Raw genomic sequence first — 72,089 nt, 5'->3', positions numbered from 1 at the left:
ATCATGAGTAAAATAACTAAAATAAAACCTAAACTATTGTAATCCATTCTCTTCTTTTACATTTTTTCTTGGTGCAGCAAACAACAACAAACAAGCCCACCCATATCATCAACTCAAGCCCTCCTAGCCCCTCTTTCATCAACTCGTGCACCTCCTGTACCTGTAATTTATTTCTCCTCGACCATAAGTCTCTGAGGAAAGAGATGAACTGGCTTGAATCTTTATGTCACTTCCTCCATGGTAAATAAATTACCCCTGCCTTGTTATTTTTTTTCTTTACTTTTTTGCAGAAGGCAGAGGAATGTTTTATAAAGCAGGGCACTTAATAACAGGAAAAAAAAGTATTGAAGCATGGTGCAGCAGTTTCTGCCTCTATCACAGAGTGCAGTGTCCTTGAACCTCAAAAGAGAAGACGAGACAGAGAGAGGCATAAACAACGAGATGCTTTTGATGGCCTTAAAATGCCTCTGGTTTACAGCTCTTTTTTTTTAAATAAACAAATACACACTTATAATTTACTAAATTATTCTGTGCAGAGAGCCGGCTTGAGGATGTGGAAGGATTGTGTAAGCTGTTGTTGCTGGTGTTTTGTGTATGAGCAGAATGCTAAACACTTCCTGGGTCATTGGGGGGTGGGTGGTGGTGGGGGGCACTGGCGAAAGCATGTTGAATTTTAATAGTGCCCTCTGACTTGGCTTCAGGTAATGCTGCAGGGGGGGCAGCATCCTATCTGTAATACTGAGAGGGAACAAGGGAGAGAGTGCGTGTGTGTGTGTGCATGTGTCTGTCAGGAGTGTGTTTGTATGTTTTCAACTCAAGCTTGAGCCTGAGTTTGCTCGGTTGTGTCTCTGGGTGAGTTGCATGCACTCAGGTTCCAGCACCTTCAGTAATGAGACTTCTGCAGCCCTTAAGAATAAACTACACAATGCACAAATGCACACAAACGTACACTCTCTCGACTTGTTTTGGTGCATGAGGAGCATAAACAAGACTGCAGACTGACATCTCCAAGAAAACAAACTTACTCAACTGCACTACAACATAGTCTACCAAAAATATTTCCCAAATACCTCCTCCAAGATGTTATAATAGACCGTTGTACTATTTATTAATCCGTGCTGTATATTCGTATAGAAAACAACATAAGATTTAATTATTGTTTATTAGAACTTTAAATAGTGCTAAATCACTAGTACTCACTCCAAATGAAATTTGCCTACATAATTTGGTAAATCACACTGAAATACAGCCTTGACATTGCTAATTCTTTTTATTACCCCCCCCAAGAAATGATGCTCTTTAATAGTAACTCAGTGCACCTCCATGTTCAGAAGATGTGTTGCTCATGTGCAATGGGTTCAACATTTCCTTCAGAGACTGACAGTAGAAGGAAAAAACCTGAATTTATTTTCATGTCTCCCGTTGTGATTAATAGACCCAGGACTTGCTGCTACTGTCTTAAAGGGGAAGTAAATCAGGGAAAACCAAGTGATACAGATACAGGAAGCAACACTTCAGTGGCATGTCACGTTTCTCAACAGCATCTGGCCAGAAAAATAGCTTGGAGCCTCACAAGAAAGATTCTCTGGTGATTGTGATCTTTCTCATTCTCACAAGAACCCAGCTACTGCACACGTTAAGTGTTGTAGAAGCAAAGGAAAAAATACTTATTTATTTTCAGCTTTTGTTGCCATTATGGTCAATACTGGTCCATAGCTGGAGGTGAAAACACCCTATCATATTGGTCAAACTGGATTTTGTAAATAATATAAATTTGACTTTGACAAAGATTTTACTATCTTTAAAATGGGCACAACATTAAATCAGAGCAAGACTTATAGAAGTTATCAGATGGATATCTTTTTTTGCTTTTCTGAAACAATGACCAGCTTCAGCCAATCAGAACTGGAGGTGAATATGGCAAACAGGAAGTGAGGTCATATGACAGCAACACTTTAATCTATTGATGTCAAACTTGGGAAGTAGACATGGGCCCCTCAGGGGAGTACAGACACTTTTCAAAATCCATTTGACCCAATACTGGTGTGTTTAAAAACATTTTAGGACGAGGCCAAACTAGGTTTATCATGTCAATCCAACCAGTGCAACCAGCGTTTTGGATCTTTACTAAAAGTTTTAAAGTTTCTTAACACGTCAGATATTCTTTCCCATCTTCAACCAAGTTGGTCTTCACAAGTCTCACAAAAGGTATCAGACGGATTGTTGATTTTGTGCACTGAATACAAATGAAATCAGCAACAAAACTATCAAACAGGAACTGAGATCAAGTGTTTTCTTGGCTCGATGGGGGGTCTGTGTATAATTTAGATTAACAGAACTTGCATCATAAAACTCCTGACTTGCAGTGAAGCATATCTATTAAAGGTCTCAATCTCATATCATGTAATGGCCTCATTAACAGTAATTACACTTTTTAAAACTTAATGATTCATTTGAGGTGAATAAAGAAACAATTGAGAACCCCTCTAGTCACAGGGGGAAAAAAAAACAAAAGACAAAAAAAGACTTGAATTACTGGTTTTAATGGTACGTTTTAATACTGGGATCCATGTGTCATAGCTGAGGTTTATTTTCTGCATTCCTCTGGATCTAACTTAGTTTTCTTTTAGTCTAAATAACACCTACTGTTGCCTTACTTCCCAATGTCCCTGCTGGGTTAAAGCACAGCAAACAATCACTAACTCTGAGACAGTTTTCATCAATTCCACAGTTTTGAATACCACCCTTGGCTGCAATTGTACAAAGAATTCGAAGAACAGTCTTGAAATTTTATTGCCTGCATTCCCACATGACAATAATCTGAGGCAAGAATTTCTTTTTGCTGAAGTATGTTGTTAAAAATGAAAGCAGAAAAAGCAGCAATGACTCTCAGAAAAGAAGAATTCCAACCCAAACAGGGACTACTTTAATGGTTATCTATGTATTGATGCAATGCTGTCAGTATTTCACAAGACAAATTGCTCTCATTAGTCTTGGCTATATATTAGATTTTACTATTGCAAGTCTCCAAATGTTGGAATAGAGAATATAAGCATTGGGATTTGATAAAGTCCTATCACAATGTTTAGGATGTATTCTGGTTTAAATGACATTTACTGCAGTAACTCAGCAAGAAAATCTTCAGTAAGATAATGAAAAGTTTTCCTCCTCTGAGGAGATGTGTTCAGTCTATGAGCTACCAAACTTTTCAAACTGTATTTCTAACTCCCCCCTCCCTCATTCCTCCCTAAAGACAGAATCTCACTTGACTCTCTGGCTTTCAATCCACACTTTACCTGCCTCCCTGCACACAAACCTGAATTCATCTCTAAAGTCCTCTCCTCATCCTCTTCTCTTTGTGTGTGTGTGTGTACTTTAACGTTTGTTCATGTTGTGATGTTCATGAGGGTGTGTGTAAGTGGGCACATCTCCTCCTCCATGCATTAGGAATTCACAGGCTTGACATGATATTGTTCCCCTGCCTGGAGCTCCGGGGCTCTGGGAGAAGGGGGTGGGGTGTGTGTGGGGGGGTATGTTGTGTTTGCATAGCGGAGGCTGTACTCTCACTCATGTAGGCCCCACGGGGATTTTCTTTGACACTGTCAGCCCTTTGAACTCACTGTGACATCAAGCATCAGGTCACTTGTGTACAACCTCCACACAAAGAGAAGTCATACTAATTGGCCCATGTGCACCTGAGAGACAGTTGGGACATCAAAGTGCTTCACAGCCCAGTTGATAGCAGCTTTGATGGGGTGACTTTGAGACTGTAGATTTGTGGTTTCTACGCTACAAAACTGCTTCACATTAGCTGTTGGCTGTATCTGGCTGTTTGTGTGATCTTGGGAAGGAAGTAGTTACGTATGCTGCAGAGAGACTTAAATCTGCCTCACTAAAGGCAAAGAGAGATGGCACTCTAACATGAAGTTATTGTTCAGTGTCCTCTCTGTCATCTTGTATCTGTACTGAATGACTTGTGGATTGTAAAAACATAACACAAAAACACTTTGCAGACCAAAATCAGTAAAACTGATCCACAGCTTTGGGGGAAAAAGTGTGAAAAATCAATTGAGATCAGCACTCAAAGCAGACTCTCAGGGTTTTATTTTCTCTTCCAGACTTATGGATGTCCGCTGTGTCTTTGTCTGACCCCTTGTATTCTGGAAAGTGGACAGGTGGTGACTTCTGGTGGGCCTGGAGGGTGCTGTCAACCCCATACAGTCCAGCAGCTGACCAGACAGAAAGAGAGAGGAGGTGGGGTGGAGGGGAGACAAAAGCGATTAGAAAAACACTAAAAGAAAAATGGATGTGAGGCAATAGATGTAAGCAAGAACCAGACTAGAGTTCTGTGTCCAAGCCTGAGCACTGGGCTGTAACCGCTGTCATAGTTTCAACAGGAGGCTTCGTCCCCTCTTGACTCCAACAGGCGTGGCAAAGCGATTGGTTGCGCTACCAGTATAATGGCCAGCCATGAATGCTGAGTGCGACTGTGGGGGACCATTAGGGCAACAATGGTCGACAAGACACTAAGCACTCCCCAGAGGTCTGAGGGGCCCTTTCATGCCTGTCCTGGGGCTGCGATGGGATACTGGGAGCTGGTGGCCAGCTGGGTCTTTGGCCCCAGTACAGCCTACTGCCATCAGCGCTTTCTGGTGCTTTTGAGCTGCTGGACGTATGGAGAGACAGAAGGGTGCAAAGTCTATGTGACACATACGATCATACAATCAAACATATACATATGTGGCAGCACCTGTTTTCAGTTTTAAACAGAGGAAATCTACAATGTTGATGGTCCTGATTCTGCAGAAGCTTGAAATGTTTTTTTTTTTTTTTTTTTTTTTTTTTACCAAATCCCAGCTCATTTCTAATCTGGGTGAACATATGTTTTCATGTTTATATTTCTGATTTACCTGACCTAGTAAACTGGTTTCATCTAAACCATTGCAGTCAAAGCTCAATTTTAATAATTAATTTTAGAAATGTATCTTACGCAAATTAAACAACTGATCTATATGAAAAGTAGATTAGTTATAGGGTACCCTATGGGTACCACTTAAGGGAAGAAAAGACAGCTTGATTCAAATGCTGGCACACTAAATTCAAGCCCTTTCACAAAGATGCTGTGACTTCTGTGTCTTCTTCTGTCTCAAGTCCTAAATAGCTCACTACTGCTGGCAGAAAACTTGTTTTGTTAACAGCCTGTGTGAAAGGCAAGTGTAATAAAAGGCTTTTCTCTGTGCCAGGCTGTGGCAATTTCAGTGAGCCTTTTTAGAGCTGCAAAAGGAAGAAAAGTTTTGCTAATTGACATAGTAGTAGAAATTTAGCAGCCATTTCAGACAGTGACGATGAAAAGCCTATTAGGAAATGCTTCGACAATTACTTGCGGTCACTTCTATACACATGGCTCTTTTGAGAAGAACAAATTTGTGTCTTAGTTATTTCCTGGAATGTTCTGCTGGCACTGCACACAATGACGAATTAAAGCTTTAGTTATATGGCAATGACATGGAAGGTCTCAAGCTCTTTTTGCAGGCTTTGAAAGAAGTGGAGGAAAGCCAGGAAGTGCTTCACTGACTGCTTGATTTTGTTTCAAATCACTGAAACAGTTCTGGAGAGCTAAGTCTTATTAAGGTTTATAGCTTGCACCTACAATGAATATTTAATGAACTAAAAGTTAACTAATGCACGTCAAGGTGATAGCCAGTGCGATGAATCTTATTTACGATCACATCCAAAACACCTCTAATCTATTAAACCGTATATGTATATTTGAGGCAAAGAAAGGCACAAAGAATAAAAATTGCACAAGCGTGCAGCAAGACTATAAGTGGCATAAAATGTTTTACACAATGGTGCGAGGTATAGGCTAAAACTTGACTATGTATTACCGTCAGTTGTGGAAATACTCTTGCAAATCCAGTCTAAAGCAGAGTAATTTTGTTATAGCTGTCAAAAAGCACCATCTCTTTCTGAGGAACTTGGAGATCCATCTGGTTCAAAGTTAATTATATATGTTCCATTTTCCTGTGCAGTACTGACAAGTATTATTTAACCTAACCAAGATACTTTTCAGAGCTTTGAAACTTGAGTTTCTTTAGTTCTTTGCCATTGAGTGGATTTTCAAACCCATCCATTTTGGAAACACTCCCATATTAATGTCCCTTACTTGTTCCCATATAACATCACTTACCCCTGAAAAATCCACACGTCTTTAATCCACAAACTGGCTTCTCAGTGCAACACATTTTTCACTGGAGCTTAAATTGAATGCATTAGCAATGGCATTTGATAAAAGAGTAATGCTTAAGATCAGCTGGAGCAGGAAGCTTGCCAAGTGTATCAGAGAAAGCATCTGCAGACAGAACTATCTGACAGAGGTCAGTTGATGTCAAGGTACATCAATTTTATGAACCCTCGCCCCACTCGCGAGGTCGCTGCCACTCATGTGTTAAATGGGTCTTGTAGACAGAAGAAAATGCTTTTGTGCTGAAATAAATGGTGGAGAGAGAATGGGGTTAAGATGAGTCCTTTGAGGTGCATCAAGCTACATCTGTTCACCCTCACTTCACTCTATCTCCTCTTAGAAAACATGTGCTGCATGTGACAATAGTGTTTTGAGGATATAAAACAGCCAACTCTCAAGACGCTATGTAAATTGATTTATTTATAGTTGCCTTTAAAAGGCGCAGTAGCCATGTCCCTCTTCTGTCTTTCAAAGTTAAATCCCTGTGATGCTAATTTTCATTTGATCAGAAAAATGACATCGAAAACATCTTCCAAATTAAACATTTACTCCAGTTAAACATCACTTTTGAATTTCCGTCCATGCATACTGCAGGAGTAAAACATCTTTCTTCTGCTATAAAGCTGTGGAAAAAAGATTGTTTTTCATTTCTTTCCAGTATAGCTGGATCGACCTGAGAGCAGGCTGTTGTGACAGATGTTCAGCTCAGTTAAGCAGGGGCTATCATAACACACAAAGACACACATACAATCTGAAGTCATATGTATTTCAAAACATGCTTTTGTGCACATAGATACTACGGAAAAAGAACACAAAAACCCCCACACAGCTGTCAGAACAAACCCCCTAATTTACTCTTTCCCAACCTCACACATACAGACACACATACACATACTGGGAAGAAATTACTTTGAACTTGGTGTCAGGCGGCGTGAATGCAGCTGGGAGCAACAGGGTCACAAAGCTCTTAGAGAGGTGAGATGAGGTCCAGCGTTTCCACTGTCCACTGTCTGTCTGGGCTGTGATGTGCCGGTGGCCAGCAGGGGAAGGGTGGGCTGTGTGTGTGTTTGTGTGTATGTGTGTGGTGGATAGTGGTGGTAGATGTTAGATCAGGACTAGCTATAAGGCTTTCTTTGTTCTGGATAGTACCCTGCCACTGCAAAAAGCTTTGATTCAATCTAAAGTTACTACACTGATGAGCACCAGTGGATTTTTTTTTTATAATGTCACACCTAAAAATAGGAAAATTTATAACTTTTTAGATTTAAAATGAAAAGACCTAATTTGACTGCATTGTGTTTATATTTGAAATGTGTTTATATATCATGGATTTGCTTTATTAATATCAAATCAGGTTCACTAAATGACATTATTTAATGGTGAAATATCCTGCTGCCTCACATTACGTGCAATGCCAACAGTAATGTGAGACTTTACCTGTTCAGGGACTTAATATAAATTAACAAAGACTTTCAATCATAGAACTATAATAAACAAAAACATAATCAAACTAGTGGCTTAATTGATTCTAACTGTGATAAGTTGGTGTTTTGTTCCATGGTTGGTTAGCAGAGCAGAAACTGCTGCCAAGATGTGTAATCATGTTTAATAAATTGCAGCAGACAAGACTGTATCTAATCTATTAATAGGCCCTCATCATTACATTATGATTTGCATCTGGAAAGGGTCCAACCATGGACACACTGCTGCTGAACTGAGCTGAAACTTTATCTCTTACACAGTAATGGTATGTTACCTACCAGGGGATAGGAATGAGATTAAATGCAGGCTTTCCCTAATGCATTATCTATTGTAAGAAAAGCATTTAGAATAAGCCCATATTTCCTCCATATTCCTTCAAAACTATTAGCATGCAAATGAATGATTTTAAAGAACAATGTTGTCGAATAAAACACAAGGCGGAAGATTAGGAGGGCCAAGCCGAAGGGAGTGTCAATAAAGAGCGAGTATGTGTTTTCATCTGAACCACCCTAAACACACAAATCCCCACAGATACACACACACACACACACACACACTGATTAATTTTAAACTTCATTCATTGTGAGGCAGCCTGCTGCTAATTAGCTTAGGCATGGTATTGCATATTGTATTTATTTAATTTCTTCATGAGCTCCAATAAAGGAAGGTGTAATTTAGGATGAGAAAGAGGCCATTTTTGTCAGAGTTTAGACACATAAAGGGCTGGAAGTGTTGGCACTGTTTGCATTTACTTTGAGGACTCTTTCTTTTGGTGCCAAATGTAAAACAAGACCTAACAACATCCCACTGGTGTTCCACTCTTGGCTTAAAAACAATGCTACAAATCTAATAACAAGATTATGTTCACAGTTCCTCTCCCAGTGCATTTTAAATGGGTTTTAACAGCAGTGCAGCTTTTTAAAGTTTTATCTTTGTCATATTTCAGAGAACTGATAACACAGGAACCTTTGGGAGTGCATAAATTCTAACTAGCAGGCTGCAGAGCATCAGAGGACGGAACATTTTTTCTGTAGTTGTGGAAAATTTGTCCTTAAAAGTTATTTCTCTGGCTGAAGTTGAGAGTTTGGCAGAAGCAGAAGACACTTTCAGGTGATTGGGTACCCAGCTGAGTTTGGGTGAAAACACATTCCATATGTATTGAGACTTATCACTGAGCCCAGCTCGAAGCTACTCCAGATTGCACACTTTAGACATCAGACACTGAATCCCATTGAAGCTCTGCTTTGCATCTCTGTGTATGTGCGCTTGCATGTTCATATTTCTTTGTTTATGCATATGCTTTGCAAGCATGTTTCTCAGCACCTCATAGGTGTTTGCTAACACATAAATGAACATTGATACATACATCAGTTGAGGGCTACTATGTGGAACATTTAATTGGAAGCCATTTTCCAGTCATGCTCACATCCTGCTGCAAGCAAGCAACAGATGGCAAGACTGGCCGCTGTGGCCCATTTAGTCCAGTCGTGTTTGCTAGGAAGTAATTGTGTTTTAACCTGGAGAGAAACTGAATATTACAGTCATGCAGGCAAACAAATTATAGTCACCTCACTGGCCGGCAGATGACTCTATTTGTCTCATGTCCAGATGGAGTTTGAAGAAAATAAATTGGCCCATGATGGTGAATGGACTGGATGGACTTGTGTGTATGTGAGCATCTCACTGTTTGCCTGGCTGTCTTTCTACCTGTTTATCTCCTCAACAGCTGCCTGTCTATTTCCTCATATATCAGCCTGTCCCTTCTAGAGATGTGACAGATGTTTCAGCGCTGCAAGTCTGAAGAAGCAAAAAGAAAGAAAGAAAAAAAAACAAAACATGTTCAAGTAGATTAAAGTGTCCATCCGTTCTCTCAGCATTGTGCTACAAACTGTATTCTGATGCCAAACGCTGCCCCGCAGGGACATAAATACTTACTAGAGATTGGTATGGTCTCAGTGTAAGCATTCATTAGCACAGGCATTAACAAAAGATGTGCCATGCTGATCTCTCTCCAAATTAAGTCACTTTGTTTCACATCTCCCCGATTTTCAACACTTGCTGTTTGTATAAAACATTCTTGAATGAAGTGTTCATTCACTGTCAGTTCCTGCTCCATGTGCCAACTGTGTGCATCAGTAAATCCCCTGCAATCTTTGTTTTGGCTAGTGTGAGGCAGAACATGATTACCCAGAGTGCTTTGGGAAGTTAATGTTCATGGTCTGCACAGCGGGATTCGAGGAGTGATGACAGAGGAAGTGCCCCAGGGTAAACGTCTCTTCTCTGCCATCTCACTTTCACCATTTCTGACAACACGTTTACCCCAACAGATGGCTCCAACACTCACACACACTGCACTGTTGGTTACGAAGAACTGCGTGGGTTGGTATGACACAAAAATTGTGATAAACCAACCAGCATGCATGTAAAACTGACTAAGAGAATTGCCAGAATCACCAGTTTATTTGATTTAGAACATTATGCCATATAGATTTTTAAAAAAAGAAAATTCAACTTTTCAGAAGATATCAGAAATATATGAGAATAAAATCTGCATGAAAAAATAAAAAAAGAGATAAGTGAATAAAGCAGCAAGTATAGTGAGGGTAAAAGTATACAGTAGACCTTAAGGTCTAAGAGAAATATGTCTATGCAGGAAATATGACGACAACAACTTGAAGCCACTCTTCAAGGTAGCTGATGATATCTGAGTCTGTCTAGATTACCGAATTACCTGAAATAAACCCCTTCAACCAGAAGAGAGCTAAACATGCTAATGAAAAGAAGAAACATTAAAGCGGAGATGTTCACAAGTGCTTTTTTACAAGTCCAAGTCAAGTGGCAAGTCTTTGCGTGGCAAGTCCAAGTCAAGTCGTAAGTCACTTTGTTGTAATGGGTCATCCATGCCATGTGACGCCTGCTGTCTGGTCTGCTTAGAAGACTGTATTATAACATCCAAGGGATTTAAAATCTGTACTCACCCTTTATCTACCAGCATTTATTAACATGTTAATTAATGATTAATTTGAGCTCATAATTAAATGGTTACTGTGTTACACCTGATTTCATTGATCAAAATAGACCCCATGACAGCTGGGGAGGGGCTACAGTCCTGATGTATATGTGTAATTATGTAAATAAGAGATTAATAAAACTTAATTCTCAGCCACATCACAATTTCAGCATCAATTCAATGTATAGCATCAGCTCACAACAAAGTTACTCAAGCCACTTTTACAGAAGAGTTTAAATAAAATTTATTGTAGTCTGTTTATAATTTAATTACAAATGCACCAATTCAGTTATTCATTATCTGTACCGCTTAGTCCAGGGGTGGCCAACGTCGGTCCTCAAGAGCCACACTCCTGCAGGTTTTCCGTGCATCCCTGCACCAACACACCTGACTCAAATTAAATGGATCCAACAGCCTATAAGGATTTGCACAATGACTCATTAGTTTGAGTCCGGTGTGTCGGTGCAGGGATACATGGAAAACCTGCAGGATTATGGTTCTTGAGGACCGACGTTGGCCAACCCTGGCTTAGTCCATTACAGGTCACGGGTAAGCTGGAGCCTATCCCAGCATTTTAAAGGGCGAGAGGCAGGGTGCACCCAGGACAGGTCACCAGTTCATCACAAATAGAGACAAACAACCATTCACACACACTCACAGGGAGAATTTAGAGTGACCAATTAACCTAACATGCATGTCTTTAGACAATGGGAGGAAGCCGGAGAACCCACGCATACACGGGGACAACGTCCAAACTCCACACAGATAAGCCACTGCCCAGGTTCGAACCTCCCCCCAGCCGAGGCTCGAACCAGCAACCTTCTTGCTGTGGGGCTGTGGTGCTAACCGCTGCACCACCATGCAGCCCCTTTCTACCCCAGTTCAATTATATGGTCTACATTAGTCCAATTCACAATAACTTTCAAAAAGAGTAAAGAGAGAGAGAGAACAGTGCTTAGTGCATCATTGCATGTCCCAAACCAATTTTAGGGGAGCATAGTGTTTTGGCTTTCGGAAATTTAGTCTCTTGCATAGACTAGAGCATACATGAACAGACTTAAATATGGCAACAAAATAATTAAACCATGTAAAGTGACTGGATCTTGTGTGTACACATTAGCTTTCTTTTGCACTCAGTTAACCATAGCTTTAACATTTTTTTTTTCTGTATATTACTGTTCTGTCTGCTGCTGCTTAAATCAGTCCTTATATTCACAAACTCAAACAAGAGTAAAAAACAAAAAATTCTGTGTGTGTTTTGTGGCTTTCTGTGAGAGCATTCAAGCTTTTGTGAAGAAAAAAAAAAAAAAAGGTGACAGTTTTCTCCTGCATGGTTGATTGAACATTACACTGTGGATGTGTGTGTGTGAATGACTGGGTGACCACAGTGGTGTATGAGGTGAATGTCACACCCATCAAAGTGCACAGGTAATGATGCACTGTAGCTGGCTGTGCTACAAGCCAATAACCTGGATGTCCACTTACCTGCACACAGTGTGTCCCTCAGGCTGCCTTTCACACTAGCATGGCATCCTTTCACAGGGCCCAGTCGAGCGTGCTGGTGTGACTCGACTATTCAGCTTCACTGATGGAGGAAAGTGCTGCAGCGAGAGAGATGGTGGGTGGTGTTAAAGGTTAAGGGTTGTGCATGCAGAGGCACTGGCAGGATAATAATTGCCCACTGACATTTGCATTTAGTTTGACATACTTTCATTGTGTAGTTTTTCAGCCTGCATATTTTATGCACTAAAGAATATGCAGTTAAAATAGTAAACTGAAAACTTGGACTACATCCCACATCAGTGTATTATTTTTCTCTGGGGCAAAATATGAACACAATCATTTGTAAGTAATTCTTTCACATGTTTTCCTTTTATTGCAAAAAACATTCCAAAAATGTTATTTTAAAAAGATTTGGCACTTTAAAATGTTTGTCTGATCTCAGGATACTGATATGTCAAGAAATAATGTTATGTTATTATAACAATCATATTGCATCAGGATAAGAAATGAAAAAAATATGAAAAAATAAACTTTAGATTAAATTCGTCTGTAATCATTGCCCTAATTGGTTTGATACAATAAAAGTCTAAATACCAGTGTTAATGGAATAAATGCATTCATGCATTGCACTGGATAACACAGCAGGGATTCTTTCCAGATAAGAATGTGGACGACAGTCCATATATATTAATATGCAGTATATTTATGTGCACATTTCACGACTTAAAAATCTAAATTGACTAAAAACTGACCTAGAGAGGAGGTGTCAGAGTCAAAGAGAAAAGAACAATTAATCTTGTATTTTTGACAAAAGCTCACAGTGGTAAGAACAAATGGGAAAGGAGACGCACGTACCACAGCGAGTGGACATTCACTGCCAAATGCTTTGGGTTCAGCTGGCAACAATTATTCTCCTGTGCTCTCTCAGTGTGCAAGATATCACAGAGGGGTCAGTGGCAGCTGTAATTATTATACCTCAGCTCTTTGTTCTCACCGCCATTTTAGATCATTATTGTTGCTTTCTGTGGAGGAATTGTTCACATCTCAATGGTTATCTGCACTATGGGGTTACATTACACATTATTTTGCATGAAATCTGTGGCATTTATAGATAAAAAAAAAGAACCTGAAGATTTAATAAGTTGCAGACAGTGGCTTTATGGGCTGTTTAATGCACTGAGTTACTGTTTTGAATGTTTTATCTTATATGCATAGGCTTGAAAATACATTAAAATAAAATAATAAATAAAAATAAAAGATAAAGTATTTTGGCCTTATTAGCAGGCACCAGTTGCTTGTTCTTCAAGCATAAGATATTTTCTTATACTGTGGTCAAATTCCTGTTCTAATACTCTCTTCAATCCGGCTTGTAGCATGACTAAATGAGCCTCTGAATTGGTTAACCGGGCTGAAAACATTGCCCATTAAGATAAACAAGATTGTACTTTCTCCTATCTCCCACATGACTCTGCCCCTAACCAAATTAAGACAGTCATTTGCATAAGCGAGATGGATGAGATAGGAGGAAAATACTTTCACTCAGGAAAATAAGTGCACTGTTGGAGTAGGATTCTCAGATGAGACGTCGCAGCCCATTAGACTCGCTATGCTTCACCTTTTTTTTTATACAATGGAATCCTGTGATAACTTTTAAGTGTTCATAGCGTCAGATAAAATGCTCAGACTCTTATAAAAAAGGCAGGATGTGATTGTAAAATTAAAGTCTATAACAGAGGGAATTTTGTGTCATAAGAAATCATTCGTGATGAGACCAGAAACATGTAGTTCTTTTGTTCTTTGCAAAAGTATGGTGTTAGGAAAAGACCTCTATTCTTAGTTTAGTTTACATACATTAATGACCTTTTGTGAATTAAAAGAAAAATAATATAAAGATTTTTGGAAATACTGTATATAGATTTATTAGCCACCAGGCTAAATAAAGTATAAAAGGGCTATCCGACTTATCATCACCCTACAGTTCAAAATCCAGGATCTGTGATGCTGTGATTGGGCATTACTGCACATCTGCACACTTTTGAGGACACCGTTGATGCTGAACTATGAAAACAGGTATAGGTGGAACAACGCCCATCAAATGACATATGTTTTCAATGAAGCTTTGCTAATTTCAGCAAGACAATGCCAGATGACAACTTGAGGGGCTGTACCAGCTGACACCTCTGCCTCTCCGTTATCATCAACTAGCCCTTTTGGTGAACGTGGCCTCCAGACAAATGGTAAGGTGTTTTTGTGTACTAAAAACAGCACCACAATTTACTGCAATCAGACACTGTGTATAGGCCAGGGTACTTGGGGGGCTCTGTGTGTGCTTCTACCCTGTGGGGAAATTGCTGTCAACACTTTGCCCAGCCTTTCACCGGTGGTACACTCAAGTATGCAGCATTGCTCTGTCCACTATACACCAGCCCCCTGCAGAGAGGTACTCCATGTTACATTCACAACTCCACATTTTACAACCTTTGAATTTCCACTGCAAAAATGTTGTGATTTTTTTTCTCTCCATATTGTGTCAGTTATTTTCTAACATTTCTGTGTTTGTTGGACTTGGCAGCATAAAGCCAGGAGTCTGAATGGAAATTGGTTATGTGGTAAAGTTTAGTTTGCAGATAAACTTAGATGTGTCCAGTGAAATTAAATTTTCTTTTGCTGCAGAATGTGTTTCTGCTACTTCTCCTAGAGAGATGAAAAACAATATTTATATCCTAAATAGAAGCAAATGTTGAAAAATTTAAAGCTTTTAAATACAATGTGAACCACATAAAAAAAAAAAAAAACACGTAAAGAGAGCGTCACTGCAACTTGCAGCTAAGTTTGTCTCAATAAACTGTACGATTCTGTGGCTTTGAAAAGCTAGAGTGTAAAAAGGCAACATTGATTCATACATTAGTAAGATAATGTGGACAGCTGCCAAGCAGACAAGGTTGGATAAATAAAGAAGAAGAGAGGAAGAGAGAGATCTCCGCTTTGCATAACACCCCAGCCCCCTGCCTCTGGAGAGAGTGGAAGTGGTGTCATGAATAATGCATTACTGCTTAATTTATGGCCAAACTTTAAATAGCGCTGAAACACAGGAGGCACTACTATACAAAAATCCATCTTGTTATATTATATGCTTAGGTGGTAAGCTTTAAAACCCATCTACAGCAGTGTAATTAAACAATATACTCTCATTTATAAACAAAATGATCTCACATGTTGTGTGTGTCTTGTTTGAGAAATCACAATTGAGACATGGATGTTTATTTAAGTCCTTATTTTCTTTTATATGCAACCCTTTGCTCATTACATATGGCCTCCCTGCTTGATACTGTAACAATATGGTTTGTAAGAGCGTTTTATGTAGTCTGTTAATAATCTCAAAGACTCAAAATGTGATGGTTAATGGCAATGACCACGTGCACATGACAAGACCCTACATTTCACACATGGGATAATAGCAGCACTGAGAGTATCAAGACATCAATGTAAAGTCAGTAATATGTTCCCCCTACCTTTGGGTTCAAGTTCAGGATTCACATCACCTTCGTCAAACAGTTTTTTTTTATTTTACTAGTCAGCTTATGATAACTTTTATTACTGTGGGCTGTGGAGCATGCAGAAACTAAAATGTGATATACCGTGCGTGAAAAACAGCAACAGGGAGCTGATTGCAGTCTGTGCAGCCTACCTTCACCCATCTTCTGCTCCTCTCCTCTCTTCCATGGTAATGAGGCGATGAATGGCAGCATGTCTACAGGCAGAGGAAGCAGACGTGGCGTGCAGCTGTGGACTCCTACGCATACGACACAGAAACACGCTTCTGTCTCTCCCTCAGGCTCCCACCTGAGGGCCTGGTTCTTAAATGGCAGAAGGGAGGCAGTAGTTACGTTGGATTAGTAAAAGCTCTTATTTCCTTAGGTGGCAGCAGGAGGAAAGACGAAAGGGGGAGGAGATGTGACCTGTGCTACAGAGATTTTGCATTATTACTTTGGGTTCTTTTGTCCTTGTAGAATAATGTAACAGAGTAACTTCTGTGTTCTTTCGTCATTACACCCACTACACCCGCTTTATATTATTAAACAGCATTATCTCAGTTACCTTAAATTAAATCTATTCAAACTGAATAATGCTGTCAGATCGTTAATTAGATTTAAAGCCAAGAAGACCTGCATCGAAGAAGTTGGTTTCTTTTCTCACTGTCATTTGCTATCGCATCAGTCTTTCAGTGCAATCATTTGCTTTGGTGACAGAGTTCTTTGTGCTCCCTCTTCATACTGTGAAGATCATCATAGGTTGTCTTGATATGCTGGATCCTCTACTTCCAACAATGAGTATCCACTTATCCACCACTTCTTACAACCTGCACCCTAGAATGCAATATGATGATACTTTGTGCTTTGAGGCTGCTCCTCCACTCAGTAGGAACCCAGCTGAGTAAGTGGGTGGTACAGGGATCAGTGGGTAGCCAACAGACAATACCTGCAAGTTCTTAACTTGCAGCAAACATAAGGAGAATAGCATCAATTGAAAGGTGGTTATGATAACACAAAGAGCAGAGGAAAGACTGTTTGAATGCCGTTTTTTGTAGTGATGATTGTAGTGGTGTGTTTGTCCAACATATTTTAACTCATTTTTTTAAAGCCTTGACACCATATTCTGAGTGTCGGACACCCATTTAGCATAATTTCTCAGCCTCGAGAATAGTTGCCTTGCTGGGTGAGATAAAAACCAAACCCAGAAATCAGGAAAAAAACTTGGCAAGAAAACTGTATTTAATAGGTGCAATGAATGAATAATAGAAGTACAAGACATGGTCAGTTCTCACCCATCTGTATATTTTCACTTCATTTCTCACCATCTAAAATTCTCTTCATATACTTTTCAACTTACAGCTAGAGAGATTGTAAAGCTACTTGTTTCAAATCTCAGTCGCAATTATTTTTCTGCAGTTTGATTGGTTAAACAACACCCCGTTGACACAGCCTTTTTGAGGGACAAAAATGGTTAAGTTTTATTTAACTTGCGATGTCAAGTAAAACATGACCTTTAAAAGAATATGTCTGATTTTTTCCCACAAGCAACACAAACCTGTTATAGGGCGGATGTATTGCATATTAAAGCATTTCTTATTTATAGGTAGAGTGGAGCACCTTAAGACAAGCACTACATTTTCACTTTATAAGCAAACTAAAGGATGACAAGAAAATCAAAGAAACAGATGGAAACTTTAGCACACCAACAAATACATTGATAAAAGTACTGCATGACAAACCTGTCCAACAGGGAAAAAAAATCCTCCATTCTTACAAGCGCTCTTTTATGTGAGTATTGTATCAAAAGATACACCCACCATAAATCAAGCATCTCAAGAGTAAACATATTTTATACAAAGCTGTTTTCCCCGTCTCACAGAGATGCATTAAAAACAGAAAAATCCTTTGCAGGGACAAATAAACTCAAAGAAATATTTATCTTTTTTAGGCTGCAAAGCAGTTCATCATAAATGCTTCAGAAAATTTCTTCTATACCTGCTTAGTGATAATAGCTGTAAGACTGCAGCTTGCTGCATTTTAAAGTCTGTCCCCCGTGGGCTTTTTGGCCACTCCTAAATCCCTCAGTTACTTTCATTGTTTGTGTTGGTGTTAATATTTCATAAAGATGTTTCAATATTTATTCATCTTTGCTCTCTCCACATAGGTAACCATCCCACTAGCTCCCTTGTATCATACATTTTAATGCACTGAGTGATCGCATCCCCCATGTGGTGTGTGCAAGTTTTCCTACACCCCCCCTGCACTACAAGCATCTTCATTAATAAAACATGATCGATGCCTCTGCTATGAATCACCCTATCTCAACAGATATAGTGCACAATAAGCTGGCATAACTGTTCTTATCTTTGAAAATGAAATGACAAATATCCTCTTTTACTGTGATCAAGCCATGAAAGTCATTAAAATTTCATAACATAATATTGAAAATGGCATGTTATTTAGGAAATCACAACCACCGCTACAACAACCAAAAGTAAATATAGAGGATGAAAAAACTGCATTCATCCACTGTATAAAAAACCATTTGAAATGTTCAAAAGTTGTACAACCCTAATGGTAAAAATTGTGTAAAATAAATAAATAAATAAAGCAATGCTTTGCAATCTTGCACCAAATTAATCATAATCACAGCATATCTAAAGGTAAACTTATTACAGCCTTCTGAAGGCAAAGTTTCCAGTCATCCAGTGTTGATGTTGGTTTATTGACAGGAAGACACAGACTGCGTTGGGCCGCAACAACACCAAAAACAAACAAACAAAAAAGCTACGCCATTAGCTGCTAACAGCTGTAACATCAGCCGTTAGCTGCTAACAGCTGTAACATCAGCCTGTACCAACTCACTCTCCTCTTTCCACACACAAGGTAAACATAAAGTGAACCTTCCCCGTAACTTCCAGCCAATCAGAGGCTTTAAGTGAGATGCTTCATCGCACTGCACTCTATGTCACTACTACAGTAACAGAATATTTCTATCCTAGCTTAACTGATTTTGTGAGCACACAATCTTAACATGAGTTACATGCAATGTTAGTTTGTCAATATGACCCAAATAAACAATACAGAACCAATATCTTGATTGTTATTGATTATGAACAACATAGACAAATAGAGCCTGTTTGGAGGCAGAAGCAGGAAAATTTAACAGGTGTTTCTGTCAGAGTTTTAACCTATAGTGGAGGCAACAGACCAGGGGTCTCATTTATAACCGTTGGGTAAACACAAAATGAGGCTTAAAAACTTAAAACAAACATGACAGAAAAATGTGCACTCCTGTACATAAACTCTGACCTGGGCAGGTGGTGAGGTGGTGAATTGCAGCCAGACAGCATCATACTCTTCTCACACATTTAATTTTACTTCACACCAAACATCATGTTATCATAAACAATAAAAACAGCAATGTTATCTTTACTGTGGCTTGTAGTGTCCCATAACTTAGGCCTTTTTCTCTGCTCCATGGTTTGAGATTTCAGTTTTATATATTTTCATATTGAATGATGTTTATGGAATGTATTTGTGGTTACTAACAGTTGAAATTATTATCATAGTTGTGGCTTATACCACTGATTGACACCATCATTTTGTCAAAGTAGGAAGCAAACAGTCTCCCTTGTGGCCTTTTCCAGCCCAGTATGAGGACCGTGATCCACCACCCCCGTCCCGACAAGAAGGCTTCACACGTGAGCAAGGATCTGTGAGGATGTAATGCAGCATTTGAGATGACCACAAGGCAAAGGTTCATTTTTAAATATCTTTAAATGTATTTGATATGTGACACATAACTGTCACTGTGTTTCACCTCACACCCCTACTTTGTTTAAACTCATCAGCTATGACATTAATGGTGCGGATGATGTCCTTTTGTGTTTGGAGTCAAGCTTCAGTCAGAATGTGACCACTTCCAGATTAATTTATAAGCGGGGTATGAAGCTGATTCAGGTGCACACATTTCCAAGTATTCTGTGATCTAAAAGGGAAATTTGCCTGCAGAGATATTTTAGATATATAAAAATCTGAATATTAGGTTAAAGGTAATTTACTGTATTACTAAAAAGCTTTTGTTGGGGGTTTAAATCACTAAATGTAGAAATAGCCACTGAATATTTATTTAGCGTATCAACGAGTGTGAAATAGACGTAATAAAACAGAATAGAATAAAAAACATCCAATCATGGTCTAGTACAATACAAGGTAAGTATCTTTGTATAACAATACAATTCAAAGTGCTTTACATAAAACGTTAAAAGCATTATAGCAGGGTGCAGCCATTAAAACAAAATCTAAAAATAAATGAAGAAATCTTAAATAATGACAAAAAGCTAAATAAAAATAAAATAAAATTCAAGAAATAAAACTTTTAGTGTGAGGAAATTACAGTTGCTTCAATAAAAGGCGGCACATTGGTGTAAAACTGTTGAGAGTTTCAGCAGACCTGCAGTTTTGTTTCACATGTGAGGAACATAAAAGCTGAACGCTGCCTCTCCATGTTTAGTTCTGACTCTGGGAACATGAAGTAGACTTGAATATCTGATGATCTGAAGGATCTGGTTGGTTCATAACGAACCAGAAGATCCTGAATGTATTTTAGTCCTAAACCATTAAGTGCTTTGCAAACTAACAGCAGGGTTTTGAAGTTAAGAAGGCAGTGTGTCCTCAGTGAAGACTCGAGCAGCAGCGTTCTGCAGCTGTCTGACGGACTTTTTAGGGAGACCTGCGAGGACAGCAATACAGTAGTCTAGTCCAGGTGTTCCCAACCTTTTTAGGCCAAGGCCCCCCAAACAACATTAGCTTCTAACCAGGGACCCCCAAACCCACAGACAATGCTACAAAATATGTAAAGAAACACCAACTTTTAGAATGTATTGTCTTATTTTTATCAAATATACAATAAATGTGGCCATTATCTTTGAGTTAGAAGCTGTAGTGGCAAAATGATTCCTACCTCCTCATTGTAAAGATTCCTTTAAAAAATTCCTGGATCCAGGCGGGGAACTGGGTCATGCCCAAAATCTAATCACTTGTTTTTAAAAATTCCATCCAAATGCTTACAGACAGACAAACCAGCGCTGCTGAATACATGACCTCCGCCTTGGTGGAGGTAATCATTATAAGTTGGTTGCTTCACTTTGGAGAGTTGAGAATGTAACTTTTGCCCAATTTATTGCATGTCTTATGTCATGATTGATTGTGGCTGCAACTCTGTAGTGTCTGCACACCACTGAATGTTATTGGATAACAAGAAAATCCTGCTTTAGTACCTGTGGCTGGACTAAACATCAGCTGTGTGATGTAACTCCTGGTGGCTGAGCAACTAATCCAATAACAGCTAGAGATGTCAAACATGACCAACATTTATTTGCATAGTCCCTTTCTTTCCCTCTTCCTGATAATTTCTATTCTCCTCTGTGCCTTGTTGCCAATCCCGCTATCAAAGCAATCCCTCCTCATTGAACACACCTGGATGCTGGTTGTTAAAGCTGAACATAACCCAACACACCAGCAGCACATGTTACAATAAAGCTTTTCTATCTCTTTAATTTTTAACTTTTTGCCTTCATTCAAGGCTCACTGGAGCTAAATCTTTCATACATGCTCAAAAGCTCACAACACAATGTCTTACTCAGGTTTACACTCAAATATAACATAACAGCAAGTTATATGATAAATAATTAAGCTGTTAATTCTGTAAAAGTGAAGACACACGTGTGCTGTGGAGGGCCTCAAAAGGAACAGGCTCAAAAATATTATGCTCTAACAGACTAAACTGAACAGTGAAGTTTAAATAATGGAAATCGTACAAATTTTAAATTAGGACTTAATAAGTATGGAGAAAAACCTACACTTTCTAAATGAATGGTTGTCAAGTTCACACAAGAACCCCTTTGATCACCACACTTATTAAATCTTTTTTAAAAAATCAAGATCCTAATGACAGGCTTATTGTTAAGAATTAATCCTTTTAATGCCTAAGCACTAATCATGCAGGAAACTTTTGACACAAATGGTCATTCTCTTGGCACAGTGGTTACTAAAGAACTGAAAGGGAGCTAATAGTAAATTGTCTAAGCGAGAGGAGTTTAAATGAAAAGGAGGTCATTCACCATGTCTATTTTTACAGCATGCATCTGCTCCTATTTCCATGGCAATTAGCCCCCAAAAATGACCTCCTTCACTTTGTGAAAACTTCACGAAACTTAAGCATGAACCTTAAAAAAAAAAAAAAAAAAAGCTTTCTAAAACATCCCAGTTAGACAATCTCAGGGAGGAACAGGCCCTCAGGTTCTTCAGGTAACGCTGGTACCCTGCTGTTTCCTTCTATAATGGGATGGAGAGAGATTTTTTTTTTCTACACCATGGGCTGTTGAACAGATTACTGTATTGTATATTTTTCTTAGCTAAAGGAACTTCATTATTTATTAATCCATCTTCATTTTAATTAGACCTTTGTTAAGTTATAGCAGATTATGATGAAAAATATCTAAATGAGAAAAATGTAGGACTTGGAGATTTTATTTTACTAAATAAATATGTTTCATTAACCAATATAAGCTTATTCAGAGAAAAAGAAGCAACAAAATAAATAAAAAAAAACACTTTAGTGGAGGCGATAATAACTGTATCCATTAAAAACCAAACAATATGGGAATTATATATATATATGAAACCATTGAAACAGATTTTATTCATCTGTATGTAGATTAACTCAATCAAAAATGCAGGGTTTTAACAAAAGCAAACGCTGTCAACAGTTTTGCTGTTGTTGAGTAATTGTTGGAAATGGCTATGAATCACTTTTAAATTGCTTCGTGAAGAAAAAAGAGAAAAATTGAAATAAAGTATAATCATTATCGGTTTTGTTTGTTCATAAAAATATGATTAGTATATTAATCTGTTTTAATGAATTCAGGGGGGATGTTGATTTGGACAAAGCCTAGTGCAACACACAATGAAACAAACTTAATAAAAATAGTCAGCAGTCATTCACTCTATGTGAGTCCATAATTAACCAAAGTTCAAACCAATCAAACAGAAACCCAGTGGAAAAAAAGGGACATTAATATTTCAATTTTTCTCTTATTAATTTAATCACATTTCATATGCTGATTTGAATTGGCCACGCTCCACCACTCAGAGTTGACTCTAATCCCAATCTAATTACTAATTATACGGTTGGAGGTTGATTGGACCAATCCTCCCAGCCAAGGCCAATTTGACTCCCTCTGAAGTCGAGCACCTTTCATGTGCAATGTCTCTCAGGTTTTGAGGACACAGTGTGTGCGTATATGTATATGTGTGCATTCTTGTGTGCACTTGAATGTGTGTGTGTGTTAATGTCTGTAAATCAAACCATTATTCAGCACCAACAGTCAATAAAAATGTTTCCCAACTGCTTGTGGACGAGTAAAAATTTCATTTTCCCAAAGAGAAGATCTGGTGCTTCACATGATCTTAGAATTTAGTTGTACTGAGGTTAATATAATATGTAAATACCTTATAAAACAGATGCAAGAACAAAGGAAATTATTTCCAACATCTTTGCCAACTTTATTATATATAGAAAATATGAATTATTTTGATGCCACTTAAAACAGCTGTGAGAAATGAATGTTTGTGTTACATCAAGGTTCCTATTAATGAGACTTTTTAATCCCTCGGGAACTGAGGATACTGATTGTTGTAGGGTATACAAGATTTCAGCTGTTCACAGCCTGTGGTCATCTTTCTTCTCTTAATGATGCACTAACATTTTCATAAGGAGACAGATGTGTTCTGCAGGCGGGTCAGTCAAGCACACACACTCTGTGTCTATGGCGCTAACAACATTCCTTTGGGAATAAGATGCTACCTTGATGGTAGCATATGTCTCTCTTGTGTGCATCAGTGGCACCTTCACATGCTAGTCACCAGCGCCAGTGGCATTGATGGAACCTCATACCGCCAGAGGCAGTGTCCTAATATAAGTCTGGATGGTCTTTCGTTTTTTTAGCAGGAAGAAACTTTCCATTTTAACCAGAGGTTATCTGAAATGTGTACTTATCTGACCACCGTGTCCAGTGTTTTTCTTTCCATCTGAGGCAAGCTTGTGTCCTGAGAATCCTGTAACGTTTCAGTGCAGAGTTGTAAGACTCTGAATAATACAGTTTCAGACTACATTTTCAGATGCAGTAGCAGACTTTGCTGTGAGTAGCAATGTTTTCACTCCAGAGCCCACGAGGTTGTATTGATCATAGTGGCATGACAGTTTCTCACTTAGTGCTGCATGAGGATTCAAAGGTTATGCAAGTCCATTGGTGTTTGTTCCCATCTCTTTGTACCTGTCTTTTCACAATTATATGTACAGTGGATGATGAAAACCCCAAATTCTTTCCAAAAGACTGGCCTTTTGATAGATGCAACTTTTATACCCAATCCTGACACTACCTCTCACTAATCAATAAGCTTACTAAAGTTGTTGTGTTTCCATATAAACTATTCTGCCTTTCTTTCCTCTCTATTGTATCTGTAATTTTTAGATACTATAAACCATCTATTTTTCATATCACTGATGGGAAACAAGTTATATTTCAGCATGTTGTACATTTGTATGTCTTGTTTGTATAAGCTGTTCTCTTCTGGTAAAGAACACATCCCTAAAAAGGAAGATCAGCCTGTTTTAACTCACTACGAATTAGATCTACTCTGGCTTGGACCAGCTGGTTATCACTGGCATGCCTGCTTAATGGAAACAGGAAAACGCCGGTCCCTTCAAAGGCTTTAACACATAGAGAGCGTTTAATAAAAGGGTAAGGGCGAAATGATTAGGTATAATAGAAAAAAGACTAAACTATATATGTAAACCTATATAATAAGACAGGGATTTTTTTTATGACATGGCAAAACGTTTCGACTTAAGTTGCAGTTTAATGGCTTAGCAGGTGTGGCCTCACAGCTGTATGCAGTGAGGAGGATAGCTCTAACATGAACTTCTCAGGACAACAAATGTATGTGTATCTAGGTCCATTTTTTAAGGGGGACATACATTGATCTTTTGTCTATGTTTCTAGTTCCCAAATTTCAGTCAAAACAGCTCATAGATGTCTCAGTACTGGATCAAATCAAAAATCTAAAATTCAGACAACCTAAAAGCTCCAAACTTAAGGACAGGAAAAATGTAGCTGCACCAGGAGTCAACTTTGTTGACAAAACTTCCAATAAAAGCTTGATATCACTGTTAAGAGTATACAGCACTCTGCATATTTGTGTGTGTGGCTGTAACTGCTTGTGGCTCATAGCAGTGTGTGTATCTGAAAATGTCACCTCAATTAGTCGTAGAGCCTCGAGTCGTGAGAGTTCTGACAGGGCATTAATGAATGGCATCACACTGGGACTAAAAGACACCCTAGTAACTGAGGAATGACCGGAATATTTTATTTTCCCTTAACAACTTCTTACTAAAAAGGACTGTATGCAGGACAGAATGACTAACTGTGTGGGCAGCTGCTCTGTATGTGTCACCAGGAAATAGAAAGGAGAGCAGCTGTAGTTGTTTTAAAACATATATCATGTCTTCATAATTTTTTCTCTTTGTTTTGAGGTGCAGAGACTGAACAGGACAATCTCTTTGTCTTTACAATTGTCAGCACTGGCGTGTGCACTATTTTGAATTTCCTTCCTACAAATCCTGTCCGTTTTTAGGAACCTTTAATATCTGTAATCAGACAAAGACTTCAAATTATACACATTCGCTCTCCATGATAATACAGACTCAAGGCAGCTGTAATGTAAGCTTTACATAAAGACAATTAGGATCTAGTATAATTAACAGTCTTACTATGACAGTCATTACATAGACCACATCTGAAGACAGAATGTGGACATTAGGCAAGTCGCATTAAAATGTAATTGACTGGTAAACATGGTAAACAAATAAATTATCTTCACAGCTGTGCAGCTGTTGTCAAAGAACAAGCAAGAAAAAGACTGTTGCCATGGCCTTGACTGCAGACGCAGCAGCTCTTGGTTTTAAGCTTGTTGTGGAATCAGGAGTATACCTCTGAAGGTTGTCTCCTGAGCTTTAATTTCTTGATATTGCAAAGACTGCAGCCTCTTCTGACCATTTTTCTTCCAGCGGGGTGAATGCTTGCAAGTGTTGGTTAATAAAAGCTGTGCATGAATTTCTCTTTACTCCTTTCCCTGCCGCTCTAGCCATGATGTCAGTGTGTGAAGCAATAAGGTTGCTAAAGGAAACTGTCAGTAGTGACTTTTGACAGTGTGTGATGGAGGCTTCCAACAGAGTCATGGTCTTGTTAATGACTCCGCCACAAAATGGGCCTGATTTAAGTGCATCAATCAATCCTTAAATACCTGATTATTAAACAGCTCTATGTCAGTATCACTGATTGAAGACATTTCATCATTAATCATTCAACAAGCTCAGAGGGACAATTTTCTAAAAATTGCTCTTGATATTCACATTAAAACTTTTCATTCATTGTACTATTAAAATAAAGAAACATAATTATGTGTCACATTTTCATAAAAAAAAAAATTCATATGTTTTATTTTATAGAATTATAGCCTATTGATTTGCTAGTAAACTGCTGTTGAATGGGTAATAACCCCACTCTTTTGACCTGATTAAAATATTATGAGTGATTTCCAATATGCAAGAAGAAAATCTACAATATTGTGGCAGACTTTAGAAACCACCATCGCTAATATTACCCATTCCTCCCGTGGTTTGTGCTTTGCTCCTTCATACAACACTGGCTGGAGCAAAACTAATCTGATATCTCTAAATTGCATGGCGATGAAACCATATCAGATTTCAATCCTACTCCATGGGGAAATATTGTTTCAAGCCATTACTCTTCATCAAGGGGACGTCATAACCACTCTACAGAGCTATTGTCCTCCGTAGCCCATGTTTTCAGCTCTGCCCATGAGACAACAGCACATGTGACACAAGCAAGCTGCTGAACTCCTGTCATATTGCTGCAAAGGACCACATTGCAATGATCAAAGTTTTTACTGGTGCTTGCAGAGAAATTTCATCATTATTTTGCAAGTGAGGTGAATCAAACAGAATTGCCTTGATGAGATGATCATGCACTGACATGGTGTAGTTTACAAAGTCTCTATTAAAAAGCAGAGTGTCATGAATCACTTGAATACTGTGATCTGTCCCACTGTCTCTGTTAAATATACTCAGTTGCAGGGAGACTGGCACAGCACCAATGATCCATAACCGTTTCTCATTCATCTTGGCTGCTCACTCTGTGTACAGAATGCCAAAAATTGCAGCGCTGGTGGATTCACGCTGCTCTAATCCTCAGCGAAACTGTGAGGGGTTATGTGAGGAACCCTGCCAGTTACCTTGGGGGGCGAATGATCTCTCCGACCCACCCCTACAATACCCAGTGGTCATACCACAAAGGGAAAAGATCTATCTCTGCTTATTATTACTTGCACCTCCCACCAGTGGCACAAAAGATGAATCATACCTGTCAATCCTTATCCCAAGTGCAGGGAGGCCACGTTTGTTTATATTGATCAGCAGCATATGTGGCACAGCTGTTGCTGGAGGAGGCTGATGCTGGCAGAGGTTTGTTCACACTTTCCCTTGGCAACAGTACAGTTGGCAGGCAAGACGTCAAACAGTGCGCACTTGACTAATCAATACAAACAATGAAACAGCAAATAACAATCATTGTGGAGCAGACAAATGATGAGAAAATAAAGCTTTTGAATATTTGGTACACAGAAATGAATGTGTTGGGATCTGTTTTAATACGTTTTTAATATACTTAGTGATTTTTTTCTTTTTTCATGTATAATGTGAATATGAACAATGCAGGCTGTGATGACAATAATGATGCATTTTATCTATAAAGATCTTTATATTTGCAAAACAAATCTCAAAGTGCTACACAGTAACAGCAATAAAAACACGCATAGCGCTAAATAATAAGAACAAATAAGAACACTGGGAAAAGATCATGATAAGAACACATTGAAATACAAACATATTTAACTATTGATAGGCTTTTGAAAATTAAAAGGTCTTTAATTTTAAAAGAGTGAGATGGTAAGATGGTAGGTGGCTGTGGAGCGGAAGTTCCATGAGCTCTTTGGGGATCAGAGGAGTTCCTTTAAGTATTCCGGTGTAGATTCCGGGGCATTGCCTTATACATTTGTAAAGACACAGATTTTACATTCAAACCTCACTTTTACTAAGAGCCAGTGGAGGGAGTGGAGGGCTGGTGTGATGTGGTCAAACTTGTGTCTTCTTACCAGGATCCTGGCAGTGCTGGTCTGAATGTACTGAAGTCTCTAAAGACTCCTGCCAGGAATCATGACAAGTGGTCCAGCCTGGAGGGGAGAACGGAGGGGGATGATCTGCCGGTGACAGAGGAGGATTGGAGTTGATGTCGAGTGCCAGTGAGTGAGGCCTCAGTTCTCCACCTCTCCTTGAGTGGAGTTAGAGAACTCAGAATCTGATGTCTGGCTTGGCAGTTGTGTGGTCTGACCACACAAAGTGGGATTGGGTAAGAGCTATATATCACTAAATATAGAGTTGTAATATTTTGAACCTGCGCTCACATGTCTCATCTCTACATTGTAAATCTGATTTCAGTGATTGCTTGTTAGTTGATTAAAAACTAGACAGAGACTAGAATGCTGTCCAACTTACACTACTGTCAAGTTGCAGGTGTCCTTCATGTTTTATAAATAATTAAAACAAAAATGTGAATATTAAGCTCCTGACTCTATGGTTTTTATACAAAATAGTGTGTGGGTGAGTGTGTGTGCAGGAACTAAGCAGTCCACTTGCCATCTTTGTTAATCGTCTATGCGAAGGTTCAACAAACCACAGAAATCAAGAATCACATGAATGTGTGAAATTATAAGTGGAAGTGTAGGAAAATTGCTCAAGGAGCAGCATCTGGCAATGATTAGTGGCCATTAATTGGTGTTAACTGGTGCTACTAGTGTTTACAGAGTTGAAGGATAATTAGTTTGGGGTCAGCTCAGGGCTGAAATTAAGATGTCAGAACTCTGCAGCTGTCTTGTGACAACGAGGAGAGGTAGTGGTAGGGTGTAACAAATTTTGTTGGCAGGGTGGCGTAGGATTAGGAGAACAATTATGTATGTGTGAATGTAAGAAGTGAATCCTTTATGGTGTGTTTGTTGCTTTATGAGTTTGTTTTTTGGGGGGGGTTTAACAGAATTTCAAAAAATGTTTGTGTCTCTGCTGGTGTGGATCACTGCAGAGTCAAAGTGACAAAAATTAAACGCCTCAAAAATAGTTCTCAGCAGTAACGAGACTTAATTTTCCAAAGTAAACAGTGAAAAGGACTCTGGCCTTGTCACTCTGTCCGCTGTAAGGCAATTGGGGGACCTACCGTAGAGCCAGCAGCACCTGTACAAACACTTGGACTAAAACTCAGTGTGGGCAGCTACCACACACAGCTGGGGACTGGAGCAATTACTGTGCAGGAGAGAATGAGGCTTTTACCGTTGTCCAGTTGGAATCTGATTTCATGGTAAAAAAATAAAACAAAACTGATGCATTATTGAAAGGGCAGGCATTGTTATTTAACTAAGATGGAAGAGAAGGACTCGAATAGTGAGTGAGTTGCATTCCTTATGAAATAGCATTCATCGCAGCAGATGTGGAGCCTTGAAGGACCCCTTTGTGGAATCCATTGGGGGTCAAAATAAAGTGTTAAAGAATAAAACAGAATGTTAAAGCTGATGTCAAAGTGAGACAGGATGTAGTTCCTTCATGGATCCTACATGCTAGGTTAAAAAAATGACTGAATAAACAGAAGTCAGTGTAAGAATGAACTTCTTTTAACTGTAGAATGCACAGGGTCACTTTTTAAAAACACCTTAAATAGGTCATTTTTGTTGCTTTAAAACATGACCTTGAATGACCAGAATGACTGTACTGAACATACCTTTCTAGACTCAAGAAAAAAGAAAACAAGGAAGAGCCTCAAACTTCATTTTATCTAAAAGAAAACAGAGGGCAGCTGCTTTAGCTACCAAAAAATGTCAGATTTACGTTTATGGGAAAATGTTTGATTTGTTCCTCTCCAATTAGTTTATGGTCTCAAAATCAATAGTTTCAAGACATTTTTAAATTTTTGGGGTCTTTGGGGAAGTTTTAGAATGACTCTCCACTTTTGGAAGACTGTTGCAGAAACGTTGGTGGTTTTCTTAGCATCATCTTTAAATTTTCCACTGGGCATTTTTTTTCTTTCTGTGAAAACATTGATATTTAAACCATTATTCCATGCTGGTTGATGCTGTGCTATGGGGTTTACTGGTATTTCTTGCATAGTTTTGGTCATCTGTTATGATTAGTAACCATGCCAAACAGGAAAGTTACTTACATGTGGGATCAGTTAACTGAGATTTTTCAAGTTGATAAGTTCCGGGGGAAACATCTACAATGTACAGCACGAGCAATTCAGAGAGCAAGTAGAAGAAAATCTAACCATTTACTGTATATCCTCAGTCTTCATGAGGAATGTGAGATCACAGGTAAAGGAATTTCAGGAATGCAGCATGGGTCTCACTGAGACATGGCCGCTCATAACATATAATATATTCTGGACTCCAACGCCTCTCTTCTTGATTTCAGAAAAAGAAGGAGGGATAAAGGTTATTGTTAAAAACAGATGATGCATTCCTGAACATCCTACTATGACTGAACATGTCTGTTTTAAAGCTGTTTTCTCTGAGTTTCCACCTATACTGCCTACTATGAGAATTCATTTGAAGGATTCAATCACATTTTACTATCAATGCAGCAAAAACATGATTAATAAAGATTTTTTTTTTATCTCATTTTATGTTTACAAGACACATGAAAGTTGATATGCTGTGGTAAGTCACATTTATTGTTAGTTACTGGTGCAGAAACAAAATCAGCTACTTTATTCGAAGTGATAAAGTAGCAGCTTATTACTTTAACTCTAATCACAAACACGGTAAAAAAGATAAGAATTCAAGACATGCATTTTTTACAATTAACATTATTCCTTTTTATTTATTTGTATACTGTCTTTTAAATTAAATATATTTCTACAGTTCTATGCTAGCCTGCTTTATTTGACCCGTTCATTTGATCTTACATTCAAGGAATTTTGGAAACATGAATTTGATTTTCATAATCCAAGTCCTGCCCCTGGCTCTCATGAAAAGCAAACAGGTCAAAGGCTTTGTTAAAAAGAGAGGATGTAGAAATCTTGACAATCTTTTTTTTTTTCTTTTATCATGCATAAGTTTAAGCTAGTGCATATCTCATCCAAATAAATATGAGTGCATATATTTATTAATAAAAAAAAAAGAAGCAGAAAAAATTCTGTCCACAAACGTTCACCGTTTTTCCAGGAACAAGAGTTTGCTTACTGATAAGGTGTAATTAATATTTGATTATTTGCTTAAGTTAATAATGAATATTTCAAAACTTGTATGAATAAATTCACTGATGCACTTGCCAAGTGTTTCTGACAAGGAACATTAAAATGTTTCTGAAGTATAATACTTTGCATTTTAGGAAAAATAAAAAGAATATTCCATTATGTTTGTGTTGAAATGGATGATGGTTAGCATGGAATTGTAGATAAAGGGTAACGCCACAATCTGTAAAGCAGTTCTAGGCATAATAGCAAAACAGATGCATACAAGCTGGTTGAATTTAATTTATTGATTTATGGTCACTTCTGTTTTCTACCTGGAATTTAACTGCTCACCTGTCTGCTCAAGTCTTCCCAAAGTGCAGCAAATCACAAAGGGATGACTGCTGTAATATCAACCAAGCCCTCCCCACACTAGAGGATAACTTCCAGCCATCAGAGTTGCTCAGCTTCGATACAGGATAATGACTGGAGCGAATCCATTGTGTGATAACTTATCTCTCTAGGTCTGTGGGACTTTTTTTTTTCTTATATGGGGCTTTGCGTTTCATAAACCCCAAATTCATTTCACTCTGTATCTGTGCTGATACAGTTTCTCCGTCAATGAGAGGGAACTCTGTGGCTGGGAGATAGGGAGGAGAGAGAATTCACAGCACACTGCAGACATTGCGGGAAAACTGAGATAAGAATATTAAACAGGAGAAAGAATTGTGTCTTCTCCTCCAAACCAATAACATGACTGAGGATGGAAATGCAAAGGGAGCAGTCAACTCCAAGACAAAATTTAGAGGGCACAATATGTTTCTCAATTTTTCCAAACTGAATTGTAAAATATGGTTTTATGAAATGCTTTTTCAAAAGCTACATTGATAGCACCAGTGATCTACAAAAAGTATGACTTGGATATCCGAGTTGCAACACGTTTAAGTAAAAGTTAAAAATGTGTTAAATTTATCTGCTAACAGAATATATGACCAGGTTTAATATGACCGCCGCAACAACTCATATATGCAGACCAATCAAGCTTAATACAGCATGAAATGTAGTGGAATACAGTGAACACATTTTCAAAACATAAGATCAATGCAAGCTGCAGGAGAGGAAATGTTGATGTGTGTGGAAATCCCCACTGATACTGTACAGTCCGACAGAGATTGTGGCTTAAATTTTATCTCACACAGCATGACAAGCAATAAATCTATAATTTCTCTACAATCCATTTGGGGGTTTTAGCTTCCAAACAACTGTGTCTTAAGCAGGTGAAGTATTGTCCATGTCTGATAAATGCTGGCTGATTGTTAATCACTAACTTAGTTCTGAAACATGAAAATGTATAAGACAATTCGGCTGTTTACAGCTGACACTCAGATAATTAATCAGTCCCCCTGATGATGAGTGCAAATTGCCCAAGATTATGTTGACACATCTTCATTGCTGTATGTAGGAGGAGGCGATGGCAGCAGCGCTGCCATTTAGCCTGCCGGTTGCCCCGGGGGATTCTTCTGCTCCAGCTTTCTTTTTAATGTCTGGCAATTAAAAAGGGCCGTCGAACTGCTGGAGAGGAGAGCTAGGGAAACAGAGGAATAGAGGAACGTGGTGCAAAAGAGTGAAGTTAAAATACTAAAGAATAAAAACAAAAAAAGAGATATATATACACAAATCAAACTTTAAACAAACTATAAACCGGATGATCACGCTGGAAGAGGAGCTAAGGCTTGAATCTGGTTTGTTCTGTCTGTGTGGTGTGTTTACACAGCAACCATTTACACAATTAACTCTATTCAACTCAACAAAGAGTATTCAGCTATTGGTGAAAATTTTAGGACATCAACTCATCTCCTTTTTGTGGCATTTCTGCTTCTCAGTGATGCACACAGGCCACACACAAGAGCTGTTCATCAGGAAAATCCATCCTGCCTAGTTTTCATTCACAGTAGCAGCTGATGCTGATATTTTCCATATCTATCAGAGTGACAGGCACAGCACGTTGGTTTGTTTCACTCAACGGGAGAAATTAATCACACACATTTAGTACAACAACAGAACATTTGAGCTCTGCATTAACTGCACTCATGCTGGTTTTGATGGCCATGTTGAAACAATATTTTTATGCTTTTTACTGAAGTTATTTGTTAACAGTTCTAATTTCACTTTAAGAGCAGCCTTTGAGTAGGTAGGTGCATATATATATGCTGTAAGTACAGTAAATGTGTATTTGTTCGTACATACTTTCAATTTATGGCATGAAATTCTGATTAAAATAAGTCAGTACATGTGTCTCAAGAATTTCATGTGACTTTAGTGTCACAAAGTGCAATTTCTTGTTCCCTCGGCAGTGTTCTTGTGGATAAAAATATAATCACTGACAAATGTCACTAGACTTATTTCTCCGTGAAGGGGCAGTGTTAAAGGACTCACTACAAATGGAAGCATTGTGTAAAATAATACATAATACAGTCACATTATAGACAGATTACATCTATTAGTTAATGCTGTGCTGCATGCAAATGGCATGCCCATGGGAGAGCAGAAAATGATTTGAAACTTCAATAAGTTACAAGCGGTGGCAAGTCTACCCATAATCTGCACAAAGCCCCAGGCAGCAATGAGGCTGTATGCAATTAGGGGAGAAATAAAAATTAGCAAGTAAACAAAGAGAAAATGTAAAAAAAATAAATAAATAAAAATAAAATGATAAAAGTGAAATGAACATTGTGGTGTAAGACTGCCACATCTTTGATGAGTTCAGCCATTGCTTCCCTTAATTATCACAGTGCAATGCTATTGTTTTCAACAAGGATAAATGCCAATGTGCCTGATGTGTCTCTCCTTATGTGGGTCTTGGAGCTTGTTGTGGCTGTGACTGATTTCTACAAACAGTTCTTGTAGCCTGTAGCCGTTTTTCTGATGCGTGGCCTTTAGAGGAGGATGAGACTGCTCTGTGACTCATTGGGGTTGGTTTTCTTTGAGTTTTTGGTTAAACCACAGCCACTGTGTTGTTTTGTTGTGTTCCAGGCCTCCATCAAACAATACTTGTAACATCTCATCTTTTGGCTCATGTGAATCTGCTTGATTGGTCTCTTTTGAACAGCTCCTGCTTTCTGTTGAGCCATCAATAGATGAGATGAAGACAGGACCACCATCTTTTGGTTGTCTTGGTGTTCTGAATATTAATTTAGTAATATTTACATGAATATTTTTTTTTTCAAGAGGCTTATTTTTTTTATCTGGTGTTATTGCATTTATGTGGGAATTGTGACACTTGTTAGGATTTTATTTTTTATTTTTTGTGACTTTAGTTACTTGTTGCTGCCTTTTACTACATTTTAATGCTTTATTTGATCCATCTGTAATGATTTTGATGTTTTATGCAATGCACTTTAAATTGCCTTGTATGTAAAATGTGCTACTAAAATAAATTTGCCTTACTGTGTTGCAGGGTTGGACACGGTGGTCTTTTGGACCTAGAGAAGGATGATGGAGTTGTTCACCATGGCTGCTCTTCCCCATCATCCAATTTTTGTAGCCTTGACTGCATCCAAGAAGTAAAAGCTTGGTTTTCACACAACTTTCTCTAACTCAGTGGAATTAAAACTGAATGCCTTCTTGATGACACCAAATTCACACTCTCCGAATCTGGCAGTTTTCCACTCCATATTTATGGCTCCACTGTTCGCCCATCCACTCAGGTCAAGGGTCTGGGTGTCATCCTTGACAGCACCCTCTCCTTTACTCCTCACATTAACAGTCTGCTTATTACCATCTGCGCGACATCAGCCGTTTCCACCCACCTCTCTAACCCAAAATTATAATCTTCAGTGTCAGTATTACAAACCATGTCTTTTTAAACTAATGATTTTTCTCATGTTTTATTCCACTTATATCTTCAATGCTGGTATTTGCTGTTGTTTCAAGGTTGACGGATGTAATAATGAAACGTATTCATTACTCGAGATTTACTTTCAGGATGTCCATGCTTGTTTCCTAGCATTCCTTTATGAATTGATGTTGACTTTCTATTTCTCATCTGATCACAAAACAAAAGAAGGTGAAGATGATATATATTGAAGAAAAGTTGCCACCTTGAATAAGAGCACCTATTAATAAAAAACATTGAGTTAATTAGAAAAATAAAAGAAATAAACTTATATTTACAACATAATCGAGCATATCACAGCAACAAAACTGTGATTGTATTTGGGTTCCGAATAATTTAGCTTGTCTTAATTACTTTACATGGGTTGTCGTCTGAACTATCATTAAAAATCTACTTTTTATAAACTCACATTTTGCATGTAAACTACTGATCTAATCAACAAAATTAAATTTAGCAGAAATTAGCATTATATTAACCATTAATTATAGTTTTCATTCAGCACATCAGTGATAACAAAAAATTGTGACTAAAAGAAAAAGCTTTTAGGATTTTTATTAATCCTTATATTAAATCCACCGGATTTGTAATTGAAAAAAAATCTTTCTTAAGCAATTATAAATAAAACACACCTTTTCTAAAAGTTAGGATGTACATTTTTATAGGATTTTAAATGTTTTTCAATCGTCACGTGCTCCTACAGCTAGTCAGTTCCACCCAGCTTCGCGCTATTGGTCGGTTTGACAAATACCCGCGTCTCATTGGATCAAAGTACTGTCTGTCACGCAAACCGGAACTGTCTTAGTAAAAGAAGTGGTGTGTTGGCACTGTGGAGAAATTTGGATCAAAGTACCATAAAACGATCAATTTCGTCGTCCTGTGAGCGCTCATAGTGCAGCCAGGTTATCCGTAATGCAAAATTATTTCTAATAATCGACATATTTTCTTCATATAAAGAAAAAAACGTAAGTATCTTCGTTATGTTGAATGAAAGCTGCCCGCAGTCAACTGTTTTGCGTTTATTAGTTTAATCATATGCACATTTAAATTGAATATACTGTATGAGGTCTGCATATTCAGCGTGTATTATTCTGCAACAATATTGTCTTCTCGGTTTTTTTCCGAGAAAAATCCGATTTGCAATCACCTGGTGTATGTTATCTGAATAAAGTTTGTAATTGTTTCCACATTGCTGCCAGATAGCGACTAATGTTCCTGCGAAAACGTGTTTAGTTTAACCTTATTATTAATTCTGATCCAGATTAAATCAATACTTGAAGGTTCCCTTCCCATTAACAAAGTTGTTAGGTGCCATTTCTCTCAGCCGACTTACTATGGCTTCAGGAATACACATAATAAATGTCAGCGTGCCATTCAAAAAGCCATTTTTAATGTCAGAAACTTACATAGTGCTAATTAAAGATGTTTTTTCAATGGCTCCATTAATATCAGTGATAATGGCCTAACTTGTGATGCTTTTCAACAGATTGCCATGTTATGAGCTGAAGAAATGAATCACCGTCAAAGCAGTTTCAGCCTGAAAATAATTTTTAAAGCATCATTTTATTGCAGAGCTGATGACTTCATTGGTTACTGCAGTTATATAGAGCATGTTTCTGTTCAGTGGCTCCTTCTTTGTTTTGTTGGAGCTTTTTCTAACTGTGGTTGTAGAATCACTGTTTAAAACTCTTGGTACTGAAACCAGACTCCTCCATAAACTCTTGGCTTCTCAGGTTTTAGAAAATGTAATTTGTAGGAGACTTCTACCAATCACAGGCCTGTTAAAAGAGAAAGACTACTTCTAATGGCTGTTAATGGAGATGCAGATGCACATAAAGCTTTCTTCAAATGGGATAAATCCTCATTTAAGTTGTGGGAAATTCTTAAGCACTAACAGCAGCTCAAAGCTAACCCAGAAATAAGGGCATGCTTATCAAGAACACAATTTAAGATGCACTAAGATACAACATTATGGGTTACATCTACTTACTGACCTTAAGTTATGCCCAAAAAGTATGTTTTTCCTCCTTAGATCTTAATCTATTAACTTCACTTTGCTTAAATATTTAAATGTGTTTCAATGCTTGGTTACTTTTGTAGGCAGATTTACCATCAAAGCAGACACTGCTTATTATAATCTAGTTATTAGTTTATCATTTCATGCTATAAAGAGAGACATAAACTGACTGTGCTGTAGTAGGCGTGTCCTGGACCACATTTTGTTGTCAGGGAAGGACACTGACTTACACACTGGAAGAAGTATTCCCTGACTTACACACTGGAAGAAGTATTTACCACATAGTTGTGGTAATTAAATAAAAAAAAAAAAAACAACATGTCACTTGATACAAATGACTGAAGCGAAAATTCACATGTGTTTGGAGGTACTTTGGCAGGTTTCACTGGAAAAGAGCCTAAGTTTTCAAAATGAGTGGAATGACTCTTTACTAAATGCTTTCCTTAAAAAGTTCAACCCTTACATGCTAGGCCTCGTTTAAATTGAAGTAATCTAAGATTAGCGTGATGTTAATGGTATTAATGTATAATTACCTTGTCAGCTGAAAATCCCCCTCTTCACTGAATGTGGATATTTTTGTTCATGAAGCAAACGGCCTTTTTATACCCCACTGATGCAAATTTAAATCATACTGTAACATATCTGAGGAAATCCAAGAGTAAATGGGCTGCATGTGATGATAAAGGCTGCAAAATGTGTTGTTTATGGAGATTTAGGCATAATATTGTGATGTTGCAGCACAATACAACAGAGCCAGATGCTCAGAGAGCCAACTGTGTCCAACTGTAAACATGTCATTTGGAAAATTTCCTCTTCTCCTTTTTGTCTTTCTCTCACTTCCTTTAATTTGCTGACTCTGGTTTCCAACTGTTGGAGAACAATAGCTACACATATGTCCCCCTTTTTCTGCTGGCACTAACAGTGTTTGAAATGTAGCTGAAAACAATGTCTTTTAGCGTATGGTAAAAATTCAGGCAGCAGCAGCAGCCTCCCATGAGAAGGTATCAGTCAGCACCAGCAGCCAGCCACGCTCCTTGCACATGCTAATTCAGTCTCTCTTTTTCTATTCCCCAGCTGCTCCTGCAGATTCTCCTCCACTCTTGTTCCTCTTGGATACACATAGATGCTTCTTCCTATTCACCTTGCTCTTCTCCCCATGTGCACACCTGCATGCACATTTTTCTTTCTGTCATACTTAAACGTTGCCTTTTTCAAATTATTATTATCGCAATCAGTTATCATTAGAGCATGGTAGGTATTTGGTGTTATTTACTTTAGCATGAAAAAGTGTTGATCTTTGCTTTTAATTATTCTCAAACCCTACAGTCAGAGGACTGACCAGATATTAACAGTATCATCCGAAAGAGCAGGCTTGCCTCTCGACTCACATTCACTTTTATTTTAAACAAAAGGCTGCAATATTGATTTGATGCAGTGAATCTTCGAGGAGCCTGTCTGGAATTTAGAGCAGAAAGATAACAGAGAAACGGTTAAATTGGACAAATAGAAGAAACAAACTCACTGGATTTTTGCTGCTTGTAAATAAAAAAAAAAAAAGAAGAAGTTTCCCGCAGATGTAGTTGTAACTCTACACAGATGCATTCTGGGTTTACAGCCTCTAAACCAGGTATTACTTCCTTAATGTTTGTGTAGTCATGCATACAATGTAGTTTATATTATTCTTAGTTTTTTTTCTCTCTTTATATCTTACCTCTGAGCTGTCAAAGTAATCAAAGAGAACTCATTGTGTGAAGGGGGGGTGGAGTTATGCTAAATGAGATTGATAGGAAGCTCACACTGAGAATGTAATGCATATGGAAGGTGGTGAGAATTAATTTAATTATGTGCAGCAGATGTATGTGAAAGACAAACCATATGCCTGATCAAAACTGACTACTCTTCTCTATATATGATTGTGCAATTACTTGAATCTTTCCTGCAGATTTCACAAGTTATCCCTGGCTGCAGCAGCAGGAAGGAGCTATATCTGTATTTGATTAAACTAAGTGATCAGGTGTAACACTGAGACGCAGCTGTGAAATTCTCAGCTACTCAGATGGTTGTTTTTTTTTTCTTTTCATTTCCTGTCAGACGGAGGAAGGAGAATGGGCAAGAAGGATGCCAGCGCGACCAGATTACCAGTTGATCAGTACAGAAAGCAGATCGGTGAGTCTTCTGCCATCCAAGTTGCTGGAGAATCAGTTTGTTGAGCAACAGCAAATTAGTAGAATGTAATCAAATAACATAATGGGTATGGCCATTTAATTAAGTAAATAACAGTGGTTGGGAAGATATTGCTTTCTTTGTTTCAGGATATAGAAGGAAATGCAACTGGTTTATATATGGCAGTTTTAAATTAGAGATATTAACTAATAATTAAAACAATAAGTCCTGAATATCCGTTCATGGCTTCTTTAACCGCTGAGGTTTGAGGGTCCACATGTTGCGCAACTTCATTTTAACTAAAAAGCATAACTTGCCAGCTTGATGTGGGCAAACGTACCACAAAATGACAATCACAGAACTAAGTTAAAAACACATGTCATCTCATGATTTCATCTTACAGGGACGGTTTCACAGTTATGCAGAAACACCCAACTCTTTTGGCTGTGTAAGAATAAGAATCATCTTTGCAAAACCCCACAGCCTTTTATGCTTTACAGTGGATTTAAGCTACACTGAAACAACATTCACAGGATTAGAGCTGGTATATGTGTTAAATAGTCACTCAAAAAAAAGAGAAGCCAGGTCTTATATCTTAAATAACTGCCTCTTTAAAACCAACTCATTACCTGTTTTATCAAAGTTCTCAGCTTTGGTAAGTGTTTTGGTAAGCATGACTATAATAGGGAAACATACAATTTACAATATTATTGTTGATTATCTTCTATTATGACTTGCAATACATAAATAAATACTTCAATATATGGTGCTAATTGCAGGTGTATGAATGAAGGCTGCATTGTACCTCTCAGCTGTGCCTGCTGGTTAGTTGTACAACGTGCACATAATCAAAACTTCCTCTTATTGGAAGTCCAACCCTCATTAATACCTTTGTGCTCTTCTTATTTCAAGTCAAAATGTCTTTGTGATGTTATAATGGATTCTGACATTGTGCATGTTGATATGATCACAATAGATTTTTAATATATTGTGCAGCCCTACAGGGTAGAAAGTTACATGGTACATAGCTGGACAGTGTCTTCAATATGTCTCTTGATATAAAACTGATCTAAAGAGTATATATGTATATCTGTCTTTTTTCAGTAATGTCATAGTTTTTTTGTTATTCCTTTTTTTTTTATAATATTTTAATTTATTCTTGCTTGTTGTTAGGGTTGGGAGTTATAGCAAAAAATAGAAAATTATATTATGATTCTATCTTGATCATGACCGCTTTGTTAATGTCGTCAGTTTCAGAAGTATGCTAGTAGAAGAGAAAAGGAGTGTGAAGATTAGAAACAGGAGAGAAAGATACACCAGATAGAAAGCAACATCGGCAGTTCAATCAAAACAGAAAATACAGAAAACAAGCTGCTGCACCTGCAAAGAAACAGAAAAAGACAGACGGTATCTGCAAGAGAAACAAAGCTGACAATCATCGGGAGCACCTGTGGAAAGACAAATAATGAGATCATGCTTTAGGGACGGCATCTTTTCAAGTGATGCAATGCGTTTCTGGTGTTTCCCAAAGCACATTGTTTTAATCTATTTTTCATCATTTCTACAGACTCTAAAGTTCCACATTACTAATGTAGTCTATCCTTTTTTGTTTTACTTTGACAGTTTGGAAATTCACTTCAGTTTCAGTCTCTGCCCTAATTCTGTGACTCTCCTGCATTTTTTTCCTCAGTCTGGCTGCAGGTCATTCTCTCTCTCTCTCCTTTTTTTTTTTCTGGTTACCAACTTAGAGGTGAATTACCAGCAGCTAGGGGACTGGAGTGAGCTAAGGAGCTAGCTCTGTAGATTTGAATCAACTGAAAATGTTGATGGCCGTAAATTTAATTCCAAACTAATATTGAGATCCCAAGATAATATTGAGATCATCCCTAAATCCCACTGCTTAATGAAATTAGGTGATGACACAATGCGAAGAGAGTGCTCATCTGATGTGTGCAGGGAGGAAAAAAATAAAAATATTCTATGGAAGGCATCCAAAAAATAAAAATCCACAGTGCCTCAAGCAAATTGGCCAACACCCAGGTGCTAGCTGTTACAGCTAACTTCAGACAATTCATTTTTATATACATTTTAATAATCAAGAGATTTACAATAATCCCTGAAAATCACAGGGGGGGTTAGAACAGCTGTTTACAACTTGCAGCTCTCCCTTGTTGACCGTCCTTTAGTTCCCTGTTGTTTTCCCTTCTGTCTGCGGACTGCTACAGTGCTGGCAAGCTGGAATTAGGGCTGATATTCCATTTTTCTACACCTGGGTATTAACACTTATTTCTTGAGTTGATGTGATTACATTGCACAAGCTTCTGATTCTCTTTTATGTCCTGTTCGACTTACTTCACTTCAGTATTGATTCCATTTAAAAAAACATTTCTGTTACAATAGCAGTTTTAATTATATTTGGCAGTAAATTCTGTTCATTCAAACTGATTTTACATGTACACATTAGATATAATCATGCACCTACAGGCTGCTACACACCCCATGAATCGAGATATTTAGGAAAATAACTAAGCCTTGATATTTCTAACGTAAGTCTTTGCTGGAGAAACCCTTGTATGGTACTATTTGCTTCTGCCTATAATAACTAAAGGCTACCCAACACACACACAGTTTAGTAAGCACAGAGTTCAGGTAGTATGGTGCACTGTGGAGTTGTAAAAAACACTGCTAATCTCTTCCAGCTGCTGTGTGTGCAGAGGTGTAATGATGGATATAGTTGTGGTCCTCAGCCTGTACCACTGTGGCAGCATTCACAGGCTTTAGAGCTTTCCCCAAATCTTCTGTGGTCTTAATGTAAGCATCTGTCTGAGTGAAGAGACACCTTTTATTCGTCCACACTCTGGTGAGGGAGCTATGGAGATTGTTGGTAGCTGTACACTGGAACCATTCCAGCATTCCCAACCTGTGTGCAGATGGATTCAGCAGTTTTTGCCTCTCTTTTTGCTTTAGGCTTGCCGTAGTACCATGATGAAAAAAGTAAAACAATTACCTGGCTGACAAAGCAACCAACAGCTGGGATTTTGAAAGGCGAAAGTGAGTATGTGAGCAAAACTGCTACTTTGCAGCTGCCACATAGGATTTACAGTGTGGACCATGTTGCATTGTCTGTTATGATGGCTCAGCTGTTTGTTTTGTAATGATTCTGTGCAGCATTTGAGCTGTTTTACTCTCTGTGTGGCTGGTTTTAGCAGTTATTGTATGTAGAACATGTCAAATGAGTCTCCAGTCATTATCAGTGTTGTAATGATCAGGATTCTGTTCTGCCCCTCTGTATCAAACAGAAACTTTACCGCAGATGCCGTCTCCAGTTAGGATTGTTTGGGATCTGCAACTATAGTTGACAGCATACAGTATCTTGATGTCACTTTTAATTGTAGTGAATATTTGTGCTGTTTCTACAGTATTATATCTCCATGCATGACTTGCACAGGGTTGATGATTTTGTTCATCTTTTCACTGTACTGCAAATTTTAAAATCAAAATAGTTTAAAACTGATTGTATTCAGTGATAAAGTTGCTGGTAATTCAACAAAGTTTAAATGTGCAAATAACTTTTTTTTTTTTTGTCGAATTTGCAATAAAATACCAAAATTGTAGAGCATGTTATTTCTTGTCATTTAGTTCACGGTCAAGTCCTTTTTACATGTATAGCATTGTCAGAAGGAAAAACATCAAGTTTATATAAGAGAAACATTCTTAAAATGCTGTTCCTAAATATGTCTTTGGCATGTCAGTTATTGCTTTGTTCTGGAAACCTTCCTCTCCGTGGATGATTGCTTGTTTCCCCTGATGATTCTCAGATTATTCTGTTGTTCCTGGTGTTACTTTTGTGTTAACAGGAGTATGCTTTTCTCGCAGTCTCTCAATATTTTTTTTTGCTTGTTTGTACTTGTGTTCATTTTTTTCCTCTATTTTTTTTTTCTTCCATCTACATGGTGTTTTCCGTCAAGACAAAAAAAGGATGGCATTGTCATTCTGCTGGCAATATTTACTTTTCTCTGGTTTGTGACAGCCTGTTAAGAAACGTCTTGTTTTTGCTGTACGAGGCTGTACAGATGAGGGCGGTTGTATGTGTTTTCGCATCGAGACAGAAGAATATACAATTTAGCCTGTTGAAATTTCTTAACCATCGGCTATTATGTTAAATCTCGCAGATTCAACAAACCAGAGACATAACATGACAAGCTCATCTCCCACTGTCACATCCCCTACCAGGTGCAGAAAATCCTCTTGTTTTTCATTTTGTCCTTCCTCATTTGATGTTTTCTTTTTAAGCACATCTTATCAATTCAGAAATATGCAACACACTTGTCAGCGACTCTTTGGTCCTATCTCTACTGCCGTCTTCTTTCAGCCCCTCAATTTCTCCATTTCTTTTCTTCTTTTTGAAAAACAGCCATCAGGCAATTTCAGTGAAGTGCTATTTAACAGCAATGGTCAAAAAGAGAAAGTGGAGGGAGAGGAGGGAAAACATGACATCCTCCAAGATAGCCATGTAAGAGCTGAAATAGGCAGCATATGGTAATATAAAGCATACAGGGTGGCTTATTTATTTACTAGAAGTCCAGGCTGGTTGTTGAGCTGTACCATCAGCACTGCTAGATTGTGTTTATTATGTCAGATAGTCATCAAAGGGCTACCGTTGGCTTCTTAAATGCCATCATTAAGCCTGTTTATAATTCACTGCCTAAAGGATTGGTAAGGTTAGAGTGTTCTTATATGAACCTGCAAGTATTCTCCATGTTCAAGCGCTGTTTGATGCTGCTGGCTGAAATTGGAGGAAACTTGTCTTTATAGAAAATGCTTGAATTTTTAAGCTCATAATACGAAGTAGTAAAAATAATCTGAAATATAAAATTTCCCTGTTCACAAAATACAATATGTTCTAGTTGTTACCCTTTTGTCCCTGTTTTTATTTATATACTTCTTTTTAAAGCCTTGTATAGATTGAAGGATTTTACTGCCGTTCTCCTCCTCTGGAGGCCTAGAGAAAGGAATCTATATCTTGTTTGTGTTTGGCATCAGTCCTTCAGTTCCACCACCCTTCATCCTGGCAGATGCCAGCGATCTGCACCATGTGGTTCATGACTATTTGGCTGCCATGCCAGATAGACACAGAGGCAAAGCAAAGTATGAGAGTCTGTCAGGCATGCTGTCAGTGTGTTTCCTGAATTATCCCTGGGCTTTAAGATGGTGCAAGACAGTAGGCTGTCTGTTCAAATCACCCCATCACTCTGCATGCAGTGCATGTACTCATATATATACATACATACACACATTCAGAGTGGTTCAGGTTTGTCAGTTTTTCTTGGGATTTTTGCCTTCATGATAATGTGTGAAAATTTCTTTTTTTTTCAAGGTTATACTTTATTTTAGCTGAAACACATTAAATAAATAAATAGTTGCTTCTTTGGCTCTCTTCCTTGTTTTGAACATACCAATTGATATTGGTATTCAAGGTGTTCAAATCAGATAAACCTTTAACCAGTTACAGGAAAAGATTATGTCAGGTAAGACTGAGCAGCATTATTCTGCTTGGTTTACAGATACAATATGGAATAGAGAGACATTCTTATGGTGTAAATGTATTTAAGATTTGAACTCTGAAATCAGCTATCAAACAGATTTTAACTTTGTCCACTTAAACTCTTTTATACGCTGTCAGACTTCCTTGATCTGCATCTCTTCCTCTGAAGCAGCTATCAGATTACGATCAGGTGGAAAGGATTTGCCCATCAGAGGATTCCTCCAGCAAATTCAGTCGCAGCCATTGTTTAGCCAACAAGAAATGTGACCGTTTTGTTGATTTCCAGTAGAAGTAATGAAAAAACCACAACAGGTTTTGCATTAGTCTAAACAAAGTAGGGCTTTCTCAATTTTTTTTGTATAGCCAGGCTGGATATTTCAAAGCGGGCAGTGGTTGGAGTACCATATGTGTTTGTGGAAACATTTTGACTTTAAGACACACCAGTCAAATGTACAGACAATCCCACATAGAGTTGTATGGCCTTTACAGACAATTGTTAGCAAGGAAGTAGGCTTGTCAACTCTGATACTGGACACTTATGTTGAATGACTGAGCAAGGGTTAGAAGCACTCTGTTGTGCAGACACACTACACCCTCTGGCATGATGGAAGTATTACTACCCATGCTGAGTACTAAGACCAAATGCACCTACCTCGGCATGAAAGAAGAGAAAGGAGACCCAACTGCGTTGGACTCTCCTCTACAGCCATTTTATTTAATACCTAGAACAACAACTAATATTATTTTGCTTTTATTTCAGCTTACAATTTAGACAAACTAATTATCTGTAGAACTTGGTCAGTGTATAGAGTAATCATGATGCAAAATTCAAACTATTAATGGCTCTTGAGCTCTGTTTGGAGAGCCAAAATGACCAGTTCGGCTCAGCACAAAAGCCTATGTGGCCGTGTGGAAAAGCTGATATATGGACAGGGCCAAGGAGCCGTGAGTCTGAATATTTGGGACACATGTATGTATCAAGAATAAATTATTATTCTGATAATGACGAATTTATCTTTATCCAACCAATTTAACCAAGTTAAATTTACCAGGTTTTGACTCCTAATGTAAATACATGAGCCGCTCCTGTGATGAAGCAGGACTAGCATGGTGATGGCTAATTTATTAGCTGCAGTGGTTTACCAGCAGCGCCGCATGTAGAAATACAAATGTTTGATCAAAAGTCTGTGTAATGTCAGACTGAGAGCTTATGTGAATAAGTAAAAGAGGTAATTGTTTGGGTGAAATAAGTTTTTTATAACCCAAACCTCCTGCTTCTGCCAGAGTAACTAAAGTTGTAAGGACGTGTCTGACAATCTCTGCCCGTGTTGTATCACAGATTATATTATGATTATGGATTTGTAAACCTGCAGATGAATTTTTCTTGCTTGTCGTCTGTTGCGAGCAGATCCTGCAGAGGAGTAGAGTAATGATGGGATTAACACGCGTGTTAGTGATTCACTTTTCACAATGATTCTGGAGTTGACTTTTTGTCTTGAATATTAATTTTGAACCATTCTCTACAGTTTTCTGTAGTGCTATCACATTCAGCCATTTCCAGTGAATGAATCTTTGTACTATTTGTGTCACCCGAGGTGCTCTCCCATCAAAATTTCTCATCTCCATTCTCTGACAAGTAGAGGAGACATCCAGTTGCCCCCTAATGAATTCCCACTTGCTCGCTGTCTGCTCCTGGCAACATGCTCCCTGTTTCTATTAGCCCTTCACAGAGTCTGTGTAAGGTGAAGGAGGAGTTAAGGACCAGGAGGTAATGGAGGGGAGGGAAGAAAGAATGAGTCAGAACTAAATTGGAGATCTTATAAAAGTAAACAAGGGGAAAAGTGGTTTAAAAACAAGATGGTCTTTTTATTGATCTTTTTATTTCAGTCCCTAAAGAGGAATCTTGGACAAAATTATACTCGCATTCCTGAATCCTCTAACACCCTTATGACTGTACTCTGAGAAAATCTGTAAAAATAAGGCCTAATGTACTGTAAGAAGTTGAAGGAATTTTCCATTTTAATTTTTTACGGTGTTTTTTTTTTATCTGTGTTTTTAAAAATTGTGCATGTAATCTTGGTAACAAGCTTTTATCCAAACTTAAACATATCTGGAGCCATGCTCTGGAGTCATCTGAGATCAGTTTTCTACTCTTAAAATACAACTAATAAGTTTGAAGCTATGTCTTTATTATCCTAATGAGAGACTTTTCTCTAGGTTCACAGATCCTCGGTACCAAGTTAGCAAAGACCACAAAGGCTCATGGGAAATGCAAATTTAGCAGGAATTCAAACTTTTTGTGATTTTTTTTTTTTTTTACATTCTAAATTTGAGTTTTACTTCCTGTTATGTTTACATTTAGACAATGTTTTTGTTATGTTTAGTTCTGTTTGAATGTTTAAGGTGGCACCATGAGTGTAGTGAACAGTACACGGAGTGACACCCATCGCTACCTCTTTTCCATGTTTCACTGTCAATAGAAATGATGCTGGACAACAACTTAACTGCTCTTGAGGAAAGGTAATTCAATCACTTGTAACCTGTTAAAGCAAATTATTTAGTTGGGTATCTCTTTTGTTCAGTGTGGTGTCATTCTACGAATAGAACAGGAAAAATACTATAAAACTAGAGAATTTTACATTTTTGGAACAACAGAAATTTCTGTAATTTTCTGCTTTTTTTTATGGACATTTTTCTTAGAATGTAGGCTTTTCCAGTAAAATATAGACACTTTCTTCTATATGTCTGCTTATTCCAATTCAGGGTCGCAGGGAAGCTGGAGCCTATCCCAGCACTGAGCAGGTGTCAGGTCGCCAGTCCACTGGCCAACTGAGACAAACTCCCAGAGAGAGAATTTAGAGAGACCAATTAACCTAACATGCATGTCTTTGGACGGTGAGAGAAGCAGGAGTACCTGGAGAGGACGAACTAGTGACCTTCTTGCTGGGAGGCCGCGGTGCTAACCACACCACCGTGCAGCTCTGGGCCGGGAGTTATATATCCTGGAGACCTCTACACAGACCTTTTCAAATTGAAGCTGATTGCAAAGTCTTGTATTTGCGGTTGGGATTTCCTCTGCATCTATTGCATTAATTGTGTTGGAGGCACAATTAAAGCCTGGAATCCCCATAAACAGGCAACTACCAAGGACATGGCACTTCATGCAGTCATTGCCTGCAAAGAATTTCTGGAAAAAGCATCAGAAAAGCTTTTTTTTATGATAATATTCCAATCTCAGTTCCATGAAAAAAATGTGTTTTTACTTATTAAAGAGGTGACATTTCTAAAACTCTCCTCCAACTTAGAAGCAAATACCCTAAACAGCAAGAGTTGCACCTTATTTCCATATTAATTACATTACCTTATCTTCTGTGTTTAAACGAATAAAGTAGCAGGAACTGAGTCGGTACCAATTATTTCAGGATCTAACTTGTATTCTAAAGGAATCATAATTCTTATATTTAATGTAACAGTCTAAACTTCATGTTTTATTTAAGCTCTAAGGCTAATTTTACCTCACACAACATCGAGCTTTAACCCTGAAGTAAACGTCTTAAAGATTTTGCCTTATTGTCAACAGTCTGAGCACATGGATGCTCCCACAAATATAGAACTACCAAAACAGTCTTTCACACACTCACACACACACACACTGTTCAGCAAGCTGTTGCCTTTCCACCCTATTGTTAGCAAAGTTGCTTTTCCTGCAGTGTGTTGTTTCTAATTAGACTGAGACAGGCGGCTCTGCCTCATGTGAAACACACACACACACACACACACACTGACTTTGCCAGGTGGTAAGTTTGCCCACAAGACTTGCCCCTGAAGTTGATCCCGGTAGAAGTCGAGTAAGAAAAAGTGAGCTGTGTGATGCTCAGGCCTGAAGACTGACTTATGATGAAATCCAACTTTAGAAATTGTGAATTTTCAGCACTTTGCTAATTTTTCCCCTTATTTGCTTTGTGTACTATTTATTTTAAACATTGATTTGCTATTGTAGCATTGGAGTTTTAACAACACGCAAAGGGAATTTAGGCATTTGATAATTCAAATAATCTGCTTTCCTGCAGAAAGTAAAAAGAAAAACTTAAACCAGCATCTTTGCTATTAAATAAAAAGGTGACACTAAATTTAATCACCTGAATCAGGGCAAAACAACAAACTTTGCCTCTAAAGGTAATAAAATCTGGGCGAATGCATATTTTTGTATTTTATATTTCATGTTTAATAAGTAAATTTATGAAAGAGGAGTTTTGGAAACTGGTTTCTGTTTGGGTGGATGACTTTCATTTAAACTTGGATGGCTGAGGGTTTTTCCTGCCCTGCAGCATCAAATGAAACCTCTAAACCTCTTACTCAGTATCAAAAGTTTTCAGTAATTAGATTTCTGCACTTCCAATGTTGTCTAACTTTCCTTTTTTAAATTTATTGCAGGTAAGCAGGACTACAAAAAGACAAAGACCGTCTTGAAGGCAACTCGGCTACAAGCTGAAGCTAAGAAAAACTTCTCTGGATTTAGGGTGAGACGGCTGCCCTTTTCCTTGCCCCTTCGTTTTTATTTTTATTTTCTTTCAGGTTATTTAGGCATCCCTTTTCTATTTGGATGGCTTGCAAAAGCTTTCATCACTTCAGTATTTTGTTGCCTTACTACCTAGAAAAAAATAGACATTTGGATATTTTTTTATAATTTGATGTGGAAGAAAGCAGCCTGCTGCATGATTATTATTTTGAATCAAACAAGAAATGATAATGATAATAATAATAATGCATTAACTATTTATCCCCCAAAATTTTAGTACTTCTACAAAGCCACATCCTACAAATACATCTGCAAGGCCAATTAAAATATGTCTCTATTATTTTAGCACATCCAGCCACTGGGATTTTTGCCCATTCTGCTCCGGTTCATTGAAGCTGGATGGGTTCTGGGTTCTAATTGCGATCACTATTTGGTTTCTGATTTAGTCTTTTAAATTCCAGCTTCTGTTCAGTGTTCATAGAGAAATATATTTATTATGAAAGATGGAGGATTTCACATGAGATGTGATGACTTACTAACTACAAGATGGAACCTGTGACCAAAACACTGAAGCCTGAAGGTTACTTTCCCTCTAGAGCAGGTTTATGTTTAGTCCTTCTAATTCAAACTAAACAGCCTGTAATCTTATGTACACCACAGCGTGCCATTTCTCTCTACTTGCTTGCTTTATTTAACACAGTGGAGATCAGCCCTGATGCACACACACATCTGCATGTGCATACTTCAACCAGCAGAGAATGTATGTTGGTGGAAACGCTCGTTATACTGAGAACTTCATGTCCATCCCATAGGCACAGCTGAACAAGCTGAATTTACTGTAGTCATTTCTGAGTCATGTGACGGCCTAAAATGAATCCAGTATGCTTTGCTGTTTTTATTAACGTCAACACATTATCTGAGATCTGAAACTCCAAGAATACTTAAAGCAGCTCCACCCAGTAAAATCATCTTTATTCACTTCATCAGGACATTTCAGAAGTTGGATCATTTTCAGTCCTTTTTTGTTTTTGTCACGATGTTTCAGTGATTTATGGAGAATGAGTCACATGTTGTTTAAATGACTGTCACACAAGGACGACGACAGGAATTAGGACCGAAGCGAGTGGATTTATAAAGCCGTGGAAGCTGCAGGTGTGAAACCTGGATCAGGTGCAGTGTAACATCAAAATGAATCATGCTCCTTTGCAATTAGCTAATTGCAGTGTTTTTAAATTTCAATTTAAAAACAATTAATTGCTTAGACCTAGTATACACACATTTTTAAGTCATGCCACTGGTTCTCAGATTTGACGAAGCCTTTCCAACACATTTAAAGCTTTTCTTCTTAAACCACTTGAGTGTTGCCTTAGCAGTATGCTGCTTAGGGTCATTGTCCTGCTGGAGGGTAAACCTCCTTCATAATCTCAAATCTGGAAATCTGAAACAGTTTTTCCTCAAGAATTTCGCTGTTCCATTGTTTCCTAAATTACAAGCAGTTTCCAGTCCCACACTAATGTAAAACATCCCCACAGCATTGCTGTTTTATTTTCCCCCCTCTGATTAATGCCCTGCTTACCCAGCCTGTAAGTTCTGGTTGGATGGCCTTTTCTCTGCAGGTTTGTTGTGGTGCTGTATTCTTTTCATTTTGTGATGATGTGTTTAATGTTGCTCTGTGGATTTTTGGTGTTTGATTTTTTTTAATAAACTCACCCTGGTTTGTACTTCCCCATAACCTGGTCCATTGCCTGTCTGGAGAGCTCCATGGACTTTGTGGTGTCTCTTACTTTGTGGACTCTGGGGTGTTTCAGAGCAGGTGTATATATGCTGAGGTCATGTGACACTTAGATTGCACACAGGTGGATCTTATTTAACTAATTACTTGACCTTTGAAGGAAGTTAGTAGCACCAGATCATATCCAGGGGCTACACATATGATACATATGCACACACAAATGTTAGTGGCAGTGATCCTTTGTTCATCCAGATGACCCCCAATGCCCTGGTTGGAGGGTTAAATCACCACTACTCCTTCATACCTAAAAGAAGGGGGGGTATCTGACCCCTACAAAACTGAAGGAAGTGGGGTTGTGTTTAAGCTTTTCTTCTCCATATCATTAGGCTCTATGTACACATATTTCTTGGGACATCTGTGATTCTGCTTCTCTGTTTTTCTATTTTTTTTCCATTTGTCTTTTTGTCTAACTGCCTTCTTGAGTGCACATCGCACTGCATCATTTACAATATCACAGACACTTGTCTGCAGTACATGAGCTGCAGTCATGTGATGTGGCCCTGGAGTCCCTTGAAATGAAATGAAAAATACTCTATTAATCCCAGAGGGAAATGATGAAATATGGAAATAAAGGGGGGAAAAAGACATATGATGTCCTCCTAGAAAACAATACAGTGCTTTATCCCTTCTTTTGCTAAAGGAGTTATGGAAAGAGGCAGTAATGTAGATAGAAAAAGGAGGTGAGTGTTTTTAGGGTGAATCTCTGTTTCTTTGCCAGACTGCAGCAGTAAGGAGTGGCTGTATATGAATAGATGGATGACTCTAGATTTATCATTCTAATGGTAAACTGCTGTTCATGCTTTTGGCTTCCCAACTAAATGAAAAGGCTTCTCTATTTGGAATAAACTCGAGCTTGTAAAATGTTCCAAGTCTGCCGTCAAAGGTTTTCAAATTCTCTTTGAAATTGCAGATACCATTAAATGAAATCAAGCCTTCACTGGTTGTTAGTCATTTTTAAGACAAATTAATTAGCAAGGAAACGTCATTCAGACCTGTTCAGTGTTATTTTTGACTTATTTTATTTTCCTTCATTGCATTGAAAATTGGTTCTGTTTACAGTGCATGAAAGCCCGACGGCTTCTTCTCCTTATTAAGTCTCAGCGGCCACGAAGTGTGCAGAAATGAGCAAATCACAGCGAGGATTAAACACTGGGTGAACGGTCAGGTTTTAAAATATGCATCTCTTAGACATGCAAGGCCTCATTAAACACGTCTTTAATCCAATTAGATTAGTCCATATCTTGAAATATTGATATTGGTCATGAATAATTTATGTTTTTCATGCCCAAGACGAGGGGAATTTTCAGAGGTCGGATTAAAAATACCTCTGGGATGAGGATATTAAACTGACTTAGACCTCTTGGCCCAGAGTTTGATTGAAATTCAGCCCAAATGTAATAGATATTTGGTCATGCTTGCTTTCTCATCTAGTCCTTTTTAGCTTGATATAAAGTTGAAGAAGTGTTGTGTGTGTATATATATATATATATATATATGCATAAAGTTTTGCTTCAGTTTCCTTTCATATAGCTATTCACTTTTTTTTCTCTTTCTTTCTTTCTCCTCATCTTTTCCCGATCCTTGCTTGAGATGCTGGTCTCAGATGCAGCTGGCATCTCAGAAGGGCCAGCAGACATGCGGGCACAGAGAATCTAGAAGCTGCCAGGGCAGGCTGTCTCTGGGTTCTCCTAGTAACGGGGGAGTCTGGCTAAATTGGCAAATAACGAGAAGAGGACAAGAGCGGGAGAACTTTCTTTTATGAAAACAGTGATCAGCTGTCAAGACTGCTAGAAAATATAACGAAAATGATAAAATGTAAAGAAAAACAGCCCACCTGTTGTATCTGTGCTGGTCCAAATACATACAGAGTTGCTGTGACTTTACGGAAGTAGTGCTCAATTACAAGTCTGCAGCTCTTCCAAACAGCGGATGGTATGGGTTCATGACAGTAGAGAGGAAGAAACTGGCAGGAAGTACAGTCTGCAGTCTCCCCTCAGATTGCCTGGAGAAGAAGCAGAGCCTTCAAAGTAGCTCCAGCACATTCTCTTGCAGCACAGGAAACAAGCCTGCTGCCTTGTCTAATTGGCACATTAGCCTTCTGTTCAGTTCTGTACTGCTTTTCCTCAGTCTTATTTAGCTGCTGAGCTTGGAAAGTTGGGGAATATTGCTCATAGAACTGGCAGAGGACTGAGAGTACAGATGATGACCCTCAGTGTCTTCCATCTGCCATTTGTGAGTGTGATTGTGTGGCGAGTAAGAGATTATTTTATCATGGTTTTCTCTTTATTTCTTAGAATAGTGGCGATAGAAAATGCAAGGAGGGAGTTGAATTACGTTAAACAGGTGTCGGGCCAGGCGAGAAGTAAACCATGCGCTCCAAATTTTGGTAACATTTTTACATTCACATTAGCTAAAGTCATGAAGCTAATATTTTTGCCTCAGGGCAGTTTTGACTAAGAGGAAGCCAATAAAATTTCTGTTGAGGTGACAAAACATCCCCATAAACCATGAGCTGAAAACTTGCATCTCGGCTGTACAGTAGTCACTGTTTAGCTGCAAATCCTATAAATCGTCTCAGGTTATTGAGATTATAAAATCAAAATCTGCCTACGATGATCTTTCACATTGCAACTAAATCCACAGCATTAATTGAAAGGCAGTCTGCTGGATATTAAAAGCTAAGTGCTATGAGAATATGGAGGGATTATTTGTAAAGTCTAGTTTTATAGAGGGCAAAGAATGACTAAACGTCTACTTGCAGTACATGCCATTTTCCTTGTAGTCAGATATGTGTGCTAAACCTAACTATGATGTATCTAAATGTCAAAAGTGGTAAATATCATCTAATGCAGCATAAAAACTTAAATATATCAAGCAAAAATATCAAAACACTAAAACTTTAGGAATCATTTTAGCAACGATTGCACCAATGGTTGTTTTCCGCCCACACACTGTACATCTGCCACAGACATAGGTGATGATATACACATACACACACACACACACACCCTCACACAAACAAACCCAGAAGGAGAATGAAAATCAAACCAGACGAGGGGGGTTTCTGCTGAGCCGTGGCTTGTCGCCAGGGTGACGGGGACCAAACTCCCAGCATGACGAGTGTGTTGCAGCTGCCGCCGTATAGCTGAGAGTCCCACATGATGAAGATGATGATGTGCTTGGGCCCCATCCAGAGGTCTCCATCAAAATGTGGGCAGAGATGTGTGTATTTGTGTGTGCCTGCACACAAATGTGTTTGAGAGACAATGCAACAGTCAACACAGTGGGCTACTCTCCTCCAAAACAATGATCTCAATCAAGTGCAGGTGCTTTCTATAACTCAAGTGTCTGCAGTGAAAACCCCTCCAGCTTGTTTTCATAGACAAGTTACTGTAACCAGCTGTTCTCATAAAGAAATGTATTGGGGAGGGGGGGTCCTTTTTTTTCACTAGCAAATCAATGAAAAGCTTACTTGTGTCAGGAGCACAACATTTTCTTTGTGATGCTGTCAACAAAACTGCCAAAGCTTCTCTTTATTATATTTTCAAAGTTGCCAGAGAACACAAGGAAAAACGGGAAAAACAATCAAGCCGCCGTGATTTGATAACGGTTCTCTTTCCTCCGAGGCCCAGGCAAAATAGAAAAGTAAATCAAGCGGTGGAAGCCTGGCGGTTAATATATGAAACTAAAGTGCATGAAATTTAAAAGTTTTCCAATTAAGTGAGGACTTTAAGCTGTTTGGAGGCTGCTGGGATGTAGATAAAAGTGGGTTGAGGCTAATGAAGACCAATGCTGCTGATGACTAGGACTACAACATGTACACAGATAGCTGTGGATGCTGTGACGCCTTTTAATTGTTACCCCCCAACCCCCATCGCCTTCGTCAGAAAGGAATTATTATTCTTAGCAACCCCCACCCCTCGTTTGTGCCAAGCCTTATCGCTCGCTTGTCTGCTGTTTCATTCTCGCTCTTGTTTTTCATTCCTCATGTTTCCCTACAGTTTGGCCGATGGGTTGAATTTAGTCCACTAGATGTGTGTGTGTGTGTGTGTGTGTAAATGACTGAACTTATGTTTTTCAGGTTGTCATACATGTTTACCCATCCTTTTTTACTTTTTTTTATCTCATAGTTTGTCTGTAATATTCACTTTTCCACAGCTTTTTGTCATTGTACCTCCCTCTAAACTGCAAAGAATATTTTTGAAAAGTCCACAAATAGAGGGGAAGTTTCTAAATGTCTGTAGAGATGGGATTGTATTTCCATGTTCAAATCAAATATTTCTTTTTGAATAACCCACAATCAAACTGTTCTCTGCACTCTTTTAAAGCTCTCCAGTGTTGATTAGAAAGTTTGCAGCTAATGAGTTCTCTTGATAAGAAAAACTGACATTGTTCAGTGCTCTGAGTGCCCCTAATGAAACTCCAGCTGATGAAGATTGTAATCGTGAGAGCGCCACATAATGAACAAGCGCTCCAAATTCCCATTTTCAGCTTCAATACTACTTCTTTGGAAAGCTTCAATTTGTCTGACAATTAACCAACAGAATTTCCTAAACATAAATAGGCCATTTTGTCGGAGAAAGTTTAACTACAGAATATGCATGGTGCAGCTAAGAATTCAGTCCTGTGTGGTCACTGATACTGGATATCATTTGGGGAGTTTGTGACCATTATTTATAATCTTAAACTCACAAATGTTCTTTAAAACCCTCAGATGCTCATACAAATGAGAAGGAACTGCCATGAGGGAAAGTTTGCAGCATTCACATATTTGTATCTTATTAATAATTAGATTGTTTTATTGATGTTGATGTTAATATAACCTACAAAGAATACTGGATCCATTTAAAGCCGTAATACGACTCAGAATGTAGATTCAGCTTGTTCAGCTGTGCACATTCTCGTGACGACCATGACGCTGTCGGCGTAAAACCGGAGCAGGAAAAATACCCCATCTGCTCCTCACTGGAGCTAGAGCGCTTCCATCTTCCCCTGTCTTTTAAAAACTTATATTTTTGTCTGATTTTTAGCTGGTTGACATGTTTTCTGACACGTGCAGTCTGTCCTCTGACGGAAACCTGTTTGCATGCACGTGACTGTGTGTGTGTGTGTGTGTGTGTGTGTGTGTGTGTGTGTGTGTGTGTGTGTGTGTGTGTGTGCCCTCTGCCATGGACACAGGGCAGGCACAGCTATGTCATGCCGTCATAAAAATCAAATAAATAGCATTAGACTGTTTACTTTTGATAAAAGGACAAAGTGTTAACATGTTCTACAGGAAATGTGACGTTAAATGACCATGTTGGATTTATATCAAAGTACTTACGTGCGTGGTGACATCACTTCCTGTTGTGGAACGTGGCGCCCCCCGTGGTCTTAGCATTAGTTGCTAATGTGAGCGGTAACACACTGCAAAATACTTTACAAGTGAATGTAATCCACACAGGTGAATGACAACATTCACTGAAGCTGATTTTGGGCGGCGGTGACACAGGAAACCAGTTGTGTGTGTATATATGCTAAGATCTTGTCGAGCTTTGGTAAGTCACGCTAGAGTAGGGTTACATTACTGGAAAAAAAGGACATATAAAAAAAAATTATCTCAAAGTTTTATGAATCGATATTAGATTTAGTTAATTTCAATCAATTCAAATGGATAAGGCGACTTTTTAAACACAGCCCTACACATAAGGTCTACATGGTGTGTTGATGGAAAGACCTTCCATTAGTTTTATTTTATGTATTTATTTTTTTGAGTTGTTATAATCTACAGGATGTATTTTGTTTTCCCCTAAAATGATCAATACAGTATTTAAAGGTCCCATATTATACATTTTTTTAAATAATTTCATATGGGTGTCAGGTCCAACATCATTGTTTTCAAAGTGTATAACCCCAAATTCAGCCATGGGCTTTAATTTCAGCGCCCACTGGGTGATTTTAGAGGGCAGGCTCAGCTAGCCAGGGAGGGTGGGTCAATGACAATATCCACTACAGAGGAGAAATACTGTAAAGAATCTAAAACATGAACATTTAAAAACTCTGACATTCTATCAACACTATGGCCACAACTACAGAAAGATTAAGTGATTTTTTTTTTTTTTCTTAATTAAAAAAGGTTTGTATAGTAGAAACCTTGTCCACAAAGTTGTGCGTCCACACAGTTTTATGTGACAACGTTGTAATATCATGTAAGATTTTTTTCTATAACTGGACATACACTTTAGCCAAATAACATTGAACTCACTAATGTAATTAAAAGTGATGACTCATAAACTGCTATTTTATTGCACAAAACTTAGTTTAAATCCCAGTTTTACCTGCCCATAAATGTGGGTTTTCCTTTCTCCAGCTGTCACTTAGTGATTAGCCTGTTTGTCAAATTCTTTAAAATTGAAAAATTCCTTTTGTTGTTTTAAAAGCAAAAATGAAATAAATTTATTACAGAAAAATAATCACAGCTTAGTTTGATCAGTTTGGATTGATGATGGTCATATTTGCTACAACTTGATAATTTAAACTGATAAAAGTCAGCATAACAGCAGAAAACTAAATCAAGATTAGATTGGGAAATGGTTATATAATTTATAAATGTAATGCAGAGAGGACAGAAAAACATTTACACAAACTGAAATAAATGTCGACTTGAAGCGTGACACAGCATTTTTGTTCACCTGCAATCATGCGGAAAATAGGGGAATAATTGAATATGAATACATTATTCAGATATGAACAGATAATGTGTTGTGAACAAACAAACAGAATTTTAATATAGTCTGTATTTTATTTTATTTTATTCCTCTCAGATAATGCTGTGAATGTGGTGGTATATTCTCTATGTACACCACATTGTGTGGAACCTGCACTAATAAAAACAAAAGTAAATACTTAATTTGAATTGATAACAGATTTGGTCTAACTGTATAATCTGACATCTGAAATGTAAAGTTATCTTTCAATGGTGCTTGCAGAGCACTCTTGAAGTCTTATTTGGAGGCCGTAAGACTGAATGAGACTCCAAATTAAGAAAGTCTCTTGGCAATTTTTGCTCAATAAATCTCATTTGAAGCTTGCCAACAGAAATAAGTAGAGCTCAGTTACTAATGTTAGAAGGTTTAAATAACTCATGAAGATAGAAATAGTACCATGTGCTGGCTGTGCTAAACAATTACAGAGATGTTTAAATGTGTCTTCCTTCTGGTTGTCTCGGGTTCGCAAGTCAAATCTGTTTATTTATTTGTGAGAATTCTGTCACAGAAATGCCTCCACCAGGCACTTTGCTCTAGGGCTGGGCAATATATCGAGATTTTCAAATATATCGAGACTTTATCACATGCAATGCAGAATGAAGGAATATCGTTTGTATTGAGATAGCTTGTTTTGAGTTAAAGGTATTTTGTGTTTTTGCATTTTACACAACTGTATTTCTGTTACAGTCATTGAAAAGTGTTTTTTTATTAATTTTGGTTTAAGCATTTAATTTAGTATGCAACTACTTTAAGTCAGTTGTTTCAATGCACGTGTGCTGCTGATACTTAATAAAAGTGTATTTAGCACTAAATGCTGTAAATTTGAACTGTCTCTTTGGTTGCTTGACAAAATAAATAAATAACTAAAAATATAAAGATATATATCATATATCGTGATTCTGGTTTAAAAAAAAGAGAGATATGAAATTTGGTTCATATTGCCCAGCCCAACTTTGTTCTGAGTTTCAAAATGGGAAGTTGACCAGTCTGCATTAACAGGGGCTATATTGGCTCAGTAATTCATTAGGATATAATTTTATTTTTGGTGGTAAAGTCCAGGGGAGTCCTTCGAACTAGATAAAGACATGTTGTAACAGGAAATCATCACAATATCTTTATCTTTGCCACTCATTAATTGGGAACGTGCAGGTAACCAAACTATGAAGAAATAGGGAATTTATATATATATTTTTATTTAAATGCACTTTGTTTGGGGTATATCATTAAGTAAAGATGCAAAGTCTTAAACTTTATAAACATTAAAAACACTGGAATTTATTAGCACTGTTATTGTCAGATTGAAAGCAACAAATTGTCTTAAATTACAACACAGTCATATGACAGTTAAGTCTGGTAGCTCCTAATATGAGTTCCACATAATAAAAATACACACTGCAACCTTAATTTAGCTGAGAAATTGAAAAGCTTCCTCTAGTGCTGCATTGTGCTTTTTCAGCCTTTCCCTGAACGTGCTCCATTTGTTTCAGAGACTTGAACTTGAGCAAGTTGGTTAGCATGACGACTATATATGTAACCATGTTACAAAATAAATAAATAAAACAATAAAACAAACATTTCTTTCTACCTAAACCAGAGCAAACTCACACAGCTGTCCTTTAGGTTGTTGATGACCCCGAATTCCTTGAACGAGAGGTTTAATCCATGAAAACTTCCATTAAAGGAAAAGATGAAGAGGCGATATCTAATGATCTGGATTTTTGCCCTTCTGGTAAAACACAAGATGTTCTTTTTCAAGCAAAAAAAGTTACTAAACTTCTTTTCTTAAGTGTTAGAAAAAATACAATTGTTTTTAAAAAGCAATAATTGTAAATGATTTTTGACTGATCAAGTCATCAGCTCATTAGTAGAGTGTTTTAGTTGACAGCTGTTGTAGGAAAAACCTCATTCATAGTTGTTATTCTAGAAGTCAGACAGTTTCATATTTTTGTAAATGCAAAATAAGAAACAAACTAAGTCAAAAAGGCTTTAAGCAGAAGGGATCTGAGCAGATTCAACTTTGCTTTGATTTTCCTGAGATGTAGCTTTCAGTGAGTTACTAAAGGCCTCCAGTTTTGCCTCTGTTAGGCTTGGTCTGAGATTAATGGTGCTAAATTGACTGGTTTTCAATGACTCTGCAGCTATTTGGTTTGTTCTTTATGTACAACAAAAATTTGCAGCTTGCTCATTAATTTTATTTTCTTAAAACAAGCAATAAGAAGAAATGAGCAAAAAATGAGAAAAAGAAAATTTTAATGAGTTTAAAAATGATAAAACTATGTAAATTCAAAGAAGGAAAAGTCCTTCCAGGGTGTGAAGACAAACAGGCACATTGCAGGTGCCTTTAAAGGAACTTTGATATAATACAGTATCGTAACCTTTTCTTTCCTTTCCTTTCTCAGGATGCATTCCTGGTCATCGCAGCAATCCTGTTCTTTGTGCTGTGTGTTTACGCCTTCTTCTACCTGAACCTAAGCACCGAGATCAACCTGGATGCGGATATGGATTAAGAAGTGGTGAATACTGCGGCGGAAACTTTGTTGTGGCAACACTTTATACATCAGAGGACCCATGTCTACCGTATCCTGATGATTATCTGTTCAACTCCGAAACAAACTGTTTTGCCCCCCACTTAATGTTGGTGATGAGTCTCTGCTGGGAAGAAGGCAGTTTTTATTATTATCATGTTTATATCTCAATCACATAAATGCGTTTCTTTGTTCAACTTGATCACAACAAATTAAAACAAAGTGACTATAAACCCTTCCAAGAGGTAACAAGGGATGACCTTTTGACAACTAAGCGACATCTCTGTTATAATTCTGCTGCAGATTCTATATTCAGCGAAGACGAGCCTCTTTTACACAAGTAATCCAAAACACAGTTGAGATTAAGCTTCTTTTTTTTCTTTTCTTCATATTCTGCACAGTCACGTCCCACTGTTTTCCCCACTAATAGAAAAATGTAAATCTGCCGCTGCCACTCGTCACATTCAGACACATTCCAGCACACAAACCTCTCCTCCTGGATAACTGAAGATCATAAAGTGTGAGATTAAAATCCACAAAGCCCTCGTCCTAAATGAACATGTGTGCAGAATACCGAGCAACGGCGTGCACCTGCTGCACATGCATGCAGCACCAAGACAGACATCCTCAGGATAATCATTGTAAATATGATCCGCTTCTTTTCATTTGAATGTAATTTATGGAGATGAGTGGTGACTGAATAGCTCTGAGCTTATGTTTTTGTCACTGGGAACATGTGAAGGTTTATCCATCATGCTCATATTGTTGGGTTCTTAATGACAATTTGACGCCTCTTTTCAGAGAATATGAAGGTTTATCAGTGTTTCTTTTTCTACTGCTTCACTCTTTGTGCTACAGGTCGGCAAGGTGCAAGCACTGACCTATAAGCCATTTAAGCTTAAGTGCTTCCACTCTTTCATGGATTAATTGTTTGCGAAAGAGTAAAGAGTCAAGGGCTTTTTATTATCGTCCATATGCAGAAGTTTTATTTGAAATTGTAATTTGTTTCCTGCTGTGATTGCTTTCCATTTCTATTGAGTGCACAGCAAAAGCAATATGATTATCTGTAAAAAAAAGTTTTGAATACAGACATATATATATATGAACATACACTTTTTTTTAACAAAGTGTTAGATATTACAAGAGTCATGTCTTCATTTTTCCTATTTTTTTAAAGTCTTATAGAAAGTCTTACATCTGTGCCTGATTGTGTCCTGTCGCTGATATGATTCCTGAAATGTGAGACAGATTTTGGAGCTTCCAGCTTCTGCCTTTTCTCTTTTCTCCCATGCCCTTCCGACCTCTTGTAAAAGACTACATGTCAAAGAAACCATTATGATAAGCATGCACCCGTACCCTCACCCCGTGGCTTTTTATCTCGCCTTGGTACATTCAGACCCCCTCCTCCAACTCTGCCAGTCGCTCACTTGTGTAACAATAGAAAGCCTGGCCTAATAGACCTTCATACATGACACCTGTTATCTAAAAGGTCACCATTACCAACTACAAGAGCCTTGACATCAGAGTAATGGAAAGGATCTGGCAGCCTTACGTATCGGTTCAATCTCCTGTTTGGAAAGATGAGATGCATTAATTATATATATATATATATATATATATATATATATACAGTATATATATTTAATATTGGTATAATGGTTGGTGCTGTTAGTAGATTTGATTTCAGGGTTTATAAACATTTTACTAAACTGTTTGGAGGTCATTGAATACAGTGTGATGAATTATCTTTCAGGTTTTCTATTGATGAATTAAATGTAAGGAAATATGATCTGCATAATAAAAATAAAGGCTTTTTATAAGTTTCATAATATGAGTGAATATATTTTATGATCTTAAAGATGCATTACGTAACTGTCTGACCTTACAATTCCATGTCGCGGACTCGTTTGATGGCACAGTGACATTATCTTAAGCCACTTCCCGAGGCTGAGTAAGTACAACTTTTTTTTTAAAGCTGGGACGCCACATGACGTTGCAGTTGAATTTGGCTAGGTCTGAGATAATGGCTGATTCAGCAAAGAAATGCAAGAAGACATTGTCGGAGACGGAGACAGAGACAGAACAAGAGATAAGACAAGAATCAGGATAAGACTGTCTTTTATTGGCTGGAGAGAGCTCGCAGTACAGGTACAATGCAAGATGGATGCCGAATTAACAGTCGACGTGTCGCTGGGAAAAATGCAGAAGTCCTGTAATGCGTCTTTAGGTATAAACCTCACATCAAAAAAGCTATTAACGTTGCAAAAAGACCATGGTAACTGCAGTTTTTAAATGACATAAAGCAGGTTCTATCAAACCATAATGACCGTTCATCCAAACAGACTAAATTTGAGGTAAAGCTTTTGCAATAGTACCAGAAAAGTTTTATGTTTCTCATGTTTGATGCTTTATAGTTAACTGTTAAATGTTAATGAATTAAAGCTTGATAAAAGCTTGGCATCATGTTTTCTGGACTGCTGCAACGCTATGATGTAAACTACGTTGTTCTATCAGAGATGGGATTTATATTTACTGACTACATTCTTGGTCTCCTTGAACTGTGAACTAACTTTCTGCATATCAGTGAGCTAAACTGTGATTATAGCAAAACTAACTCATAACGTGAGATCATTAGAAAGGATATATTTTTATTACTCTATTTTTAGCATAACGTCATTACATGTTACATTTCTGTGCCAGTTGTCTGCACACTTACTTGTGTTTGTATTAATCATGCAGCAGCCTTGTATGAGCTTTTAACATGACCTAAGCTGCATTCCACAGGAGCTGAAGTTTTACCTACCATCCTGTGACAAATGAGGTAGACGTCTCACGCCCAAATTCTGCTCATTAGTCATGTAAGGTATGTCACCAAGAGTAATTATACTTAGCCTGAAGCTTGTGTTTGCACCAACTCACACACACATGAGATGTGCTACACTTTCCCACACTTAAGGCAACGGGAACGTTATCATACATGCATGAATGTTTACCGACACATGAATCATAATTATGATTGCTGGTGAACCAGACAGCACACATTCAGAGTTTGCTGAGTTTGGCTTGCATGTTATTTTCTTTTGACATAAACAAACACAGATTCATCTTTTCACATTTTCTGTTTGCACAATGATGTCATGAACATAAATGCACAGTGACCTCAACTTATTTATTTTTTTTGTTTAATTTCTCAAGACTTTTTCTTTTCTTTTTTGTTTTTAAATATGTGGGCATGTTTCTGTATGTGAGTTTGCAGAGGTCTTTCTCCAGATTGTGTGTGTGTGTGTGTGTGTGTGTGTGTGTGTGTGTGTGTGTGTGTGTGTGTGTGTGTGTGTGTGTGTGTGTGTGTGTGTGTGTGCTGTTTTCAGTATTCAGCACCGTGCCTGTGGCCATGCTCCAGTGAAGCGTTCAGTCTCTCTGACGGATCGGTGAGAAGTGAGGAGGGTCAGTCCCTCCAGAAGCTCATTTAGTCCCTATCTCTATCAGACACCCACACACCCACACACACACACACACACACACAAATTCTCTACTAGTCACTCTGACAGGAAAGCTCATCTCTCCCTCACACACACATTTGCACACAAACATACAGACTGCTGTGCGCCCATTAGGGAGATATGGTGAGAAGACAGGACTGATGATGCATGTCACAAAGTACCACTGCTAGTCTCACACATAATGTCTCCTCCCTTCCCGTCCTTCTCCACCGTCACACTTTTTCTGCTCTCTCTCAATAATTTGCTTCGACACCGAATATTTTTCTCTACCTCTGCGCGTCTGCATCACAAAATTCAAATATGTAGATTATCGTTGTGTAAGAAACTGCACACAAACGGAGTCAGAGGGCAATAATGACAGAAGACATTCATCCATCCTGTTGTCAGTTAGACCCATTTTATCTGGCAGTGAGTTGTGTTTTCATGGAAGGACAGAAAAATAATATGTTTTTCAGGGAAAATGTAACTAGAATAATAAATAAACATGGAAATCTAAAGACAAATTCTAAAGCAAAGGAAAGAGAAAATTAATAAGATGAATGATGAAAAAATAAAGGAATAAAAACAATTTAAAATTCACAAGCAGTATGGAAATCCTTCTGTTTTCGTATATTTATGGTCATTACATTTTATATTTCCATTTTCTGTCAATAAATGTATTTTTTGTAATAAAACATCTATATTCCCTCATTTCTCAAAATTAAATTACTACAAATTTCCTCTTTCTTTTTAAACCTGTGTAATTTCATTAGTGAAGGTGGAGCCTATCCCAGGTGTGTAGAAGTGACCTCTCAGCAGGTCTTCCTCTAATGAAAAGTTTGGTGATTCAGTCCCCAGCCCCTCCACATTCCCCAGGTGAGACATTGCCTCCAGCGTACTAAGAAAAAGCTGTAAAGATAGAATGCAAATACTGTAATAAGTAGCAATCTTTGTGTGTGTTAAAAATGCATTGTAAAGTGATTTGTTGAACCCGCATAAGGTTAAAATATAAGTTTGAATTAAATTTATTTATGCACCCTGAAACGGTGGCAAGAGACAAACTATTGCATGTGTTCAGCTTATGTTGAATTTCCAATTCCTCTAAAACACGTTTGACTGTGTGAATACATTTACAGTACACAAAGAACATCTAGATTTGAACCTATAGGACACTATTTCTGTAAGGAAACCCAGTTTCACCTGATAGCAAGAAAACACTGACTCCTGTGTGGCTTTTTATCCCTTCAGCATTTATTTTTCTAGTATTCATTTAGTACTTGCTATACGATACAAATATCTGCATGTACAGTAGGTCTGCTACAAGTTCTGCATTGCTGCACACAGATCTTTGTCCTACTGTGATGCTTCTGCACATCTAATGCACAACCAGTCAGAATGCAGGTATCTGTCTGCTTTAAGGTTAAAAACAAACATGTCAGGGCTGAGCTTGACAGTAATACTTTCAAAGTCTAATTCTCAGCCGACCTTAGTTGTCTCTGTGTCTGATATGAATGCATTAGCAGGATTGTGCCGTGTGGTGGATTAAAAAAACTCCCCCGTGCTTTGTGAGGTGTGTGGTAATGCCAGACTTAGAGGATTCTCCTCCAAATCACATCCTCCCATCGCCCTCTTAATCCCTGATGCGCTGCCTAATGACACAGAGACTGAAGAACTCAGCGGGAGATCAGTGGAAGGCAGAGAGGGCAGGGGGGTGGGGGAGTGACAGAAAAGTTACAAAGACTCAAAAGTCGAAGGAAGCTTGACAGTGTCAGGAGAGAAAATTAACATGACTCGTTCTTGCTAAGCAATGCCATCATTTTGTTGTTACAGTACGGGAATTTGAAGGAAATGTGAATGAGCAAGTATGTTTTGAATGTTTTTGTGTATGTGTCTACAATTGTTTCATCTATAATCGGTGTGTCATGAGCAGAAAGGACAGGTGCTCAACAGGTGTGCACTCTGATACCTATCCCTCGCCATTTGCCTGTCTGTCCCTCCATGTTTGCACGCGCTCATTGTGTTCTTCACAGAGGAACACCTGGGCTTGGCTGCACCTGGGCTTGTTGCCCAGTCCTCTGTCTGACAGCTCACACATACACAGGCTCACACAGATCACACTGGAACACAGCCAGTTCCTGTTACTGGCTTAAGGAGGAAGTAACAGCTGACATTCTATCCTGCACTTCCCGAGGGACTCAACACCCTGAGTAAACCATCTAACTCTTGATATAGATTTACCTGGGGATCTAGCCTCCTTTACACAACAGAAAAAAAAACAATAATAAAAATGCTTGCAATGCACATTGAGGACTCTGTTTGCACATTAGGTTAATAACTAGTGGTTACCTCTGGAAAACTGATTGTTTGGGCATCTGTTTTGTTTTTTGAGTGCGGTTCATAATGCCAGCAAAAGCTGCAGTGTGCATCAGAGGTTTCTGGGCCCACAGTAAATGAGCTTAAGAAGCAGATGTCAGATTTGGCCACAGATCACATACTTTTCCAGGCAACAGAGATGATGTGAGCAGTCTGTTAGTTAATATATATTGTTTGCAGTGACTTTATTATCGTCTTTATTGTCATCTTTAACTAACTATATATATAATATATATATATATATATATATATATATATATATATATATATATATATATATATATATATATATATATATATATATAATATATATATATTGCACTTTAACACAGTTTTGTTTTTTTTGTTTTTTTTTCCCCCCAAAGTTCTTGCTCACTGGCTCTGAACACAGAGAAACCACATGCAGAGGCTTGCAGTCATGGCTAAGATGAGAGCCTGTCAACCCCAACACCAACCAGCAAAAATGACTGAAGTACCACCAGAAAGTCTTCTAGCTGATGTTGATGCAGCACTAAACACAATCCCTACTGTGACCATCACTGATACCAATGAGTTGATTTACAGTACAGCAACGGTAATCCTGGAGATGCTTGGCCAACATAACATCAATATGAAGGGAAGGAAGAGGCACCATGGAGGAGGAGGGTGGAAGCCAAAATCAAGGCAACTCTGGGGGTAAGTTAGTCAACTGTCAGAACTCCAGAGGGGTACAGCCAGATGTCTGGAAACTGCCACATAAAGCCTCCGAGCACTGGCTGCACGACTGAGGAGATACACAAGAGAAATACACGCCAGGAAAATAAACCGGCAGTTCTCCACTAACCCAGCTAAAGTCTACTCCCAGTGGCAGGATAATACCACATACACACACTAACCCACCAAGGCTGGAGACTGAACAATACTGGAAAAAACATGGGAGAAGGAGGCATCACATAACGGTGAAGTGAAGTACAGTGGTTAAAAGAACTAAGGGTGGACCACAGAACCCTCCCTGAACAAGGCCCAGTTACCATCACAGTGGCAGATATCCAACAATGAATCTCAGATATAAAGAACTGGTCAGCACCTGACCCAGACATGATCCATGCCTACTGGTTAAAGACACTAACTTCACTCAATGAGCACCTAGTGGCACAAATGAACCTACCTCACCCACCCTAAATGGCTGACCAAGGGATGACCTGATACTGAAAGATCCCCAGAAGGGAACAGTCCCATCCAACTATCAGATGATAACCTGTCTCTCCACAACATGGAAGCCCCTCTTGGGCATAACAGAAGCTAAGATAAGTGGGCACATGGATCGACAAATGACAGAGACACAGAAAGGCATAAGTAAAGGTACCAGAGAAGCAAAACACAGCTGCTGGTTGACAGAACTGTTGCTCAAGACTGCAAAGCCAGACAGACCAACCAGTGCAATGCCTGGAATAATTACAAGAAAGCCTATGACTCAATGCCACATACTTAGATCCTAGAATGCATGAAGCTGTACAAGTTCAATAACACTCTAAGAGCCTTCACTGCAGACTCAATGAGGCTGTGGCAGACCACCCATGATGCCAACTTCAGGCCAAGTCCCCATCAAATGTGGCTCTGGAAAGCTGTGGTGACTCGCAGCAGGTTGTGGCAGCTGCAAGAAGTGCTGCTGTAAGTTGCTGCTGCTACAATTTGAGCTGCTGTCTGTCACCAGATGAGGAATCAGCAGGTAAAGAATACTTACTTTCACACCCCTCAAAAGCACAAATCCATCCCATTGCAGGAATATTTAATCAGAAACTCTGTGAAAGAATAGAAGTCTGACACAAGCAAATCTACACCATATAAGTTCACATCCCTTCATATGCGATGGTGGGCGTCGTTTTCTATGCCTGCTAGGTGAGGATCTGCATCTGGAGGGAGGGGGTTGTGAGGTTTTTTAAATTTTCTCGTGACGTAGATAACCTCTCATTGCCACGACAAACCCACAAAATCCCGTTTTTAAAATAAAAAAAAAACAAATTTTATCAACAGTATATGTGGTTTTCATCACAATTAAGTAATACTGTGTTGTTTACAACTCAAAAACACATTTTTGGGTGCACCACCCCTTTAACAGCTATGTCCTGCCAGTGATCAGACACCTGGCTGGGTTAATAAGCGGGCCAAAAGAGGAAGTCCAGACCACAGATGTTAAAACAAGGAGGGTGTTCACCATGCATGTAGCAGTCCACCCAAAATCCAGTGTCCAGAGGCTTTACACTAAGCAAGAAGCAGGCAGAGGACTAGTCAACATCAGAACCAAGGTGAAACATCCAAGCTCCATGAATACATCAGGAAGATGTCCCCAAGGGACTGACTGAATGCCTCAGGCAATGGAACTTGGAAGATAATGAAATGGAGGGTCCATCATGGGAGGACAAGCCCCATGGATGTACCACTGACAGATAGCTGAAGTGAACAAGTCCTATCAATGGCTAGAGAGGGCTGGACTAAAGGATAGCACAGAAGCACTAATCATGGCAGCACAGGACCAAGCCTTGCGTACCAGGGCAATTGAGGCCCAGATCTACCACACCAGGCAGGAACCCAGGTGCAGGCTGTGCAAGAAAGCCCCTAAAGCAATCCAGCACCTCACAGCATGGTGCAACATACTGGCAGGCAAAGATTACATGGAACGCCATAACCAAGTAGCTGGCATGGTGTACAGAAACATCTGTGTAGAATATGGGACTGGAGACCCCTAGGTCACAATGGGAAACACCACCCAAGGTGGTGGCGAATAAGAGGGCTTAGATCCTGTGGGACTTCCAGATACAGACAGACAAAATGGTGGAAGCCAAACAACGGGACACAGTGATCATGGATAAGCAGCAAAGGAAAGCTGTAGTGATTGATGTAGCCATCCCCAATGATGGAAATATCAGGAAAAAGGAACACAAGAAACTAGAGAAATACCAAGGATTCAGGGAAGAGCTCGAGAAAGCCTGGAAGGTGAAGACAACAGTAGTACCAGTGACCATCGGAGGACGGGGGCTGTGTGTCCCCCACACTGGAGAAGTGGCTCCAACAGATGTATATATATATATATATGTATATACATATATATATATATAAATTTAAAGAAGGACTATAATAAAGTCACTACACACAGTATATTTAAACCAACATATTGCTCACATCATCTCTCTTGCCTGAATGTGATATATATGTATGCAAAAGTATTAAAGAAATTAAAAGAATTCTATTTCTGTTTATATTTTTTCCCCCTTTTTCCAGGATAATTAGAAGCTTTGTGCTTTGTTGAGTCTGAAAATGCAGACAAATCCTAAAAGCAAAGAGACGGAACGTAGTTGCTGAGTTTCACTGAATGGTGCTCGGCCATGCACCAGTGAGCGTGGAATTACCCGAGGGAATAACATCAACAGTTTCTTTCTGTGCTTGAGGATGGTTGTGGTGTTTACTGCAATAAGTAAGGCGATCTCAAGACCCTCCCTCTCTTTCAGTAAATTGCTGTTCCAGAGAGTAGGCAAGCAGTGATGTGCACATACAGGTAACAAACACACTGGTGCATGTCATGTGACTGTCAGAAATTAGGCTCAACATAAGAGTTGAGAAGTAGTCAAATTTACTGATATTTACACTCTCAACAGATAAGACAAATTAAAAACAGAATTATCTTAAGTCATGCATCTGCTACCCAGTAGGTTTGGAAGCTTTAATACATTTTTATTTATGTAGTTTACAAACCTGACATTTTCAATCAATGCTGTTTTGCTAATTAATACAAAACAATCTGTTTGAGATTATTTTAGTTTTGAAACAAACAGAATTGAAAAACAAAAGAACCTAAACAAAATAATTCCTCATCCGTTTGCAGGCTCTAAATGAACAAATAGCTGTTGATAACAGTATTTATCATACAGGTTTTGACTTTGTTCTCCAAAATTCACATACCAGCTTTGCCTTTCTGCATCAACTAACTGCACAGCAAACACTAAATATGACTTATTGTTATAATTACTGCGTTGTTTTGTGAATGACAGAAATTGAAAAACAATATCAGGCATACAAAAATATTAATAGTAAATGAAGAGTTACCTTTGGAAAGAGAGCCAAAAAATAGAAAATTGTGCAATATGAATGAAGTAAATAGGAAAATCTATTTAACATACAGAAAAAATAGTCTGCATTATGATTAAATAGACTAAAACTATAACTAAAAGAACAAGAAAAGGCATCCAAAAATCATCTTTCCATTTGTAGTTGTGACAAAAATACACACTAGAAAAGATAACTTTGAATCTAGATAATTATAGGAAATTGCATTCTTTCTGAAAAGCGATGTTTTTGTGTTCTTGATAATACTGCTCACGTTTGAATTATACGTAAGGAAGCAGACCACTGAGAAATCAGCCCTTAAAACAGTGATTCCCAACCCTGGTCCTCAAGGCACACTATCCTGCAGGTCTTAGATGTCGATAACTGATACATTCATATAATTCATGCAAGTCAAATACTGAAATGAAGTTAAATGAAATAAAATAAAAAATACTCCGAGGCAAATTGCAATTAATTTCCTCTTTAGATCTTGTTCAATTTCTACCTGTTCATTCAAAATATTTGTGCTCCCCTGCTGAACGCTGACTTGGTTAGGAGTCAGGTAACTTGCTTAAAGTGCATCCTTATGACTAATTCTAAATGCAGATAAAGATGCCATTCCTTCATGTTCCAGTGTCACAGGCATAGGGTCAGTCTGAGCAAGACAGTAAACCCCACAGAAACAACCTTTTAGCTACATCTGCAGCCTAACCTACCTACTTTGCAGTAGGAGTGTAATGGGGTTTGTAGCATTGAAGTTTTGGCTTTAGCAGTGCAGTCCTGATACATGATTAAATAGTGGTTATCAGTCTTTCTGTTTATCTCTCCCTCTTGATCCCTTGGTGGGTGAAACAGACCTGAACAGCTATCACATGACACAGGTGTAGACTATGGTCAGTCCAGAACATAGTCTTAGTATTTGAAGCCACTACCTATGATTCTCTAAGGTATTGGTTCATTTTGATTATCCATCACTTACCAAGTCTAAAGGAGCAACGGAAAGACAGAGTAGCTCCTTGAAACCTTTTAAGGTGGTAAGAGGATCTTCATTATCTTTTGTAGGTGGGCCCTGTCTTGGCTGAAAAGAGGAGTCACAAGACTTATAACCTGGGGCCAAAAGGCAAGTAGGCACTCACACACATGTTCTTTCTCTCTGTCTTTCTCCCACTCCCCCTCTCCTCTCTCTTTGACACACTACATTCTCTATTTGCACACCACTGTCCAGTCTTTATCTTTCTTGTCCTTTCTTGAGCTAGGGATCACTGGAGGTCAGGGCAGATCACATTCAAGCAGTCGGTTCGGGGGGGTTGGGCTATTCAGCAAAAAACTTTTCTTGTTTCCTTTTTCCTTTTTTTTTTTCTTTTAAATGTTCCCAACTCTCCTACTCTGGCCATTTTCTACCAGATAATCTACCCCAGAATTGTGGTCACACAGAAGACATTTATCATGGTACGAGCATGTTTTCATGCAAGCCAGTTGGGGTATTTTCAGTGCACAGAAGAGGAATTTGATCTTCTTTTTATCTGCCTTTTAAGTTGTATACATGGCATTATATGTAGCATATGTTGATTTTGAATAATTTTCTAATTATTTAATTATGTAGATACAGGAGATATAAACAACTTTTAATAACTTTAACGTTTAATCTTTTTAACCAAGCTTCTATAGTACCGCAGCACAAGTTTGTTCGAAATGAAAAATCAGCAGGATTGTCAGACATTTTTAAACTTCAAATCGATATTTAAGGTCTGAACAGAGTTTCTCTCAATA

At 38.2% G+C, this 72,089-nt stretch overlaps 1 protein-coding gene across 1 annotated transcript; it reads left to right on the top strand.

Moving 5' to 3' along the window:
- Positions 1 to 35,879: 35,879 nt before the first annotated feature.
- Positions 35,880 to 62,211, top strand: triqk (triple QxxK/R motif containing). The gene is made up of 4 exons (XM_042012634.1): positions 35,880 to 36,045; positions 39,189 to 39,263; positions 49,240 to 49,325; positions 60,262 to 62,211. Exons 2-4 carry the CDS (start codon positions 39,203 to 39,205, stop codon positions 60,367 to 60,369), a joined length of 255 nt encoding a protein of 84 aa, XP_041868568.1. The 5' UTR covers positions 35,880 to 36,045; positions 39,189 to 39,202; the 3' UTR covers positions 60,370 to 62,211.
- The last annotated feature ends 9,878 nt before the right edge of the window (positions 62,212 to 72,089 follow it).

This window comes from Melanotaenia boesemani, chromosome 17, assembly GCF_017639745.1.
Source record: "Melanotaenia boesemani isolate fMelBoe1 chromosome 17, fMelBoe1.pri, whole genome shotgun sequence".
Taxonomy (NCBI): domain Eukaryota; kingdom Metazoa; phylum Chordata; class Actinopteri; order Atheriniformes; family Melanotaeniidae; genus Melanotaenia; species Melanotaenia boesemani.
This window is presented reverse-complemented; position numbering and strand designations above follow the sequence as displayed.

Coding starts and splice junctions, on each gene's coding strand:
- triqk (XM_042012634.1), top strand. CDS start 39,203: ATGGGCAAGAAGGATGCCAGCGCGACCAGATTACCAGTTGATCAGTAC. Junction 39,264..49,239: donor TCAGTACAGAAAGCAGATCG/GTGAGTCTTCTG, acceptor AATTTATTGCAG/GTAAGCAGGACTACAAAAAG. Junction 49,326..60,261: donor AAAACTTCTCTGGATTTAGG/GTGAGACGGCTG, acceptor TTCCTTTCTCAG/GATGCATTCCTGGTCATCGC.